This window comes from Dama dama, chromosome X (assembly GCF_033118175.1).
Source record: "Dama dama isolate Ldn47 chromosome X, ASM3311817v1, whole genome shotgun sequence".
Lineage (NCBI taxonomy): Eukaryota > Metazoa > Chordata > Mammalia > Artiodactyla > Cervidae > Dama > Dama dama.
The window spans coordinates 33,956,742-34,028,830 of NC_083714.1; the positions used below are offsets into that span (position 1 = coordinate 33,956,742).

A 72,089-nucleotide genomic window follows, 5' to 3' on the forward strand; every position below is an offset into this window, starting at 1 on the left:
CATGAACAAGAATGCTCATAGCAAAACATAGCAAACTGATACACTAATAAATATTTTATGAGATGCCTGAGGTTGCTTAAGTCATAAGTAGTAGGGCTGGGATATAAGCTCAGGGCTTTCTCAATATAAAGCCTATACAATTTCCTCCAAACCAGGTTGCTATTGAATATCATTTTTTATGTGCAGCACTTTACATGTATTGTTGGTAAGCTTCACAATGTTTCAGTATGTGTAGTATTACCTACATTTTACAGATTAATAAATTGAGGGTCAGAATCTACTCACACAAATTCACACAACTCGCAATTGATGTACATTTTTCTCACACAACAGCTAAAGTGTGAACTCAAATTTTCCTGGTTCCAAAATCCATGACCTTTTTCTTTCATCAAGGGGTGGTGGATTTCTCAAGTTTAGAGAAATTTTAAGGATACATATCCATGGGCTTCCCAGGTGGCACTATTGATAAAGAACCCGCCTGCCAATGCAGGAGACACAAGAGACACAGGTTTGGTCCCTGGGTAGGGAAGATTCCCTGCAGAAGGCATAGCAACCCACTCCAATATTCTTGCCTGGAGAATCCTGTGGACAGAGGAGCCTGGCATGCTACAGTCCATAGGGTCGCACAGAGTTGTACACTACTGAACCTAGCATGCACACACACATGTGTGCACACACGTGTGTGCACACACACACAGATACCAAAAAATAAAGGAAGTACAGTGGACTGCTGAACTTGGAAACATAAGAAGTGTTCAGTGAAAGTGTCCTTGCTAGCCTGGTCTTCACTGCCCAAATGGCAAAGACCAAAGCCCCAGCCAAGAAGTGTCCTCCCCATCTTTCTATCTGTGACCTTCATTGTAAGAGCCTGTGAGCCAAGGTTGGCTCTAGGTGGACTGGTGAAGTGGGAAGCTGTTATTTTAGCAGTAACCACTCACCTCATTTTTCAATCCTCTCACTTAACTGTAGACAGCATTCTAACTCATATTTAACACAAACACACACACACATCCACATGTATACACACATACATGCATGCATAGGACTCTAAAAGTATTTCCTTAACAGTCTAAGTTTTCATTGCAGAGGATTTGTTAAATACTCAAAGAAGTGTTCATGCCTGAGATGACTTAGTGGCTTTAAACATTCAGTTCAGGGATATAGATAAAGAACTATCCCCACTCACTTGGGTTCCAGTTCTAATTCCCTTCTCATAAGGGGTGTTCAGAGGTTTGTGAACACATTACTTTAAGTGGAAGCAATTCCGGGAGGAGAAATTCTAACCAAGGTGTGCTGAGCCATAGAGGGCGAGGCATGTTTTGAGGATGCCAAGGTGAATGTGGAGGCTCTGACCTGTGCCAGGTTCTCCCTTACTCCCACCAGAATCTTGCAGCATAAGCCCTATCGCTCTTCTGTCCTTTTCTCAGCCTCCCTCTTCCGAGTCAGGTGTCTCGGGCTCAGAATATGTGAATTAGTTGCCATGGTAACCTGTGACTACGCTGGATAGCCTCTTCTCTCGGCCAGTTCTAGGCCTTGGACATCTGTTCTCTGTTCACCTCTACTAATGTTCCCAAATCTAAACCCAGGACCATAGCCAACTTACACAGTATCTGTGTGTAGGTGGTGAAGAGGCCCTCACCTGCGTGCAAAGTCAAAGAAACAAGAAAGAGGAAATGGGATAACAGCAAAACAGAGTGCTTAAAAGGAGTTCTCTGAGCACAAAGAGGCCCGGGCCACTAATTTAATTAAGAGCTTACTACCTGGCAACCACAGTAATGTCCTGTCCCTTATTTCATTTAATTCTCTCAAAGAACGTTGTGAAACAAGTATCTTTTTTTTTTTTTCTGCCACACTCTAGGGAAGAGAGAAATGGAAACTAAGAGAGGCGAAGTGACTTGCCTAATATTGCACAGCTGTGATTTCAACTTAGTCTTTACCTGAGTTTTCAAAACCATGTCATTGGATTACACTGATATATGGAAGGAAATTAAGAGCTGCAGAGAAATCTTCCCTCAATCCGCATGCCTGTGAATCCCTCTCAGCCTTTCCCCTCAAATCCCCTCCCTACTCCTTCAAATGTAGCCTCTCTTCAGACCTCATCTTCTCCTTCATGGACTCCTTTCTTCCACTTCAATAACCACTTTCTACTATTCTGAGACTCTCCACAATTTCTCTCTGGCTAAATCCTCACTTTCCCCATATTCTCAGGTAGATCCCTGACTTTTCCTTCCTATGGGGCATCTCTCATGGCCTGGAAAGGAGAGGGAATAGGTTAATTTTCCTGACATAAGCAGAACAGAGGACTCCTATATTGGGTTCCTATTGGCTGGGATATGAACTCAAGGCTTTCTTAATATAAAGCCTATAAAATTGCTTCTAAACCACGTTGCTACTGGATATCATTTTTTTATGTGCAGCACTTTGCATGTATTGTTTGTAAGCTTCACAGTGTTCCAGTATGTGTAGTATTACCTACATTTTACAGATTAATAAATTGAGGGTCCGAATCTACTCACACAAATTCATACAACTTGCAACTGATGGATACATTTTTCTCACCCAAGAGCTAAAGTGTGAGCTCAAATTTTCCTGGTTCCAAAATCCATGACCTTTTTCTTTCATCAAGGGGTGGTGGATTTTCTCAAGTTTAGAGAAGTTTCAAGAAGGAAGCATACACATACATGGGCCCCCCAGGTGGCACTAGTGATAAAGAACCTGCCTGCCAATGCAGGAGACATAAGAGACACAGGTTCGATCCCTCGATAGGGAAGATACCCTGGCGAAGGCCTCGGCAACTCACTCCAGTATTCTTGCCTGGAAAATCCTGTGGACAGAGGAGCCTGGCAGGCTACACAGTCCATAGGGTCTCACAGAGTTAACATGTATGAAGCAACTTAGCATGCACGCAAGCAATACTGGGAGGAGAGATTGTAACCAAGATAGGCTGAGCCACAGAGGGCAAGACAGATAACCTCATAGCAAGTTTGTTAACTTAATCATATCTGCAAAATCTCTATTGTTATATCACATGTTAATAACATTCAGAGTTTCAAAGGATTAGTACTTGAGTATCTTTGGGGGCCGTTACTCAGCTGACCACAGCATCCAAGGCATTCAACTGTAGCCTTATAGCAGGAAGTAATTTTCATCTCGGAGTAGATGAGCCAGGACCTCATGAGATAGAGTAGAAGGCATAAGCATGGATGAAGTTAGAAGAGTTATATAAACTTGAATTTTGTTGAAATGAAGTCAAGTAGGGATCAGGTGATTCCTACTTTCTGAGGACACATCTTTTTACTTGCATGCTATGCCTACAGAGAGAGGTATAAAGGAAAGGAGGATTTAGAGATGAAGACTTCTGCTCTTCTCTTTCCAAAATGGTTGCCTTATTGTTTCTTTGTCTTACCTGCGTGAGGCAAGACTTGCCTGTGTTGCTTCTCTGGCAGAGGAAAGTTGGGGAAAGGCTGAGACTCTGGCTCCAGAGACAAAAGGAGGTGGCTAGAACTCCTCTCTAGGTGAATTCCACACTCTCTGTCTCCATCTCCATATTAAATCCCCTTTTCCTCAACCTTGTTGCCAATCAGACACCTCCTATTTCAAGGAAATGAAGCTACAATAAAGTGAAGCCCAGGGTAATAAATAGAGAGTGGAGAAAAGGAGGAGCTTTTCTTAGGAGAAGCCCTCATGTCAGCCCCCTTCAGGACAGAGAAAGGTCTTCTCCATCCAGCAGTCTGAGGGAGCTGAGGAACTGGGGATGGCTGCCAGGCAAAGGAACCAAGAGTTACAGGGTCATAACAAATATCTTCTTTTCCTTTGCACAGGATATTGCCACCTATCTAGGAAGTAGAGACTCCCATAAACCTCTTACCACGAGCTTCTCTGCCTCATGCTTATTACAAGAAGTAGCTTTAATCACATCTGGCAGGTCTCAGCTAAAGCCCAGTGAAGAGAGTGGAGAATAGGAACTTGGGGAGCTCAGATTCTTAAAATCATGGCAATATTGGTTGAGATGGGCATGTGAGGGCGTGCCTGGTCACAGACTAAATCGTCATGGGCTTGGAGTGTCAGCAACTGCATCATAAGCTCAGCGAGGTTTTGATTTATGAGCACCAGATGCACAGTTGTGCAGATTTTTTTTTTTTTTTTTGTAGTTAGCAGCTGGCTTCCCATGTTTTGTTCCTGTTCCAGGACATCATCTATTATATTGCTCAATGCTCCTCCTTATATAAAACCTCATGACAAATTCTTCTCCAAGATTGGGGCCAAGAAAAAGTTTGTTTCTCCTAGTGAACGTGTCTGCTTTTTTCTTTCAGACAATGAAAGCAATGAAACCCATCATACAGAAGTACCCCTACTTCCATACCGTAGCCAGAGGGTTCACAAAAATTCTGCAGATGAATGAATTTTGAGTCTGCTGAGAGGAGTGTCAGAGGTAAGGAAGAAGCCACAGACAGCTCACAGAGCTCACTCAGGACTGGGAGAGCAGGGCAAGCCACCGCTTCTGGAGAGATAGACTGACCAGCCGTATACCAAAGAGCTAACAGGGAATCTAGAGAATTCCCAGACAACAACGATGACACCATAAAATTCCAAGATGAACCATGTTAGGGCATTCTCTAGAAGAAAAGTTAGGAGCTGGGCCTTCCCAGGAAGCAGACATCAGATGGGTTCTCCTCTCAAGTATGACTGATATGTCAAGGACCAAGAAGCTCTGGGAACTGGTAGTACTCAGGCAGACAAAATAGGCCTAACTGTCAATGGGAAGTCCAGGAAGATCTACTGATCTGATAGCTTCACAGAAATGTCCTGAGCCAGCTCTGATGGGGTATAGGAGATACTTGACTTCCTAAATCCCACTACATCCCTAGTTCAGTTCAACTATATTTTCTTGCTAACCTTTTAATGCCGACAAGTATCCATCTAGTCAAAGCTATGGTTTTTACAGTAATCATGCATGGATGTGAGAGTTGGACCATAAAGAAAGCTGAGCACTGAAGAATTAATGCTTTTGAACTGTGGTGTTGGAGAGGACTCTTGAGAGGCCCTTGGACTGCAAGGAGATCAAACCAGTCCAACCTAAAGGAAATCAATCCTGAATATTCACTGGAAGGACTGATGCTAAAGCTGAAGCTCCAATATTTTGGCCACCTGGTGCAAAGAACTCACTCCTTCAAAAAGACCCTGATACTGAGAAAGATTGAAGGCAGGAGGAGAAGGGAACAACAGAGGATAAGATGGTTGGATGGCATCACCAACTTGATGGGCATGAGTTTGAGCAAGTTCTGGGAGTTGATGACGGACAGGGAAGCCAGGCATGCTGCAATCCATGGGGTCACAAAGAGCTGGACATGACTGAGCAACTGAATTGAACTGAACCTTTTTAATTGACTTTGAGATAAACGGGTTACATCTTGCAGAAATCCATGGAGCAGCTATTATGGATGGGACTATTAGCATCAAAGTATTGACATTAGGTTTTGACTTTCACCTTGGTTGCCAGGAAGCTTGGTTCTGAATTATGCTTGATTATTTTAGTATACTAAAAATAAGGGGGGGGATATCAGTATGTTTTGTTTGTTTCCATCTCCCTCCCTTTGTACTTCTTTTATTCTTTGTTAACATATTTTAATCTAATTATACCAAGAACTTACTGATTGTAAGCCACTTCAATTATTTTTGAAAGTAAAAAGGGAATAAATAAGCATATGTGAAAATATGAAAGTGTTAGTCACTTAGTCATGTCTGACTCTTTACGGACCCATGGACTATAGCCCACCAGGCTCTTCTGTCCATGGGATTCTCCAAGCAAGAATACTGGAGTGGATTGCCATTTTCTTCTCCAGGGGATCTTCCCAATCCAGGGATTGAACCCGGGTCTCTTGCATTGGTAGGTGGATTCTTTATTGTCTGAGCCACCAGGGAAGCCCAAATAAGAATATAGATATATGACATTGTATTTGTGGACTTGTCAAATTCTTCATATTCCCTTGCTCGGATTTAATGTAGGGCTATTGACCTTGACTCAAACTATGCTCACCTTTGTTCTGCAGATTTGTCGCTATTGATCCAGAGTGGGCCTGGGCCAAGGTATGTCCTGCTAGTAGCCTGTAGAGTCATTACGGCAAAGGAAAGAAAGTGTCTCATTTTGTTAGATGCTTTTATTATTCTTGGCATCACAATAACACTTTCTTCAGGTTTCCTGACTTGGGAACACCCAATGATGAGATACTTTTGATACTTCAGTAACTAAGGCTCCTTTAATGGGGTCCATGATGGACCTGCCTTGTTTTATTCTATAGTGAAAAATGTTACAAGGAAGCGGCAGTATATATTTTGTTTGTAACGATGCCTTAAGCTATTAAGGCCATTTTTTATTTTCTGAAAGCAAGAGAGATAATGCTCACTAATAAAATTCACTGCATTGCGCTGCCGGTAGCTATAGGTTTCTTCCCTATGAAGTGTTCCATTGCCCTCATGGGTCTGTGTCTCTTCTCCATCTTTCTTGTGTCCTTGTAAGATAGCAAGGGGGGCACAGCTCTTTTAGTGCTGGGGCATTGGGCTCTTTCTGAATCACAAATAAGTAAGAGCCAGCTTAATGCAAGCTGCACCCCTTTTTTATAGTTCCCTCTCCTGACCCTGGCTTCCTTGTTTGCTTCTCCCTGTCTCCAGAGGCCAGTCTCCTTGGAGCACTGATTGTGGCATTTCTCTGAAGACCCTGCCTTTACTCTAGTTCTACTTCCTATTCAATATCCAGACACTGAAGTGCCCCTTAACCCAGCTTCTCCCTGAATTGAAAATGCAAATGCACATGTTTTATTGTCTGTATGTATTAAGCTGCTGGGGCTTCCCTGGTGGCTCAGGTCTGGGGCTTTCCTGATGGCTCAGGTGGTAAAGTATCTGTCCACAATGCAGGAGACCCAGGTCGATCCCTGGATCTGGAAGATCCCTTGGAGAAGGGAATGGTTACCCACTCCAGTGTTCTTGCTTGGTGAATTCCATGGACAGAGGAGATTGGTGGGCTACAGTCCATGGAGTCCCAAAGAGTTGGACACGACAGAAGTGACTAAGACCAACACTCCCACTTGTCATTAAGCTTCTATAAAAGGCTTGATGGGCACAGTGCTCTGTATGGGGCAAGACAGGAAGGTAGGGATGGGAAAGCCCCTTTGAACTGTCATAGGTCAGGATTTGGAGTACTTTAATCAGTCCTGTGATGGGGTGAGAATAGCCAAGAGGGTCGATGAGGACAGAAGCAGGGAGAAGGACTGTGGGCTCCATCATGAAGCCAGAAAGACCTGAACGGGAGTTGGAAGCCATCTCAGGGAGAGGAAGCTGCAATTTCCATCTCACCCCAAGTATCTCGGTAAAAAATTGTTCACAATTCTACTGTCATATGGACCTCAGCTCCCAGTAATAAGAGAATAGCACAGAAGAATATGGCAAGAGAGAAAGGTTGAGGGTTTCTCATCTTTCTTTCAGATCAAAGCCAAGAATCCAGAAAACACACTTTCCCTCAGACACAATCCTGTGTGATGTCACACATAGGGAGGTGACGCTAGTACCACATGAGTGGGCCTCTCTGACAACTTTGTGTACTAATAGTTCACCTGCAATCCTAATCGGAGATTATTTTTCTCGCTTCTATTTTTAAAAACCACTGGAAGTTTGACAATATAAGCGTTTCAACTTTGACATTTGATGGATCAAACCCACTCTAGATGGGCTGAAATTTCATCATCACTATCTGACCTGACTGAAGTGTGTTAAACCGAGAGGTTTTCACAGGGGCAGGCGGGGGTGGCGGCAATGTGCAATACAGGCATCAACAACTGGCTTCTTTTAAGAAAACATAAAAGCTATTTCCAGCTGAAATTCTCAGAAACACTATAGGAAATTAGTATAACTGATTGATGTGATCTCATCTAATAGAAATGAGAGTTGAAGTTTTATCCCTCTAGAACTGATGATTAGAGGCAAATGAGGGGCAGGTTCCCATGGCAACCATGTGGCTATCTCAGACCTGAAGGAGGCTTCTAAAGGGGAAGCTCTGAGAAGAAATATGCATTTTTAAAGGAAGAGATAGTAGACCTTTGCCTTTTAGGGACATACTGGAGTGCTTAAGGAATTAAAAGTGATGTGGAGGTACCTCTAGAATTTTTCTGTGAGTGCTGGGGAAAGAACTTGAATACTGTTTCAGTCTTTTGATGTGGGAGGATCATTCCTACATTGGGTCACTCCTCTCACTCTAACCTCCCTTCATGAGGGCGCCTTAACTGGAAGGAAGTCGGCTATTTATGGACATTACTGCAAACCTGCTTGGGATCATGGCGGGAGTGGGTGTCAAGTGAATCCATCTTGTCCAGACCCTTCCTTTCTCCACATAGGTCTGCCCTCTCCTCCTAGGACAGCACGGGATTGGGACAGTCTTTGGGGGAGACAGTTGAGGGAAGTGTGGCAGGAAATCACACCTCCTTTTGTCAAAGGGTGTGGCTGAGAGCTTCCTGCTCATTTACTTTTAATAGATTAAGTTCCTAGTTCATGGAAGCCACCATGAATAAGGGTGTAAGTCAAAACCGAGAAACACTGCTTTTTTTATTCTAAGTACTCCTCCAGCTTTCCCTGATCACTCCTAAACAACAACTGCTGCCATATCACCCTTTTTCTACTGCCTTCCTCTACCCTCCTCTCGCAAGCAAAGTTTACAAGGTCTTCTATTATTCCCTTTCCCCAAATTCCCCTAGTTTTACTTCTCCATGGTTCTACCCCTTGCTCCTTCCCATCCCCCTCTTCCTCCCACATGTATTCCCAAAGCCTTTGCTGAGATCTAAAATGTCAGATTTGATAAAAATGTCTGCCCCTGGAGTCTCAGAGGCCCTAAGGGGTTCCTAATCTAGGCCAACAGTATCACTGAAGGAAAAGGATGGATGATAGAGTGTAACATTTTCTGAATCTCTGCTTTACTCATTCACCTAGGTTGATTCACTGTATATGTAAAATAGCCTGGCAGAGCAGACTTTATTAATCATTCCCATTCTACAGATGATGAAATTGAGGCTCTCAACATTTAAATGACTTCTCCAAGAAATTAGAGCTTATAAATACAGAATCAGGTTTTGCATCCTGTCATTCTGCCTCCAAATCTGGTTCTTCTTCCACTCCATAGGAGAGTATGGGAGCTTGAAGACCACGTGTTCCCAGGAAAGGACATTATTGTTGTCTCCTGAAGGCTGCTGGAGCGTGGCAGAGAGATTTTTGAAGACTTATACTGTTTGACCGTTACAGCTCCAGGAGCTTTTCAGCAGTGGTTGGCCTTGAGACCTTAATCTGTTTTCACTCAGGATGATGGCAAGTAATTCATTCTCAGTGTCCCACATGAGAATATTCTGTTCCCACCATAAGCCTTGGATGACCTGATTCAGGAGTTCTCTCCACTCTGGTTTCTTAATTTCCACTCAGTCAGTCATTCTTTCACTTGCACATTCATTCACTCATTCATTTGTTCAACTCTGTTGAGTATACCTTAGATGCCAGACATCAAGTAAGGAGTTGAGGATCCATTGATAATGAAGCCATCATCTCTTTTTCTGTAGCTTGTGGTTTTCTAGCATATTCAGAGACTCCAGTAGATAATGGCAATGTGGTAGGGTAAGAATAGTGATACCACTATCATTTGATTTATAGCATGGAAATTTTGACCAGAGTGAGGGGATGAGGTCAGCTGTGAAGGTTTATCGTTGTAGGAATCAACATTTCCTGGCTCCCAGGTACCCGCCTCCCCCTTCTTTCCTCAGGTTCCTATGTGTAGCAAATATTCAGTCACTGCTTTATTTTCTAAATAGGATTTTTTTTTGTTGGGGGAGATCGGGATAAGTAGTTCATCATATGAATCATCAATCAGCATCTTTAAAGAAAAATATAATGCCCAAATGCTCTTTCCATTGAAATTCTGGGAAATATACTAGGAAATTAGCCACAACTGACTAATGCAATCCCCTCTAATAGAAATAGTCCCTTCCTAATATATCTGATCAGTTTAGAGAGATTTGATTGCGTGGGACGCATTTTTTTTTATTAATCTGCTTTGTAAATAAATGTCCCTGCATTAGAACATAATCTTTAAGTGCTGTCTTCTATACAATACTCTTCCTGTCCTTCTCTCTAGGGGTAGATGCCCATGTGCACCGGAATGACTTTTTCCTCTCTCTAATTTCCCTAGTTGAAAGCTTGCTTTCTCTGGATGTTTTTCTTGGAACAGACCAGATATAGAAATTCACACTGTGGTGTAAATGGATGAAAACAACCTAATGATGTACCTTTTATAAGATATTTGCATTTTAATGAAGATTAATTGGTCAATTTAAAGACATAAGTCCTTCTTTTAAATTTTTAATGCCCACAATCAACTTACTTTTTAAAAACTAGTGCACAAGTCCTTAAGTCTCACACCTTTCAGAGTTAGAATTCTCATGGAGAAATGTCCGGCACCAGTAAACTTGACCCAGGGGAAATATTTTAGGGTAAAAGTAGCTCTTTCTTTTCCCCATCAAGTCCCAACTCTGGCATGCTGCTTGGGGGTGACATCTGCAATCTCTCCTTACTTCTGGAAGTACTTTTGACTCAGCTCATCTCTATTTCTTTGCAGTCAGCCACTGAATACTGCTCAACCTATGCAGAGCAGAGTTGAGAATAGAACATAGGCTTCCATAATCTTTGAGGTATGAATGGGGAAGATATTGTGTGTGGTTAGTTGCTCAGTCATGTCCGATTCTTTGCAACCCCATGAACTGTAGCCTGCCAGGCTCCTCTTTCCATGGGGATTCTCCGGGCAAGAACACTGGAGTGGGTTGCCGTGCCCTCCTCCAGATGATCTTCCCAACCCAGGTCTCCCTTATTGCAGGAGCATTCTTTACCGTCTGAGCCACAGGGAATTGTTACAGTGCTATTGGACAATTGACCTGATTCTGGTTGGTTGGTTGGTTGGTTGAGAATCAACCTTTTCTCACACAAGAGTTCTGTGAATAAGTAAGCTCATGTGTCAGCTTACATGTGTATGTGACCACATGTGCTCTTGCACCTCTTTTGAAGATAAAAGGGCTGTGGGGAGATTGCTGAAAGATGAGTAATGATAGTAATGGCTTACCATGATTTGGACACTGTGCTAAGGGAATTATATGTCCTCAGAAACTCCATATGAAGTACTGCCATTATAAAACAAAACTGAAATTCAGATGGATTAAATACATTTCTTCAGATCACACAGTAAATGTAAGAGAGAGCATTTGAACTTCAGTCTTGTACTTTTAAAACCACCTTACAATACTGCTGTACTTTCAAAACTATTTTATAGCACTGCTTTTCCATGGGAGTGGGTAGATGGATATTTGAGTATTCCAAACTGGAAGGAGATGCATGTTTGAACAATGTTCTTGGGGTAATAATGGACAAGATGTACCCCATGGACACTAAGTGTCCCAGTCCATTGTGATTCAGTGAGACAAGAATCCCTGCAACAGTTGTCTGGGGCTATGTTGTGCAGGGTCCAGAATGTTGATCCAAAGAAGGTATCCTTTATCCTCTATCTAGTACTTCAATTACTGAGGGGCTTTCCTCATTGCTCAGCTGGTAAAGAATCTGCCTGCAGTGCAGGAGACCTGGGTTCGATCCCTGGGTTGGGAAGATCCCCTGGAGAAGGAAATGGCTACCCACTCCAGTATTCTTGCCTGGAAAATCCATGGATGGAGGAGCCTGGTGGGCTGCAGTCCATGGGGGTCCCAAAGAGTTGGGCACGATGAAGACCAAGTTTCAGGAGCTAAAGAAGTTTCCAGAAAGTATAAATGAAAATATTTTCAGAATTGTACAGGGGACTTTAGAGATAAATCACACACTAAAGCCAGAACAGAAACATATTTAATCAAAATAATCATTCAGCTCGACGAAGCATTAGACGAGGTCTATTGTGAACTGTTTTCCCTTTGCACGTCACAGAGAAAACATCCAGTATTGTGATTACCAAGGTAATTTGTCTTAAGGTTAATAGGTGGTAAGAAAAAAAAAAAGTCATGTTTTGTTGTGTTCCATTCTACAGTGGCCAAAAGGTTCTGTTTGGCCTATATAGCATTTACAAAGAAGGTACTGGTCTAATGATCCCCAAATGACAATCCTGGTAACTTCACAAAATGACTTCTCTTGTTGGATGGAACAAGGGAGATTCTAGGTAATAATGGATATGATTACCTGTGTGACGCTCCTTGGCCTGGGAAACCAGGGGCTTGGATTTCAATTTCAGTTCTCCCACTAATTAATTGTGTGACCTGAAGACAGTCACCCAGTTTATCTTGAGATCAGTTTTCTCACTTAAAAAATATGGGAGTTGCAGTAAAGTTCCCGACTGCCTTCTTTGCCACTTTTTTTGTATGTGTGTTTATTTTTTAAAAAAGATTTCACTACTAATATGTGGGTCTTTGCTCATTGTAAAAATGTTAAAACAATACCAAAGTGCCCCTTCAGCCTCCACTTCATGTCTCTTCCAAGATAGAAATTATATTTGTAGCGTAATCTTCTAGATGATTGTCGTATCTCTATAGATATATAGATATATGTGCATAGTTTTGTGGGGGTTATTTTGAAAATATATACTGTAAAGCTGTATGTGATGTTCTGCAAGTGGATTTCTTTTTCGTTCGATAGCGTGTCTTGGGGATATTTTATGTCGGTACATATAAACCTGTCTCAGTTTTTATAACTGATGCATTGTATGCGTATACCATTATTCGCTTAGCTATTTTTTCACTAATGAAAGGTTGTTTACAATTGTTACAGTTACAATTCTGCAGTGGACAACCATAAACATTTCCTTGTACAGATGTGCAAGTGTTTCCTTAGAGTTTATTCTCTGACATAGAATTGCTGGGTCTGAATATTTCAGTTTTATTAAATACTGTCAAATTGCTGTCTAAACCAAGTTACACACAGTTTCATTACAACATTATCAACACTATTTCATTTGCTGGTCTTATGGGTGAAAATGGCATATCTGCTTACTTGGAAATTTGAACAGTTTTTCTGTGCTAATTGTCTATTTGCATTTCCATTTTTTTTCAACTTGTTCATTCATATCCCTTTCCCATCTCTTCTAAAGGATTCATTATACTTTGGTGGTATTGGTAAGAAGGAAAGCTTTATGTTCATATAAATGTATATGCTTATAACTTTAAAATCATAACTGGATTATAGTTACATAATTGTAGATTACAATCTCATTTTTTAACTTGGCTTATGGTGAATATTTTATTCAGAAGTTAAAAATTCTTGACCATGTTAAATTTATCCATTTTTTTTTCTTTGTGATTTCTGGGTTTTAAGTCTTGCTTAAAAAGGCTTTCTCTCTTTTTACATTATTTTTGCTATATTTCTTCCAATATAGTAATACTTTTGCTTTTTTTTTTTTTTAATACTTTTGCTTTTTTACATAGCTCTTTATTTCATTTGGAATTTGTGTTTATATAGTGAGGTAGAAATTTTTCTCTTTGTCTCTAATATCACTTTCATTCTGTGCATGTGTGTCTACATATATTTTTTCCCAATCACCAAGTGTCCCAATAACGTTTATCAAAGAGTTCATCCTCTCCCCACTGATTTGATTCCTTGTTAATCACATACTGAGTTTCCATTTCTTTATGTGGATCTAGTTTAGGACTCTATGTTATACTTCATTGATCTCTTTGATTATTTCTGTATCGATATTACACTATCTGAATAACTGTAGTTTTTATTAACATGTTTTGATATCTGAGAGAATAAATCTTTTTCTGATTTTCCTTTTAAAATTGTCTTGGTTATTTTTGTATAATATCTTTTCTGGGTGTGTTTTAGAATCAACTTCACATTCTACAAACATTCCTACATGGAATTTTATTGTAATTGCATTTAATTTATAGAATAATCTATAAGAATAGAAATCACATTTCTATACTAGAGATTCATCTCACTCAGGAAAATTGTAATTCTCTTCATTTATTCAGTTCTTCTTTTAGGACCTTTAGTATAGCGTTAGAACTTTATATAGGTTTTGGAAATTTATTATTAGATTTCTTCAGGTTTAAATATTTTATTGTATTTCTCCTAAGTACTTCATTGTTTTCCTATTACATTTTCTGATTGATTGATTTGTTGACTTTGCTCATTTAACAAATATTATTTGAGTGCCTACAATGTGCCAAAATGCCCTAGGAATTAAAAGGGAACAAAACACTTTTTTCTTTTGAGCTTCAGTAAGCTTTCATTGATTTATTTGGCTTTTTCAAGGCAAACAGTTATATTTTTGTCTCTTCCTTCCTAATAATAGTATTTCTTACTTATTTTTCTTCCATCCTTGTATTGACTTGAACCTCCAGTACAATGCTGGGTTAAAGTGATGATATTTGCATTGTTTTATATTCCTTACTTTTATGAGATTTCTTCAATTTCATCATTAAATGTGATTTTTGTTGTATGTTTATGGTACATACTTTTCACAAATGAAGGGTACTTGATTCTCTTCCAAATTTACCTAATTTTTTTTTTGTTAGGAAAATGTTGCTAAGGCTTCCCAGGTTGTGCTAGTGGTAAAGAACCCACCTGCCAATGCAGGAGACATAAGAAACATGGGTTCCATCCCTAGGTTGGGAAGATCCCCTAGAGGAGGGCAAACCCACTCAAGTCCTGGAGAATCCCATGGACAGAGGAGCCTGGTGGCCTACAGTCCATAGGGTCACACAGAGTTGAACACGACTGATGAGACTTGGCACAGCACATGTGTGCCAAGGTATATTCCCCAAAATTCAGCAGAACTTAAAGTTTCATGGGATCAAGCCAATGAATGAATTTCTAATTTTTCAGTTATCTATTGACACCAATAGATACTTTTTAAAAAGTTTGTTTGTCTTTTAGCAATGACTCTAATTACTCACTAGTATATATACTTAAGTATTAATTTAAACAAAAATCTAAAAAATTTTAGAGTGTAAATATGGTTGAATCATATATAAGAACTCCGAGGAACCACAGAAGAAATATCAATAAAATTTTAGTGGCAAGATCAAATAAGCTATAAAGTAGAAATTAAACTCCAAGATAATATAAACAGAACCTTGGAGAAAGACAAATGAAAAATGTGAAAATTCTTGAGATTAATTAACCCAAAGGACCACATTCAAATAGTCAGTGAGGTATAATCAACATGGATAACCATAACATGAAAATATTTGTTACAATTGTAAGCTCAATGCAGTGAATAAAAGCAACAACATTTTATTAATACTAAAAGAAGATCTGCTAGAAAGGTGTGTGTCATATTGAGAATGACTGTATTCATGAAATAATTTGGGGCATCTATTGAGGTGATCATATAATTTTTGCTTCAATCTGTCAATTGCATTAATAAATAACCTAATATTATGCCATATTTGTTTCTCAAGAAAAATCTTATTTATCATGACTCATGATATATTTTTCTTTTAATACATTGCTGGATTGGAAATGCTAATATGCTATTTAGTATTCCACATCTGTGTTCATAAGCAAGTTTAGCCCTACAGTTCTCTTTTTTCTGCTATATTTGTCCAATTTTTGGCATCAAAGGTATGCTACACTTGCAAAATGAATGAAAAATATTCCCTTTTTTTCTATGCTCCAGAATATTTTATGGTGCATGCAAATGTTTTATTTCTTAAGAATTTGATATAACTTGCCTATTTAACTTTGGGGCCCTGTGCCTTTTTTAAGGGTAGATCTATGATTACTTTTCAGATTATTAGTCCATTCAGATTTTCTACATCTTATTGAGTCAATTTTAGCAATACATTTTTTCCTAGAAAATAATTCATTAAGTATTGATTTTCAAAATTTTAGTGTAATAAAATTAAATGTAACTACATTTAGTACAACATAAAATATCTTCCATATATTTACTTATTTTAGCTATTGTTTCAAACATTGCTAGTTAATGCCTTCTATCTGTTTTACTTCTTCAGACTTATCCAAAGGTTTATCTAATTTTAGTGGCTACCTCAAATAAAGTGTTTTAGGTTTTATGGATCAACATTACTTATTGATATTTTTGTTTATTTTTTGTTCTTGTAAAAATTTCTTTGAATTATGTTTTGATATTTATATTTACTTTTACTATCTCTTGTTAAGTTTGTTGTTTTTTAACTAACATCTTGAATTTTCTTTTTGTTTGTATTTTTCATTAGAGGAAAATTACAATGTTGTAAGGTACAGTTCCGGCGAGGCAGAAAAGGAAAGACGACCTCAACAGAAGTAGGTTACCTTTATTCAGGCAAGGAGGGGCAACAGTCGGCCTAATGACCAGGCTGAGCGCCGAAAGGGATCAGGGAGGCTTCATACTTATAGGGAGGTTTGTGGAAGCGATAAGGGAAACGTCAATCAAGTGGGATATTTTGAGTATTCTTTTGTTGAGATGACACTTGTAGTTGGGCAGGGGGTGATAAGTCTTCTGGGTGGGTGTAGGGGGTGGTAGGTTTCCGGACAGGGGGTGATAAGTTCCAGATAGATGCAGCTGGCCTGGAGCATCAGGATGGAACTAAAGTTATGCTTTGTTTTCTCCGAAGTTAGATGATTCAGCAAGGGGCCTTTGAGACTGTTGTTTTCTTTTCTAGGCCCAAAAGACTCCTTCAAATGTTGTGTTGGTTTCTGCCATACAGCAATGCAAATCAGTCATTATTATATATATGTATCCTCTCCCTTTGAGCCTCCTTCCCCTCTCCCCCCATATTTAAAACTTTGATATCTCCTTTGAGAGACATTTTGGCTGTGCTCCATAGGTTTTGCTATATGATGCTTTCATTCTTGTTCATTTCTAAATAATTTGCAATTTTAAATTTGATATTTTTCTTTAACCTGGGGTCATTGAAAAGGATTTCTTAAATTATGTAGAAATTCTTTAAAAAATTATTTTTGTTAACCATTATTACCAATTTCCAATTATATTGATATGTTCTCAGAGTATGTAGCCTTTATGTTTTCTGTTCTTCCTAATTTGTTAAGTTTTTTTGTAACCTTATGTACAGTCAAGTTTAGTCCAAGGCTTACATGTGTTTAAGGAATGTCAATTCTCTGCTTATTGCATATGTTCCTGTACATGTCTATTGTATAATACTAATTGTGTTCTCCAGATTCTCTTTTTTATTTATGTTTCCACTTGATTTGTTGCTGGGTTTCTGAAAGAGAGGTATGTGAAAGTTTCCCATTAATGTTGTAGGCTGCCAATTTCTTTTTGTTTTCCTATCAATATTTATTTCGTTTGTTTCAAAGTTATGCTTTTGTGAATAAACTAACAATTAGTATATCCTCTTGGTGTATGGCAACCCACTCCAGTACTCTTGCCTGGAAAATCCCATGAATGGAGGAGTGTGGTAGGCTATAGTCCACGGGGTCGCAAAGAATTGGACACAACTGAGCGGCTTCACTTCACTTCACTTCATACCTAGTTTATTTTTGTTAGAGTTTTCTTCATGTGTCTCCGTTTATTTTCAAGTCTCATGTGTCATTTGGCTGAAAATGTGTCTCTTAAACAGGCTAATTATCTTTTAATAAGAAGACTTAGCTCATTAAGTTTTACTATTGATTATTGATATCTGAGATGACCTTTGCCATCTTGTTTAACCTTTTCTAATTATAATAATTTCTTGTTGTTTCTTTTCCAGCAACTTATTAAAAATAGCATTTCCTGTGTTTATTTTTTGTTGTTCTCAGTAATTTTTTGGAAGTTTTGTATTTCATGTCCTGGTTGTTACCCTTAATTTCTTTAAAAATATTTAAGCATGTATTTTCCTTATATTTCTAGAATTTATAATTATGTACTCATCCTGAAAATGACAACAGCCATAGCAATAGTTTATTTTCCTTTTCTCTTCTAACCCCCATAATGTTGCACGTAGAGTTCATCTGGGATTTAGTTCCATATTGTTAATATTTTTCAATCAATAATTATTTAGGCTTTCTTACAGTTTTTACTGCCTTCTTTTTATCACCATTGTTTCTTTTACTCATATCATCCCCTTGGGTTCATGTGTCATTTTGCTAGAGTACATCCTCCAATAATTGATTCAAAGATAAATTGCAATTGGTAAAATATCTGAGTCTGTGCATACTCAGTGAAAAATACCTTCATTTCACACAGCCCTCAACTTTCCAACTTAAATGTTGGTTTTTCTGAGTATAATATCTGTACTTGTAAATTATATTTATTATCCATTTGAAACAAATCCATCACTATTTTGTAACGTTGAGTATTGTTGATGAGTGATCTCATGCTAGCTTGATTTTCATCCCTGTGCAAGTAGCCTATTTATTACTATGGAACCTTTCACAGATTTTTTTTCTGTCCTTGGAGTTCTGAAATTTCACCATGATGTGGTTTAGGTATGGACACTTTATTAAGCTAGCTTTCCCAGCAATTGGTGTATGGTATTTATTTGAAGATTTTTGTCTTTCCTCAACTCTGAAAAACTTTATACTGTTACTGTTTGCTCGATCACTTTTTTTCTTTCTTTGTTATTCTTTAACTCCTATTTACAGTTTCTTTTTTTGAGTAAGGCATTAGTCCCAGTTCTTGAGTTTGGTGGGTCTGTTTTGTGGCGACTGTTTCTCCCAAATGTTTGTAGATTTTTATTTTGTGCTCACCTTGGGTTTTGAGTAACCCTGCTTGCCTCTAGGTGATGTGTTTTTTTTTCCTACAGCCTGAACACTTGTCAAGAGATTGAGAAGGGACAGGACATACTGCTGGATTGAATGTGTAAATCATTCACCTCAGGGCATGGAGGCCTCCTGTTTCCCCTGGCTTTCTCCAGCCACCTGGGTCCTGGCCTTGCTTCACTAACCCAAGCATCCATAATAATTAGAACAAACACTTATTCTACCCACTTCCTGACACAATTGGGCAAAGGAGAATTAAGGAACCAAACCACTTAGCTGCTCAAATGGGATATTATAACAAACAATGGTTTTCCCATGGCTTCCATATACTACTTGTATCTCTTACCTCTGGACTTGGAGATCATTTAAAGTGATACCTACCTTATTAAACCATCCTCTACTACATATGTTTTAGGCAGTACTTTTCTCCATTAATCTTATTCTTTCCACCTTAACCCTAAAAAAGGATTCCTCAAAATTTGTTATGCAAATTATACTTCTTATTTTACATTACATTACATTACATTACATTTTACAACAAACATTAGTTTGTTGTTGAGATATTAATTTCAAACATATATTTCCTGCCATTTATGCGGATTTGGAGAGAAAATCAGACATGTGAGCCCAGTCCATCTTTAGTCACTTTTTACTGGAATAGGCTAGCTGTGGACCTACTTTCCTCTCTTCCAACTATAATCCAAGCTGCAATACAGAAACAATTTTCTAAGAAGTGCCTCATGCAGATTTTTAAATTGTGAGCAAAGTTGAACAATCCATAAGATGATGGTTTGTGAAGAATGTTCTGGGCCCAAAGGGAGGGATTCTAATAGACTATAAAACATGACGCGCAATTATTTTTAAAATTTGCTGAATCTAGATACAGTGCAGAATGTACCAAATTTTTAGATGCTTTGTGGGCTGATTGTCCTCATGGAACATTGATTTAAGAGGCCTGTATTTAGAGCTTCTATTTAAAAAGAATAAAGAAAGGCATAATTTTAAAATTCAAACTTGTAAACATCCAAGGCTTAAAAATTCAGCTTTTCCCACAGATCAGAGCTTGTCAATTCAAGATCAGATATGGATCCAATGTGTTAAGTGTGTTAAGGCAAGAATTTTTAATGGAGTCATGTCATATTGGAAATAGTACTGGTCTGGCAGTCTGATGGCAGTGGGAAAAAAGTGTTTGGCAGCATCAGAATGGCTTCACTAAAGACAAAAGGACAAGTGATTTGCAGCTGAAAATTTCAGATTCACTATAAAATTAACATACACGCCTGATGGGTTCTCATCTAATAAAACAGAGTGGGTGTTTGCTTTCCTAAAGGCAAAACAACTTAATAAAATTAATCTATAGTGCTCAAAATGCTTAGGTACTACAAAATTTCAATGATGCATTTTTCATTAAATGAGTGGGTAAATATAATTGTCTATGCAAGAAAGTTTGAGTTCTTATTCTAATTTATTTAAATTAGAATGAAAGAACTTATGTAATGACTCATCAGTGTTGGGGAGACAGAGGAGGGAGCATTAGTTTGTTGTGGTTCCCATGACTAGATGAAGAGGGATGGTTTGAGTTCCGTTTGAACTTGATCTAACAGGACTCTTCCAGGACTCATTTATTCTTCTCAGATACCTTAGCCCCAACTTGAAGGGCTAGGTAAACCCTTTACTACCTCCATCTAGGTTTACCAGTATATGCAGAACACTACTGTTGTGCGAAAGTCAACTGAGCCAGGAAAAAGGGAGGTAGTCTAGAGCCTGGCCTTTGTATTACTGTCATGGTTTGCAGAGTAATCCTAACAAGGAAAAGAACAGGCCAGGGGCAGAACTAATCTAGCCGGTCCAGTGTTATGTGGATGTGTGTGTTGGGAGAGGGGGGCGGAGGGTTAAGGAGCAAGCACCTGCTTGGGTCGATGGAAAGAGGACCCAGGGACATGAGGCCTCTTTTCGCAAAATCTATGTCTCATCTGCCTGTCCTTTACACCAGAGATTCCAATGTTTGTCATTCAGTCCTTTAAGAAGTCTCCTTTTAACCTGCAATTACTCCTGAGAAGGTATAAATTATTTATATCTCACCGCTCCTCTCAAACTCCAGACCTGGACAGACTCATATCCAAATTGCAGTTATCTTACCTATCGTCTTAACTTATATTAGTCTTAGTTTACATATCTGTCAAATGGGGATGATAATGTCTACCTCAAAAGTTGATATATTAAATGAGAAAAGCAAATGTAGAAGTACCTAGGAAAATGCTAGACATACAAGCTGTGTCCTTACTTCGTTGGTATCAGTTAACTTATGAGGGAGGTGCCAAGGCAGAGTGTATTCAAAGTGTCTAGAGGAATGGGGTTCAGCCAAGAGAAGCAAGATACATAAAGGCCAATACTGACTCAGAATTATTAGAAGGTTCAGAGAAGGGATATCTGGACCTGGGGCCTGGGGATAACAAGAAGCAGCAGTAGCACAAGCCTGCTATTAACCAGCATGATGGTTCAGAAGAGGGCTTCTTGGCTCAGCCTTGGCTCTCAGCCAGTGGAGGATGACTTTGCTTATTAGGTATATGATATTGGGCAAGTTATGAATCTCATTGAGTCTCAATTTCCTCCTCTATAAAATTGAGAGTATAATAGTGTACTCCAAAGAATTATTGTTAGGCTTAAATGAGTTCTTATGCACACAGTGGTTGGCACAAAGTAAGTGCTCAGTAAATATAACTTGCCATTAATATCATAAGCATCTCTTTTATTGTGATTATTACTTTTTAATATCCATGTGCATATCTTTATTTTATGGGATATTTTTAAATATTTATATTTTTATTATTCTCTTTTTGGCCACATCGCGCAGCATGTGGGATCCTAGTTCTCTGACCAGGGATTGAACCCATGCCCTCTGCCTTGGAAGTATGGAGTCTTATCCACTGGACTGCCAGGGAAGTCCCATAAAAATATTCATATTTTTCTCCATAAATGATACTTAAATTCAGTGTAATTTCTGAGTACCCTGCTTCAACACTATGAATGTTACCTAATATTATTTCTTCTTATTATTATACTCCAGGGTTAACAAATTACTTGAAAGTTCCAGAGCACTCAGTCCTAGGACTAGATTTCAAGTGAATTGAGGAAAATTGAGGATTCTTTTTTGTTATCTTATTTCTTATTTCAGGGTCTTTTTAGGGCTGGTGGTACTCTCACCCCAAGTGTCCAGTGTGCCCTGTTTGCCTTTTTGTGCTCTGCTGTTTCATATACTGTGCTTCAAAGTTTCCGTAGGGATGACTCCAACACTCATTCATGCTAAGATATGAATGGGTATTAATTCAAATGCTGCACCTTCCATTGAATTTACACTTTTAATAAGGGCTTAATTTCTGAGTCCATTAGTTATTTCATTCCCTTCAAACTCCAGGGAAGGATTAGCAATAAACAAGTGGCTCATGTACAGACTTTTTATGGTCAATTTTTCATACAAACTAGGAAATGAAAAACAGCTTGTGATGGAAGAAGCTTAGAACGACATGACCAGGGCTTGTGAGAAATGACCTGAGCCCAAAGAGAGAGATTCTAATAAACCAGGAAAATGACTTTCTTAACCCCCATTGTTCATTGACGTCAACCCCAAAGGCACAGGCCCAGGTGCTTAACAGGTTGCAAGTCGCACCAATTTAAGATCCTTAAACTTTGGGTTACTTTCCAGCCAGATAAAACGAGGAAGCAGGAGTTTGACAATATGTGTTTTAAAACCCCAAATTAGAAGAATGAAGAGGTTCATCTTGACCTTTTGTTTTTGCCATTTCCTTCCCCATAATACGTTTAATCAGGTAAATGCTAAGTTTAGGGTCAACAGAGGATGAGAAGGTACTTTGGGTACCAGAATCAATTATTACAGTCTTTAAAAGAAAATATAATATCCATATGCTCTTTCAAGATAAAATTCTCAAAAACACTCCAAAGAAATTAGCCCTTAAGTGACTGATGTAATCTTCTCTAATCTAAATAGTCCCTTACAAATACATCCAAAGAATCTAGAGAGTTTAGGTTGCTGAGGTTCAGGGAGAGATTGAGTGGGATGATGTATTTTGTAATTAAGCAGCTTGGTACACTAAAGTGCCATTGTTAGAACATAGACTTTAAGTGCTTTCCTCCATGCATCTTTCTTGCTCCCCCATCCCTTGGTGATCTCTCTCTCTTACCCTCTGATGGCCTTTACTTCTTTCTGAATTTCCCCTCAAAACTTTAGACTTTTATTTATTTATTTTTTTTGCATTAAATCAGGCAAGAAAAAAAAAATCACACTGTGTTGTGAACGAATGAAGTAGCACAGCTCAAAAAGATATTTGTATTGTAATAAAGGACATAAAGTCCCAAAGATAGAATTTCAAGCACTAGTAATTATGGAGTAAGGGGCTCCTTGGCCAGATGGACCTTTATTATGTTTCCTTTCACTATGTGCCTGCAATATTTAATTGGGCTCTAGTCACGTCAACCTGCGCTTTTTAATCATCTAGCTTGGATAAGAAGTTATAGGTACCAGACAGTAGCTGATGAGAAGAGGCTCCCACTGGGTTCGAGGTGGACTTAGCAAAATGTGGCACATATAAGCTTCTAATTGTGTTCAAGCAGGCTTTGTTCACCAACACAGGAAATTGAATAGTATCCGATATTCATTCAACACGTACTCAGCAAGTGCTCTTATGTGCCAGGTACAGTGTTAGATGTTGAGTTACAACAATTAATAAGGTGGAGTTCTTTCCTTGGAAGAGCCTAGATTCTATCAGGAGAGACAAGTAAACATTGACAAATACAAAGTGATTAAATGGTTAGCCATTTGAATAAAATATCTGAATCCCTACCTGACCTTTTATACCAAAATAACTTCCAGATCACTCAACAAGTTAAAACTCTAAAAAAGAAAAAAACCATAAGGTACTAGACAAAAACATGAGTTATTGTTTTTATAATCTTTCAATGAAGGAGACTTTTCTAACTAAGCATGCTACAAAAATCAGACACTATTAAGGAAAAGATTGACACCTTTAACTACAGAATATTATTTTTATAGCAATAAATAAGCAAACAAAAAGGCAAATGACCAACTAAAGAAAATTATGTCGCACATATAACAAAGGATTTTTAGAATCCTTCTTAAAATAAAAAATAGTTTTAAAAATATATATGAAAAGCTTTTACAATGCATGAAAGGCAAAGATCTCATAGAAAAAAATGGACAAAAATTTCAATAGAAAAATAAAATATTCAACAGACCTAAAAAGTTCTACTCAAACCTGATGATAATTATTTAAAGACAAACCAAAACAACAAGATATAATTTCCCTACTACACTTAAAACATGATAAAGTTTTACAAAACCCAATATTTCTGAGAATGTAGGGATTCACAAACTCTTGATCATAATCAGTTGGACTATAACATACGTTTGGAGGGCAATTTGATGTAATAATCAAGATTGCAGAAGGCCATACTCTTTAACCCAATAATTCTACCTCTAAGAATTATCCTAAGGGTATACAAATATGAACATGCAAATACACATTTGTAAAAAAATGTTCACTGTTAACTCTTTCTAATAGCAAACCAAACTGAACTAAAGTACAGAACAGTATGATCCTGTTTGTGTGTAAACAGAGTATCTACAGATATTCTTGTATATGCATCAGACATTTTTTGAAAAATACATAAACTGTTAAGAGGGATTGCCTCGAGTTTAAGACTGTGCTGGAAAGGATATAAAAATATTCTACTTTTTATTTCATAATCTTCTGCACTATTTGTATATTTTAACCCTGAGCACTTATTACTACTATTATTCTTATTAGATAAATACTGTTTTATATGTAACTGAAATACAATAACACATGTCAACAATAATTATACATACCATACATATAATTATAAAGTTAGATGAAAAGCCAGATAAAAATGCAAGCTGCTTTACTAGCACAAGGGCTGGTGACCTAAGCCCGATAACAGAGCTGTGTGCATGTGGTGGTGATGATGGGTGAGGATTACTGGAGGGAGGTGGTGCTAAATTTTGACAGACAGTGAAGAATTAGGTGAAAGAGAAAGTAGGGGTTATTCCAGGTAGACAGCATATTAACATATTAGAAGTTGTTGGTTTGGGCTGGTGTGTGGTGGGAAGTGTTAGGATGGAGGGTGCAGGCAATTGAAGCTGGAGATGGAGTTTGAGAGTGGATATTATGAAGGACTTTGCCGATCAATCTAACTACATTACTAAAGTCCCCAAGAGTAGTTTTCATGGAAATGATGAACTAAAAGGTTCACACTGTGGTGTAGATGAATCAAAACAGGTATTTGCATTTTGATAAGGGACAGAATGTTCCAAAGGTCTAATTTGGAGCATTAGCAATTAGGGGGAAGGAGTCTTCTTCATGTCCTTCAATTCACACATTTATGAGAAGATGACACACCTGGTAATCTGGATATTAGTCCATCCCATTTAGTGAGACATCTGCCACCCTACTGGAGATGGGGGAAGATTCTATTTTCCAGAAGCCCCCTGCTCTGGGACTGGTTAAAAGAGGTTAGGGGAGAGAGGGAGGCTTCCATGGTAACAAGTCAGTTGTGTTCAGAACCCTGCAGACATTTGTTGCTGAGAGGAAGTGGAAGGCAAATGGGGGTCCTAATCAGCCAGGTCAGCTGGTTCCTCTCCATTGACACTACATGGTAAAGGGAAAAGTGCATAGGTTTTGGAGTCAGACAGACCAAGATTTTATACCAGCTTTGTCACTTGCTAGCCCTGCGACCATGGGCAAGTTACTTAATCTTTCTGAGGTGCAAGTCCCATGAAGGATTGTGTAAAATTGTACATACAAAGCACTGAGCACTGATATGTAGGGAGTAATTGATAAGTGTTAACTTTTACAATCATGATTATTCTCTCTTCTTCATGAGCCCACTAAGCATTGCCATGATCTTTGTCATATGGAGAAGGAAAGGGCAACCCACTCCAGTATTCTTAACTGGAAAAATCCCATGGACAGAGGAGCGTGGAGAGCTATAGTCCATGGGGTTGCAAAGCGTTGGACATGACTGAGCACATACGCATCTATATTTACGCATTGTCATATTAAGAATAATTATCATTGTCCATGCTTACCCATGAATCTTACAGAAGCTCTGTCTTTTTCTCCCAGAAGTCCACCAAATACTACTATTATTGTTGTTTTCGCTATTACCATTCCTTCTTCCCTATGAGCCTACCATGGGTTATTATTCTTCTTGTTGTCATTATTATTATGGCTGTCACTAACATTTGGTTCACTCCATGAGTCTTCCCAGGATTACCCTGTCTCCAACTCATGACTTCTCCAGGCCCCACCACTGGAGGGAGCAGCAGAGCTGACACGCGATCTCCTTGTGCTCCGTTCCAGAGCTACCTAGCCTACTTATAGCAGGTGTAGACAAGGGGCCAAGAAGGCAAAAGTGAAAAGATTTTCTCTCTCAGTCTCCCATTCTGCTCGCCAGGGTCTTAGGCTCTTCTGCAGTTTGGGTTTGTATCCTCTGCTCCTTTCCTCCTTGATGAAGTGATTGAAATAAGTAAGCTCTACCAGTGGATGGAAATAAGCCAGCTTGTTTTCCCAGAAAGCCAAAGAGGATCAAGGAGTAAAGAGAAGGTGAAAGAACTTCTCAGATGTGGATGGAATCTATCAGCATAGCCCCAGAAATTCATGGACCTAGGAGGTATGAGCACAAGCTAACGAGAGCAATTTCTTTTTACTGGGCTCTTCTTACACTGTGACGAACACATTACAACCTTACTACACTCAGATGAATTGAGAACTCATTATTCTTCTGCAGATGAGGGAACTGAGACTGGGAAAAATTAAGGGACTTATTCAAGGTCACGGAGCTAGTAAGGGGCATCACTGGCATGTGATCTTAGGCTTGCCTGATGTCTGGGCCAGGAAAAAAAAAACAAACCTTGAGCCTGAGAAGCCTAGACTGTAGTTTAAAGAAAAAAAGAAGGAAAAAAAAACTTGAACTTGAGAGACAGCTCAAGGTTATTTCTCTCTTTTTTTTGTTTTTTTAAATAATTAATCTATTTTTTTATTTTATCAAGGTGATTTCTATTCATATTTTATAATTTTCTCTTGTATTTCCTTGTAGATTATTGTGACTTTGTAGCCTTCATTTTTTTGTTTGCAATTAGTATCTTTCAAACCTCACTAGTTGTTTTCTCTATAGTTTCCAAGAAAATAATCCATAGGAAACAATAATTAAAGCTATTTATTGACCATTTACCTACTGCATGTTAGGCACTCGACATACATCATAGCTAGTCATCATAACCACTCTCAGAATGGGGCACTATTATTATTCGCTTCCATTTGACAAAAGGAGAGACTGAGGCTCATAGAGTTTTAGTGGATATGCAAGAGCATGCTTCTGGTAAGTTGCAAAATGGGAGATTCAAACCCTGGGCTCACTCACTCCAAAGCTCTTATTCTTCACTACAGCATAAAATGAGCTGTTCACGTTCCATGCCACATCAAAAGTGTTTATGGCTTGCTTTTGGCCAGACAAGGAGAAATAAAAGTATCATTGTGTGCTAACCTTGGGAGGATGAGAGGGGACAATTTAAATGAGCACAGAACAATGCCTAGGGCCCCTGAAAGAAAGAAGGTAAGTGCATAAAGTGCCTAGCCGCTGGCAGACTAAATAATTGTCCCCAGGAGTTTACATCAACAAACCCCTCAGTATGGAGTTGTCTCCTTCAAAAGGGTGACACTTGAACCACTGATGCCACACTCAATGGCATCTGGAACTATGATGTGCTACAGGAAGGATTTTTTTCTCTTAGACTACCACATTGTTAGAAGGTTTGGAATGAAATGTTGGAAGAAGTGTGTGAGGTTTGAAGGGGTAGGGGCAAGCTCTATTCTGAAGGAAGGGAAGGTAAATGAAATTTCTTCTCTGTCTTCAGGAGATTCTTCTGGAGGATATGAGTCACTGGAAAATTGTCTGACAGGGCCCTTGTTAAAAGGTACTCAGGAATCACAAATTTTCCCTACCAGGTCTTCCTTTTTTAGATCCTCTAATGTATGCCTGGTGTGTAAAGAGAGGGGATTTGCTAAATGTTGACTCTCCTGATGTTATAAATTGGTCAGTAGTGTCATAATGGTGATCCTATTAGCAAGCCTCAAAGTGGCCTTTTTCTACGTTGTCCCAAAGGATTGTTAGGTCTGGCGCCAGCAGGGATAGCTGCTGAGAGAGTATTCTTGCCTAGAACTTTTTTTGAGGCCTGCCACCATCCAGCCTGCTCTTTGTTCCCCTTTGAGCCTGGCCTCATTTGGCTCTTCTCCCTCTGGTATGCCCCTAGCTGGAGTGCCAGCCAAGTTGTTGCCCTTCACACACCCCACCGCAGACTGATACTCCTTCTCCTTTGCTGGGCTGCCAGGGAGAGGATTTATATCAGGATTGCTCAACTAAGAAATACCCAGTGCTGTAAAATTCCAATGTTCGCTCTCTGATACGTTTTTGTCCTTTCGTAATGTAGATCCTTAAACTTTGTTGGAGAACCTTCATGGAAGAGTCTACCTTTGAATGATTTGTCTTATGTTGAATATTCTTTGTGTCAAATTCTTTTAGCTGCTCAGTCTAACCCGCCTCCACTGTCATTGACCCACTATCAATGAAGACAGGGTTTGCTTAACCATAAGGCATATTCTGTTTTATGTGTATACTCACTCTCATCTAAAGAGAGACGTTTACTAGTGGAGTTCTCTATGGAGGTCTGAGCCAAACCACAACCTGGCCATTTCTGTAGTCCTTTGTCAATTGTTGGACATGAGTTTTTATTGTTACAAAACTATTTCTAACCTAACCTTCCTCCCACGTATGCCACCCTTCTGGCCCCTCAATTATGGTAGTAGGCGGCAGTAGGAAAGCAAAAGAAATCCTAAAATCGCCAACCATGAAATCTTGTCTCTTAAGGCTTACGTTTCTGATACGTGGCTCAGCTGGTAAAGAATCCACCTGCAATGTGGGAGACCTGGGTTCGATCCCTGGGTTGGAAAGATCCCCTGGAGAAGGGAAAGGCTACCCACTCCAGTATTCTGGCATAGAGAATTCCATGGACTCTATAGTCCATGGGGTCACAAAGAGTCAGACATAGCTGAGTGTGACTTTCACTTTCACTTTTCAGGTTAACAGTATTTTACTACAAAAAAATGTTTTTATGTATGGGCCTATAATAGGCAGATGGGAACCTACCACTTCAACAGTTGCATAAGTCAGGGATAAATTTTGAGACCTCCTGAAAACTATTAGCCAAAAGATTGAAGATAACTAGTTTTACAAGAATCTTCTCAACCTTAGCTGTGCATTGAAATAACCCGAGGAGCTTTAGAAAAACACATTTCTGGGCCCCCATTCCAGAGATTCTGATTATTAAATGTGGAAAGCAGGATTTTTAAAATCTCTTCAGATGGTTGCAGTGTGCAGCCAAGATCTAGAATAGTCATTCTAGATTCTTATTATACAAAATGTAGTCTGTATATCCACAGCATGGGCATCACCTGGGCATTTGGCAGCAATGCATAAACTCAAGCCCTGCCTCAGATCTACTGAGTCATAATGTGCATTTTCATAGGATCTGTTGGTAGTTCATATGCACATTAAAGTTTGAGAAACACTGTTCTAGAAGAAATGTGAGCTCTTGTAAAGCATCACCTGGGAAGAACACTTTTGCATCACCAACCAATCTGCCCACTGGCATTCTGGGTTTTCTAAAATATGGCATATAACCTCTATATGCCATATATAACCCCTATAATCCTCAACTGCAGATGACATGTCTACATCACTCTAATAAAGATGAATTCTCCTACTTCAGAAAAATGAGGAAAAGTGTTGATAGCTTTGGATCTAGCTTTGTTTCTTCCTGGTCTGTCTTATAAGACTGGATACCTTTCTTTGTAGTCTTCCAAGACATATCGGTAAGGAGTAAAGTGCCAAAAGACTAAATAAAATAATGATTTTATTTTTCCCACAAAGAAAGGCGATACTACATGTGCTAGCATGGCTAGTTTGATGTCGATCCCCAGCAAACTTCTAGAATGGATTATTAAGAAGATGATTTCTGAGCCCTTGGAAAGGGACTTACTAATCACTAGGAACCAGCATGGGTTCATTAAGAGCAAGTCATGCCAGACTAAGCTCATTTCCTTCTGGATGGGCTTGCAAAAGGAGGCTGCAACAATAATTTACCTGGGCTTTGGCAAGGATCTTGACAAACACTTCCTGTGATGTCCTTTCAGGCAGGTGAAGAAATGGTGTGAGCTAATAGTATGGGTGGTTGAATGTTTAACTCGTTAAATGTGCGCTAATTGCTCAGTCGTGTCCGACTCTGTGACCCCATGGACTGTAGGCCACCCGGCTCCTCTCTCCATGGGATTTCCCAGGCAAGAATACTGGAGTGGGTTGCCATGCCCTCCTTGAGGGGATCTTTCAGAGCCAGGGATCAATTGAACCTGCATCTCCTGTGTCTCTTGCATTGGCAGGCAGATTCTTTACCATAAGAGCCACCAGGAAAGTGGTATATAGCTTAGTATACAGCTTCCCTGGTGGCTGAGAAAGTGAAGAATCTGTCCGCAATGCAGGAGATGGGGGCTCGAACCCCAGGTTGGGAAGATTCCCCTGGAGAAGGGAATGGCAACCCACTCCAGTATTCTTGCCTGGAGAATTCCATGGACAGAGGAGCCTGGCAGGCCACAGTTCATGGCATCCCAAAGAGTCAGACACTATGAAGCAACTAACTCGTTAAATGATCACATACAAAATGTATACATTTAGTCCATTCTTATAAATCCAGGAATGCAAGTGCTTTCCAACATTCGAATAAAGGTGAGACATTGACTAAACTGGGGATTAAGACAAAGCTTGTAGGGATATCTGTGTATGTTGTACAACAAAAAATAAAAACCCTCATTGTGGTCACCATCAGGTCTTACACTGACTCAGTACTTTTCTGTATTGTAGAGCACTTTCACATATATTATTTTATTTCATCCTCAACACAAACCTGCAAAATTAAAATAGTGATTATCTCCATTTTACAGACATGAAAACTGAGATTAAAGATTCAGTAATTTTCCAAGGGGACAAATAGTTGTGAAGCTGAACATAAAAAAAAAAACAAACCACAACTCTTACAACTTCCTATTTGTGACAATGTGACAAATATGAAACTGTATATTTCAGCTCTAAAATTAACTACATAAATTCAGAGTGAAGGCAAGGCTTAGCAGTACTTCTATAAAAGGCATAGGGGTTTCCTTTAGCTTCAAACTTAGTGTGAGCCCATAGTGTTCTATGGTTGCTAAATATGCTATTGAGATCTGAAGAGTATATTAATGGAAATACACCATCCACCACATTGGAGATGATAGTTTCTTTCCATCCAAAGTTGGTCTGAGTATTTCTAAAGTGTTGTTTTATTCAGGTTTCTAGATTTGAAGAAAATGAGGATGTTATACTTGTAAAAGAAAGATTTAAGGAATACTTTTGTGTTATATGGGCTTCCCTGGTATCTCAGCTGGAAAAGAATCCGCCTGCAATGTGGGAGACATTGGTTTGATTCCTGGATCGGGACAATCCCCTGGAGAAGGGATAGGCTACCCAGTATTCTTGGGCTTCCCTGGTGGCTCAGGTGGTAAAGAATCCGCCTGCAATGCAGGAGACCTGGGTTAGATCCCTGGGTTGGGAAGATCTTCTGGAAGAGGGCGTGGCAACCCATTCAAGTATTCTTGCCTGGAGAATGCTCATGGACAGAGGAGACTGGCGGGCTACAGTCCATGGGGTCACAAAGACATTTTTCTGTGGATTAATGGGTAAGAAAATTGGAAGATGCCAGTACCAGAAAATTAAAACTTTCCTCGCTATTACAGCTACCTGATAATTGAAGGGACAATTATTCATTATAGATATTAAGTTTCCTGTGGGCCCCCAAACCCCCTGCACCCCTCCCCTAGAAGGGTTCAAGCAGAGGCTTGGTCAAATTCTTGTTTGGTATGTTATAGAAAGTGTGTGTTATAGTACATCTAATGGCCCTTCAAATTCTATGATTTTTTAAGTCTTTCATTCTTTCACTGTGTCCAGATACATATGATCAAGTCCAACTTTGAGACATCAATTGATGAATTCCCAAAATTGACTGCTGGCATTAAAATGGAACAATTGCTTGAGTAAGAATCCTGCAAATAAGGGAGCTTTGGCTAGTTTTGAAATTTCTTATGATTTGCCACCCTTTATGGGATTTGCCTCAAGCTCAAAAATAATTCCAGCCTCTGTACATTTTACTAGCCTATGATGTCATTTATAATAGATCACCCTTGAGTCTTTAGTATATAGTACAAAAGATGGCTTTCTGAGATGAGAAGGGATTTCTTTACAAAAATCGTCCTTTATAGGCTAATAACTCATGTGAATGGTTTGATTTCTCTGCACACCCATACCACAACCTGATGGCTCAGATGGTAAAGAATCTGCCTGAAATGTGGAGACCCGGGTTCAACTCCTGGGTCAAGAAGATCCTCTGGAGAAGGGAATCTCTACTCATTCCAGCATTCTTGCCTGGAGGATTCCATGGACAGAGAAGCCTGGCAGGCTACAGTCCATAGGGTCGCAGAGAGTCAAACACGACTGAGTGATGAACACTTTCACCACACCCAGTTTAAAATATGACTCTAGCCAGGGTCTTATGGAGTTAATTTAACATACAGTCTGATATGATGGTCTGGCCTAGGACCTATTTGAGGGGATAGGGAGTGAGCCAAGGGAACATCTTTCTTCTCTGAGACTCCATTGACCTACCACCTCATCACATTGACTGCCTCCTTGAGTGGTGGAAGTTGAAATGTTGGTCCATAGCAGAACAGAAGAGTGTGGAGTCCTGGGAGGGAAGGGTAGAGATCAAGACTAAGTTTGAGGGCATGAACAAGTCTTCCTGGTTAATAAGCCTAGAGGCCAGCTTCCATTGGTATGGAAAGGCAATGAAAGAGAAGAGGGAGGCTGAAGTAGATTTCACTAGGAGGGCTGCAGGTTTAGCACTCGGCAGGGGACAGTGAGTTAGACTGGGGCACCTCCTTCCCTTGAGAGGCAAGGTCAGGATCTCAGAATAGATGAGACAACATAGCTTAGTGGTTATGAACACAAACTCTGGAGTCAGACTGCCTGGGTCCCAATCTTGTCTCTGACACTTGCTGGCCGTGTCACCTATGGAGGTTGCTTAATCTCTATGGCTCTGCTTCTTTCTTTGTAAGAAATGTGACTAATGATAGAACCTACCTCACAGGTCTATTGTAGGGATTAAGATGCTTAATAAATGTAAAGCTTTGTAACACAGCCTAACTAAGTGAATATGAGTGTCTGTTCAACAAAATAAATTTAAAAACAACGGTGCAAAGGTGGACAATTTAGCAAATATTTATTGTATGCTTACTCTGTTCCAGGTACTGTGCTAATCAAAGTTTAGTATGGGAAAATCTGACGTTGCAGTCAGGTAAAATGGAATTCTAATTTCAGCTCTGACCTTGGCTGTGAGCTGAATGGCCCTGGGCATGTTCCATAACCTCTCTGAGCCTCTGTTTCTTCCTGTGTAAAATGAGGATGATATCAATAAACCAATGAAAAGATCAATCAATCAATCAATCAATAAATAAAAATGAGGATGATAATAGCACAGGGTCACACAGGACTGTTGTTAGGAGTGAATGAGGTAGTACCTATATGTGTGCTATATATAATGCAACTCACTAAGTGGTCATACATGACTCCCATAAGCTGGGGACTATAGGCTGAAACCTAATGGGAATAAATGTCAAATCTTACATCTGAGTTTAAGACAATTGCAAAGTAACACATCCCTTGTACAGGAGAAGGACAAGAAAGGATTGAATTGGCAAGAGCTTGTGTGAAAAAGAGCTGTGGGTTTTGGTTGACCACAAGTTTCCTCTGAGGCTACAGTGTAATCTGGCTGCCTGAGAACTAGTGAAATTTTAGATGGCATTAAAAGAAATGGTGAGGTGAGATCCCAGAAAATGATCATTTCACTGTCCTCTGTACCCTGTGCTGGTCAGATCACATTAGACATGTAGGAATTCATTTTACTTACATTTCTGGATGAACAGTGACAAGCTCACTAACAAACTGCCAGAAGTGGTGACCTGGATTGGGGAGCATTAGAAAACCCTTTCTTAAGGATGAGATTAAAATAACCCCAGGAAGAAAGCAGTAAGGCACAATATTTGAGACAGTTGTTTTGTTCTAATGAGAATGTTTATAGAACATACGCCACATTCAGTTTGTCGGCAAATCCCATTGGCTGTTTCCTCAGCTTATATCAATAGTCCAACCATTTTTTGTCACCACTCTGCTACTGGGCTGACCTAGCCTACCATCTCTTGCCTCATTATTATATTTTATTTTTTTGGCCTTGTGGGACCTTAGTTTCAGTGAAAGGCCAGAGTCTTAACCACTAGACCACCAGGGAAGTCCCTCATCTCTTGCCTCATCATTGGAGTAACCTCCTTGTAGATATCTCTGTTTCCACCCTGGCCCCCCAGTCTATTCTCTACACAGAAGACAGGAGGCATGCATGCATGCTCAGTTGCTTCAGACATGTCTGATTCTTTGCAACCCTTTGGGCTATAGGCTGCCAGGCTCCTCTGTCCATGGGATTCTCCAAGAAAGAATACTGGACTGGGTTGCCATGCCCTCCTTCAGAGAATCTTCCCAACCTAGGGACTGAACCCTTGTCTGCCTGTGTCTCCTGCATTGGAGGTGGATTCTTTACCCACTGAGCCACCTGGGAAGCCTGAAGACAGGATGAAAGTGAAAGTTGCTCAGCCGTGTCCGACCCTTTGTGACCCCATGGACTATACAGTCCATGGAATTCTCCAGGCCAGAACACTGGCGTGGGTAGCCTTTCCCTTCTCCGATGTAACTTCCCAACCCAGGGATTGAACCCAGGTCTCTGTAAGTCTAACCATGTCACTCCAGTGGCTTCCTAGTTCATACAGAGTGCAGGGCCAAGTCCTTACAAAGATCTGCAAAAGTCTTGCTTGTCTTGGTTTCCATTACCTCTTTGACTGCATCTCCTACTTTCCCCCTTGCTTACACCGCTCCAGCCACTGTAGTCTAGTCAGCTTCTCAAACCAGCCAGGCATTCTCTTGTCTCAGGGCTCTTGTACTTCCTGTTCTCTCTGACCAGAACCCACTTTGCCTATATAACTGTATGGCTTACTCTTCCTTATCCTGTAATCGTAAGTCAAATGTTAACCTTCTCAGTGAGGTACTCTTAGTCACTCTTTTTAAATTGAAACAATTTCCCCCATAAAACACACCCTTCTGTATCTCCTTTCTCCACTTTGTTTTTCATCACATCTTTTATCATTGTTTAATATTCTATGTAATTAACAGATATATAAGATCAATCAATAATAATATATAATAAATATATAAAAGAGCTGTTCTGGTTGAATCCAGCAGGAGTTGGGTAGGCAGGAACTCTGCCCTCTCCAAAACCCAGATAATTAAGAGTTAACTACAGAGATACATTTGCAACTGAATGTTGGCCAAACCCTGGAAACAACATGAGTGAGATATTCTGGACTCAGGGAAGACAACTCATATCTTCCAAACTTTGTAAGACTACTATGTGTAAGAAGTAGATTTCATCTAGGTTGCAACCTGGGTCAGAACTAGAGCCAATGAGTATGAAGGGAGTATACACAGATAGGAGATCAATCAAGCAATTTGAAATTCTCAGATTGTCTCATGGAGTGGTGAGCTCCGCATCACTGGAGGTATACAGAAAGAGGCTGTGTACCTACCTGTCAGCTTCGCTATAAAGGAGATTGTGTACTGGGTTGGGGATTGGACCACACTACCTTGACAACCTTTGTAACTCTAAGATGCTAAGGCCAAAGATGTGGCCCACGGATGGAGGGTAATTTACATTTTTTTTTCAGAACTGAAGGGAGAATTTTCGGCCTTTGTTTCTGGAGTCCCAGAGGCAAATTCTTCTCTCAAAGGTCCATTCCATTCTAATTGAGATTCCATTTCCCAGAGATTACCTGATGCTGTGCTGATTAGAGGCCAGCCAGGGGTAAAGGGACTGATTCCCATGGCAACCAGGTTGAAAAAAACATACCATGTGGAGCATTGTCAGCAACAAGCTACGTTTGCATTATAAATAGATATTTAATTCATTGAGATAGTTTGCTACGACTTTTGCATTATAAATAGATATTTAATTCATTGAAATAGCTCTGACAGTAAGTAGGGAAGTTAAAACCCAAAGCCACTCTTTAAGTATTTCAGTTAATTGACAACTATTTTTTCCCCTTCTAAATCATATAAAACTTGATTCTGTCAGTGAAAGAATGGTAAATGCGAATACTTTCAGAAAACCAACTAAAAGTCCAGTGTCACATGTTTATATTTGTTTTTCACTGAAAGGTTGATCAAAATTTTCTGATTGCATGGATATCTGTTTGATACAGGAGACCCGGTTCACAAGATTTCACAAGAGTCTTTTTCTGTCATTTTTGCTTCATCTTTGTCCTACTTTTCTAACTCAGAGGCTTCTATAAATTTCAGTCCTTGGCCCTCTTCTCTTTTCTTTCCGCCTCTCTTTCCCTTGGTGAAGAGCTAAAGCAATCAAGTGATCACTTGCTAACTTGCACAGCCCCACTGCTAGCCTTGACAATACACGACAATATCTAATGGTTAGAAAACAAAATCAGACCTGATCAAAGGAATTCTATCAGAAAAGCAAGGACCAAAAACAGGCCTCCCTCCACTGTTCAAAATGTACAGCTTGATTGAAGGTTAGGGATGGAGAGTTTGAAGGCAGTGAGTGGTGCTGGGCAAAAAGCAACAATTAGTTTTTGCTAAATTCATATGCAAAAACACTTTTGAAATGCAATTTTTATAAACACTATATGAAATTAGTATAAGTGACTAATATAATCTCATCAAATGGAAATCAGAATGAGATTTTGTACTTTTCGACATTCCAAACAGCTTAATACAAATTAGTCTATAGTACTCAGAGTATTTAATTCTGTAAGGATTAAGGGAAATGTGATGCATTTTTTTCATTAAGTTGCTGGGTAAATAAGCTTCCTGATGTAAGAATATGGGAGTTACTTTCTAAATTTTATACTAAGCAGGGTTAAATAACTCACTGTGTGCAGCACCCCTGGACATTGCTCTATTAAATAGTGATAGCTTAAAATTAAACAGTGTTGGGGGTAAGGAACTTTAGGGTCAGATTTGAAGGGATTACAACCTCCTCTAGGACCCACAGATCAATCCTTCTGAGGTCTTGAACAGGTTTAAGGAATTAGGGAAGCTCTTTTCCCCAATCCAAGCCTCCTAATGTGTACTAGATTTTCACCAGGGTGGCAAGTTGCATGCTGATGCAAGGAGAAAGATCAGGGGCTCAGAGTGTGAACTAGCCTCCACTTGGAGTCCTGGGAAGGAACACTGGGACAGGACATTGGGAGGTCCCCTGCCTGAAACCAACCACCGCCGCTGCTTACTCGCTCTCTGAGATTCCCCCCACCAGAAAAACACAGGGCTTTCTTTAGGGAGGGGCAAAGTATTCCATTTTTATCAATCATTTACATTTGAGAGTGAGTTAATGTACACCTGTGATTGGTGGGAAAGGCTCACAAAGCATACTTTCCCAATTTCCAAGTTCTGCAGTGGATTAATCCTAATGTTTGAAAGCAGATGTACTACAGACCTAGAAGTTCCACAGTGAAAGTATGTAACTGAAGTGTTTGCCCTCCTCAGGCTCAACTTGGAGAGAATATTGCCATTCATTCATTCATTCAGTAATGAAATGGAGAATGAAGGGATGACAGGACATTCTGTTCATTAACCATGTCTGAAACCAAATTGGACATGTTGGAGCATTCCCTCCTCCCTGACCCTAACCTTGAGCTCATTTCTCTGTGTTAGCAACCCCCTGCTCTCTTACTGTGCCATGGGGGTCAGCTCCAATACACCATTTTTTGCTAAATCTTAAATAACAAACCAATGGAAAACTGCTGCCATAGTTTTTGCAGTTAAATAGTGAATACTCTTTTTATTCAGAAGAATACATTTTTAATAGATTTTCATGCACCAGTAAATCAGTACAGTGAGGAATTACAGGGGTGGGAAATCTCTCTTCAGAAAACCTCTCACCCTGGTAGAGCTCTCAGTTCCTAAAATCCCCTTGACCCATCTCAGGTGATTAGTGGCCAAGGAACAGTAGGTGGTGTGGACTCCCGGGGAAACCAGTCAGATTTGAAGGTCTCTGAGGATAAAAAAAGAGGAGAGGAAAGCTCTTGTAAAGTAGGAGATGATTATATTGGGACTGGCTGCTCTACTGAAGTGCCCTGAGAGACTGATGAGGGAGAGTTGGTGTTGGTGCCCAGATCTCCTTCTTGGTTACACTCTTCCAGGGCTATGGTCTGGTCTCTTCCATCTGTTTCTGAGCCCCTGTGTAGAGAAAGAAAAAAAAAAAAAAAAAAAAAACAGGACTAAGGGAGGATACAGAGCCATCAACTTGAAAACAGGCTGAGTTATGGGGCTCAGATGATAGAGGAGCATTTGGACCATTGTTTTCACAGAAGCCCTGGGTTCATAGCAGGAGGCTGACATGAGGCAATTACCTGGTTCGGAGTCGAGGCCACTTCTTCCACTCTATGGCTAGCACCACCCCCAAAGCTACAACCACCACCACGATCAGGGTACTTCGGACAATGTTCCCGACAGTGCACTCCTGAGCAGCAGGCCCTGTGATGATAAAGAGCAGAAACCTATGCCATAGAGTTTAGTGCACGTGTGTTCCCCTTGCTCGCTTGCTGCCCCTTCATCTGGCCTCCACTGGGGTTCACTTGGGAACCACATGTTGGGACAACAGATGGGGTGGTCAGAGGCAGTGCTTCTGCTGAGGCAGAAGCAGCCCTCCCTTGTGGGGTGGAAGACGCATTGAAAGTATCCTTTCAATTCACTATCTTTGAGTGGATCTGAGGTTCCACCTCCTTACCATCCCTAGGAGAAAAATGACCACACTTGAGGTCTCTGACTCCAAACCCCTCCCCTTCCATGTGTGGCCTGCCTCCATGGAGACTGTCTCCGGGGTCCCAGGTGTGTCAGGCCAGAATCATGGAGGGATTATCATCTCACCTGCTGCCCCCACCAGCTCCAGAGTATCACTAGGCTCTGACCAAATATCGGGGTAGGCCTGCAGACGGTAGCTGCAGCTATAGTTTCCAATGCCCTTTCCTTCTACATTATTGATGACAAAGTCTCCATCCTCTGAGAATTGTTGAGGTGCTTCTTCTCCATCATGTTCCAGGACAAATTCCACGCCTGGCAGGGGCCCTCTGCACTGAAGGGTGATGTCCTTCCCGAGCCTGAACACAGTGCTGGGCGAGGCTGATAAGGAGGGTTTAGGGGGCTTGTCTGCAACCAACCAGGATACAGTGTTAGAAATGGCCTCGAACCCAGCCCTTTACCTACTTAGGGATAACTACTAAAAAAACTACAAAAGCTAGAGTCTTACTGAAAGCCCCAAGACCTTACCAGTCACCCAGATCTCCAGGGAGTCACTGTGATTAGAAGCTGCAAGGGGAGCAGAATCCAAATAATACACACAGCTGTACATCCCAGAATCTTCACTGCTCACTGCTGGCATCCAGAAGTCAGCCCTGAACCCGCTTGGCCTCTGTTGCTTTAAAGGCTCTTGAATACCCTTCTTCAACAGGACAAATGTTGAGTCTGCCAGTTCCCCCTGACACTGAAGAGTCATGTTTTCTCCAGGGGCCACCATGGGACCAGGTTGGGCTAATAGGCTGGGTTTGGGGAGCAAACCTAGAAGAAATGAACTCTTGGTTCATAGAGAGGTGGCCACTTACCAGGGCATCACCCCTGAAGTCTCAGTAAAGAGAAGAGTTACTGCCTGCCTCTCCTTGAGTTCTTGGAAAACCATTTCCTGTGAACCATCTGCCAGCCCAATTCCCTCTTTTCTATACTCCCCTGCCCACTCCAGAGCATCTTCCCCTTACCTGTGACTATGAGTTCCAGGGTGTTGCTAGGCTGTATCTTGATGAGGCTTGTCCAGTCAGGGTGGTAGCAGCAGCTGTAACGACCTATGCTAGCACCAGATACGTTGGTGATGGGGAAGGCCCCATCATTACTGGTGGATCCCCAGAGCTGCACTGAAGTGGCTTCTACTTCTTTGTGGAGAATGTACCCTACTCCAGGTACTGGCCCTTGGCACCAGAGAGTAACATTCTGCCCCACGGGAACCACAGAACTGGGCTCAGCAAACAACCGTGGCTTGGGGAATGTGTCTAGGAAGAGACCAAAGATGGAAAGTGGTGAGTATGCAAACTGATCACTGAATTCACCCTTTATCTTTCTCCTTCCAGACACAACCGTTCCCCTCCCTGTCCTAGCCTAGCCTTCCAAGAGGGATTACCCTCCCTTACCCCTACTCCAGTTGCTTCTGTCCCAGTCCCATGTCTTGTCTGTCCTTACCAGTCACCCAGATCATAAGAGGCCTGCTGAGATATGATCCCCTGTTTGACATAGTGGTCTCATAGTAGACACAGCTGTAGTTCCCAGAGTCCTCCGCTCCAACAGTATGGAGGAGGAAGTCAGCCGAGTTCCCCGAGGCACTCCGGAACTGTAAGGGACCCGGGATTCCCTCCTGCAGGAGGGCAAACCTCATGTCCTGGAAAGCCCCTTGGCAACGCAGGGTCACATTCTTCCCAGGAAGAACCACGGGACCTGGCTGTGCCAGGAGAGTGGGTTTGGGGTAGAATTCTGAAATTAAAGAGAACACACATGAGAGAATCCTGCCTCACACATTCTGAGCATTGGTTTTTTTTTTTTAGTGTTATTATAAGAAACAATATATGCTTATTGTAGAAGACTAGAAAATACACACAAAAAAACTAATGAAGACAGTAAAATTCTACCACTCAAAGATGGCCATTTTTTGTACATGTTTCTGTATTACTTCCCATTTATTTTTGTACATGCCCATGTCATTTTAGCTATAACTATTTGTATCATTGGGCTTACTGTATACACAGTGGTGTAATTTAGTATTTTTCACTTTATATTGTAAACATTTTCCTATGATGTTAAACAGCCTTTGAGAACTATCACTTGTAATGGCTGCATAATATGCAGTTGACACTTCAGGGTCTTTGCCCTTTCTCTGAGGGCCATCCAGCCCACCAATATCTGGTAGCCCAGCTAAAGAAAAAGTGGACCTTGGGCCTAAAGCTCAAGGCCAAGCTGCAAAAAGACTTCAGAAACAAGGCAACATGTGAAACATCCCCATCTGCCTCATTTCTTTCCCCAGAAGTGGATTATTTTCCTCCTCCTTTTCATCTTCCCGTATAGTGATAATATAAGCATCTGCCTTACATGGACTGTTTACCACATGCAGGCACTGTCCTGAGCACATTCTTGGTGACTTTTAGAAAGGGCACCTCTTCCTCTCTCACTGACATCCCTCCTGCCTCCCCTCCGCCTGCATTTCCCCAGTCCTGACCTGTCACCACGAGTTCCACGAGGTCACTGGGCTCTGACCAGATTGCAAAGTCGTAATAGCGGCAGCTGTAATTCCCTCCATCACCAATGCCCACCGAAATGATCAGAAAGTGGGCTGCACTGGCTCCCAGACTTGCCCAAGACCTGTCACTGGATGCTACTTCACTTCCATCTTTGTAAAGAATAAAGCTCATCTGCTGGTGGGGGGTGGAGCAATTGAAAGTCACCCGGGAACCAGGAGTAACCACAGGACTGGTCCATGTCTCAAAGAAGGGCTTGGGGTACATTTCTAGAAGGCAAAAAACCAAACATAACCAAAACCAAATCAATAGAAAGCAAGCTAGATAATATAGCAAATATTGGTTCCAGAAAGCAGCTTGGCTTCCTGTAGTATTTCATTCAGAAGAAGGTGCATTTAAAAATCCAGGCAAAACCACTTTGCAGATAGAATTTTCACAGGGACCCCCCTCACCCCACCCCTCACCTCCTCAAGCCTAATCCTCACTGTCAGCAGACTGAGCAATGGAAGCTAGCTAAAAGAGTGGGTAGTCACTGGGGCTCTGCTGATTCCGAGCCTCAGTTTGCCCATTGGGACAAGAAGGGGAAATGGTACCTGATCCACCTCCTTTGACTATTTGCTCTATAGCTAAAGGAGATAATTGATATGAAAATAATTAGAAAAATTAAATCACCCTCCACAAACCCCAGCTATTAATAACGATTATGGCTATTAATATCGTGCAGCCAGAGGCCCTGGCACTCCCAGCGCCACGCCTGCCTGGCTCTAAGATTGGACACAGGCTCCTAGGACCAACAGCAAAGTTCGCTGTGGGGAAAGGCGCGTCTGACCTGGAGCTTTGCTTCCCCCCTCCTCCCTCACACACCCCTTTCAGCTCTACCTTTTATGACAAGCTCCAGGGGCTCACTAGGCTCGGACCACTTGAAGGGGCGCTTTTCAGTGTGAGTTCGGCAGCTATAATTGCCTTCGTCTTTATCCTCCATTCTCCGGATTGTAAAGAAGCCTTCTCTCCCAACGGCACCAAGTCGCTGGACGGGGTCCTGCATTCCCTCCTTGTACAGAGCAAACCCCATGCCTGCCAGCCATCCTTTGCAGCGGATTTGCAGTTCCTGACCCCGAATTGGGGGGGACGCAGAAATGACAGGCTTGGGGAGGATATCTGGAAAACAAAACAGGGAGGACAAGGAGTCTGAAGTTAGGAGGTGCCCAGATGGGACACGAGCGGAGTCACTCGGTCAGCAAAACAGAGATCCATCCTGGCCGGGCCTTTGGCTCTTCCTGTCAGTCTCCTCTCAACTCTCTTCCCCACCCCCTCCCCAATCTCAGTTCCCTCCTCTCCTACAGGCAGCAAAAGTCCCTTGGGCTCTGGATCTCTGAGCATTTCCCCATGCCTCGGAGCAGTGCTGGAGTCCCGGGGCACCAGGGATCATGCCGAGAGGACGCTCGGCCTTTTCTTACCTGTCCCCACCAGCTCAAGTGCCTCGCTGGGCTCAGACACAGCCATCTCCTCCCATGAATGGCAGTGGTAACTCCCGGTGTGAGCCTGGGTCAGGGCCCCAAGGGGGAAGGCAGCCCGGACCTGCTCGGAAGCCGGGCGAGTTGCGATCCACCCGGTGCCGTCCTTCAGCAACACAAACTCCTTAGTTGAACCAGAAGGGCTTCTGCACCAGAGGGTTAAGTTCTTCCACGGGGCCAGAGGGAAGTTGGTCTCTGCCCACAGCTCAGGCTTAGGGGTTGGCATGATTATTTCTAGAAACAGCAGAGTTAATGAAGCCATCCTTCCTCCCCTGCCCCTCCCCCTTTCCTTGCCCTTGAATCCCCCTCCCCAGATCACACTGCCCACCTCCCCTTTCAACCCCAATCCAAACTCTTTCCTCCTTTCTGCAGGTGCTGGGGAAAGAAGACGCTGATGTCTCAGCTGAGCCTCAGAAAAATGCAAAAGCTTGGGGGAAATTTTGCAGGCAGAAAAGCGGAGTTGGAGGCTGAATTTTGCCAGCAGCTTCAGCAAAGTGCCCCTTCCTGGCTGCCCTTCCCTCCCAACCAGTCACTCCCTGGCCACTGACACTGACACTGTAGTTATTTCGGATCTCCAGGGAGGAATGTCCCAGTCTGGAGCAGGAAAAACTCACCAGTCTCTTCTGTCAATACCCCAGTGCACAGTCCTGCAAAAGAAATTGCTGCCAGGGCTTTGCCCCCTCCCCCACAGGACTTCACCCCGGCCTTCTGCCCAGGCCCCTTCCCCACCCCCTTGTACTCACCACAGCAGAGAAGAGCTGTGAGTATGAAGAGCATGGTGACCCCTTGAGCTGTTCCCAGCAACCAGGCTTCTCTAGCAAGACCAGAAAAGAGATGAGAGGAGTTGCTGGGATTAGGGGGAGGGCGGAGAGAAGGGGCGGCAATTTATGTCATTGGCTTACTTACCACCCAATAGGGATTGGATATGGCCAGAATAATGGGATATCATCTTTTCTGACATCGATGACTTTTCTCTTTGAGGGCCTCACCACCTACAGACCTCTTGCTCTTTCATGACCCACGGGCCCCCGCCCCTCCCCCCTCCCCAGACAATATCAAATGTCAGCTCCCCAAGGCCCCTGATTAGGCCGTTGCTGGAACTGAGATGTCAGATGTGAAAATACCTTTGTAACTCCAGCTCTCAGAACCCCTGGAGTTCAGTGTGATCGGAAGCTCTGGGTGATGGGTATGGGGCCAGAGGGAGAAATCTTGGGTGTTTCTCAGTCATCAAGTTTAAGTTTGGAAGCAGTGTTTATTATGGCACTATTGGTCCTCCAACCCACCTGCCTCACCCGCCTTTGTTGTGGAAGGGTTACCTAGGCAGCAACAGTGGGATCTCCCTACCCCCACCCCAATCATGACTAGAAATGTGCAGCAGCTTCAGGTCCTGTAGATTCAGATCCTATAGATTTAGCTTATATTAAGCCAAAATCTACCTGACAATTTTGACTTAGAAAACACCGACCTTCCTTCCTGGTCAGGACAACATGCTTTTCAAACTGTCTTCTCTGATATCTGGTTTCTGAACTCATTCTTTGATGCAGTGGTCCTGGGCTGAGGTGGGGGGCACTTGAAGCTACATTTTTTTCTAATCTCTGGCTTGAAGGCTATCACAGTGTATGTGGAACTCAGAACAGATTCTGTGAACCTGACCCCCACTGAAACGTTTGGAAAGCTCAAAAGGGGTAGTGGTTTTGCAGAAGGTTTAGGTGGCTCCCTTCCCATTACCCAAGCACTCTGTCCCTCAGATCTCAGAGGAGAACACAGACACACACAATCATAGTCATCATCCATTGTGTATTGAATACTTCCAGGCACACAAAGGCCTCTGCTCATGGTGGGGGAGGGGTACAGCCAGGATCAGAGAGTGGGGGAAAGTGGCATTCAGGAGCAGAAGCCCCCACCAAGCTAGGAGCTGTCATTTCTCATTTTTGGGCAGAATAGCCTGAGCACAAGGATATAGGGATAAGGGAGAGAAGGGGATGACCCAGGAGACACAAAATAATAAAAGTAAACAGCAGGAGAACCTGTTTGACTTGACACTTTATGGATCAGGGGAAGCAGTCTGATTCTTTGACCCAATCCATTCTCTCATCAGCTGCCCACCCAGGCTAAGGCTCTATTCTCAGAAGGCTCTGCACAGTGGTTGCGGGCCGAGTGGCAGAGACACTAGCTTCCATAGCAGCGAGGATGGACTACATGGCTTGTTGGCCCTTGAGAGCTGAGGTAAGGCTGAATAGTTGGGATGGGAGTTGGATAACATCCTGAGAGACAGGACAGTGTCGCTTCTTACAAAAAAAGTTCAGATGAAGTTAATGTGGAAGACATCGATCATCTGTGAGAGGCAAGGTGGCTTGGGAGGGAGATTTGGGCACCCTCCTGGGGGGGATAAGTGAATGAGGTTCTGAGGACTTCTTCAAGCCTCTGAGAAATTCGCATTTCTTTACCCTCTGGTAGGGAAGTTGACCCCTCCATGAAATGAAAGAGAAACGGCTGGAATGAGAAAGCCTTGTATCTTCATCCCTGAAGGTGGAGGATACAAAGGGTGTGCCCATGGGGCTTGTCTCAACTGGAGCACACCCCATTCCTGAACCTCTGGGGAGCCTGAACTCAGCTAGATTTAGGAGCAGGGCACTGGGATAAGACAGTTACCTGATTCTGAGTCTCCGACACTTCCACCTTATCCACAGCACTACGAACAGCAAGGCAACAAGCTGAATGATTAGAAATAACCTGATAGTTTCATTCAGAACGTGATTCCAGGTGAGAAAGCCTGTGACCAGAGAAGACCAGAAACAGGGACCTTGATGGGGACAGGGACAGATGAACACATTCATGGGGGAAAGGGGAATCTGGTTACTGCAGGTAAAGGGAAGTTGAAGCAAAAGTGACCTTTTACATGAAGAAAGGGACCCTTGAAAGTATCGTGCTCACTGCCTTTGAGTGATTGTGAGACCACCCCAGGAGAAAGATGCCCAAACCAGCCCCCGACTACCCTTTCCATATCCTGCTGGGCATTGCTCTGGGATCCCAGGGGTATCATGGCCAAAGTCATGGTGGGGGCACCTCTATGAAGAGTTTTCCTCTCACCTGCTGGCCCCATCAGCTTCAGAGGCTCACTGCGATGTGACCAGATGTTAGGGTGTGCCTCTATGCGATAGCTGCAACTGTAGGTCCCTGTGCCTTTCCCTTCAACATTACTGATGATGAAGTCTCCATCCACTGAGAATTTTTGGGATGCTGCTCTTTCTTCCCATTCCAGACAAAATTCAAGAACTGGATGAGGTACTCGGCACTGAAGGGTGATGGCTTTTCCTAACTTGAACACGGTGCTGGGCCAGGCTGACAGGGAGGGTTTGGGGGGCTTATCTGCAACCAATCCAGAGACCAGAGTTAGAACAAGTGACTTTGAACTCATTGCCTCCTCTCAACAAATGTTTCTCATCTCCTTATTTGGGCTTCTCTTTTTTTCTGCTCTACTAGATCAGTGGCTTCAAAATTTGTGCATCAGAATTCCTTGGCCCATTACTTGATCCTCTAAAGACTTCTAGGCTCCTACCTTCAATCAGAAACTTAACAATACCTGTAGGTTTCCCTGGGTCTTAAGGAAACTAAGTTTTCTAGGAGTCCCATCAGGGCTTGTCCATGCCTAGAGGTAAGGTTTGAGTAACAGTACTGGGAGAGAAGTTCCCTAAAGTTTTGGAGAAAACCACCCTCCTAGTCTGGTTTTCTTTGGCTCATAAATCCAAAAGGGTACAGGGACACTAGCTCCTTCTAATAACACTGGAATGAAGATAAAAATAAAGAATAGTTGTTAGCACTTGCCTACAACCACAAGCTCCACAGTGTTGTGCGATGTCATTCTGATGGAGGTCTTCCAGGAGAGGAGATAGTGGCAGCTATAGGTGCCAGCATCACTAGAGGTCACATTGTTGAGGAAGAATGACGTGTCATCATAGATACTGGTGGTATCCAAGAGTTGAAGTGGTTTGTCTTCTCCTTTCTTATAGAGTGCAAGCCCCACTCCATCCACTGGCCCTCGACACCACAGACTCACATTCTGACCCATTTGGACCACAGGACTGGGCTGAGCAAGTAGCCAGGTCTTGGGGAAAGTGTCTAGGATGAGACCCAAAATATCAAAGGCTAATAAGTCTGACTTACCCCTCCCACTAGTTAAGGCTTCTATCCTTTTCCTCCAGTCCACCCTTGGCAAATCCCACCCAAAGCCCAGTTATACAAATTCTGCTCCTTCCCCCACCATTAACCCTGGCTGCATGATGAAGTTCTCCAGTGGGCCCAAAGAGAGCCAAACACCCTTACCCCCCAACATAGGTCCCAGAGCACCCCCCTCTCTTACCAGTTACCCAGATTTTCAGGATATCACTGAGGAGTGAACCCCTGTATGATCCATCATAGTAAAAACAGAGGTAATGGCCAGCATCGTGGATTTTCAATGCCCGGAAGAAGAAATATGCCTCATTTTTTATTGGCCTCTTGAGGTAAAAGGACTTCTCCAAGTCTTCAAGCCTTATTAATGCAAAGGTCATTCCATAGATTGGCCCTTGGCACCTGAAATTAAGGCTTTCTCCCGGTGCCATGATGGGCCCAGGGTAGGCTGTCAGAGTTGGTTTGGGATAGAGTCCTAGAAAGCGAAGAGACCCTGAGTTAGAAGTAGGGTGATTCTTCCTCATCATATTCTGGTTTTATTTTCCTACTTTCTTTAGATAGCAAGTGGTAGCTGAAGTTTACCCTCTGCTCCCTCACTCTTCCCTGAATCTCTGCCTCTTCTAGAAGGTAACCAAGGGGAAGTTCACTTCCACTCCTTCCCTCTCACCAGACTCTATCACTGCACTGAGCTCTAACTATGTATAGGGGTATGTCTCAGTGGAGTGTCTACATTGTAATTCCCTCTATCTTTAGGTCTCTGAAATGCCAAATGTAGTTCTTCCAATCACCCAAGAAACCAAACTTCTGAAAATTACTTTGATTCCTTCTTCATAAAGCATGAATGTTACTGCAGTATTAAGGATGGCTTTTGAACACATTCAGTTCACAGAAAACCCTACTTCCCAGAGGAGACTGAAAGAGGCCAGTAAGTCGGGATTGGCCAGTAAGTCTGCAAACCAAAGAAACATTTGTTAATGGGGCCACACCCTCATTTTCATGTATTGTTTCTCCAAAGAGATTAAACTACAAAACAGAAGGTAAACCTCACTCCCAAAGCACTCCTTCTTACCCACCCCAATCCCAGGTAGGCCCACCCACCCATTATTGGAAGGATCAGCTCTATCATAGGTTCATTAAGCATTTAGGATACCTCAGGCATCATGGAGGTCTAGGGGTATACAAGTAAAGGAGACAGACACAGTCCCTGTTCGCTAAGTGCTCAGGGCCTAGTGGGGGACACCTGCGAACAGGTAACTGCAGAAGGGTGTGTTAGTGGCATCTATACCAGAAGGACATTCGTACAACAAGCATCCATAACACGCAGTTCAGACAGACAGGCTTTTGTTCTTTGATCCTCAATAAAAAGCTATACTAATAAAATTAATATCTACCATTTATTGAGAACTTATATGCCAGGCACTGTACACATATTATGTTAGGCAAATCCTCACAACAACCCTGTGAGGTAGGTATTATGATTATACCAATTTTGCAAATGAGAAAACTGAGGCACAGAGAGGCATCATACAGTGGATCAGGTAGATACTGTTATCCCATTTTAGAGTGGGGGAAACCGAAACACAGAGTTGAAGTAACTTGCTCAATATCACACAGGGAGGTGGTGTCAGAGGTGGAACTAGAAACTAGGATTAAAACTTCTAAGTCCAGGGTATTTTCTGTAGCACCACAGCTTTCCCCAAGCCTATTTAACTTGATGAAGGAACTAAAGCAAGTGTGGCCAATTCTGTCTAGAAGCATCTGGGCTATGGGGTGGAGGAGTTGGGGGTGGGGTGTGTGTCTAACATTAGGCATTTGGAAGAACCTTCTACTGTGTTTAAAGCTTGGTACTGCCTTACTGGATCTGTATATATACAAGACTAAATTCATTTATAAAACCATTTCTGAAATACGAACTATCACTTTCCTTGTCATTTTTTGTTTCTTTTTATCGCCAGCACAAGCAATTCACTCTGTTTTCCACACTTAAAAATAAAAATCACAAATAGAATAAAAATACATTTAAATAAAAAAAATCAGTTTCCATGACTGCAGTGGCAGTGCCTGGCACATATTAAGTGCTCAATAAACATTAGCCGAATGAATGAATGAACACACGATTTTCAACAAATAGAGAACAACAAAGCTGTGATGAGCTGAAGCTGCTGGACATTTGGCTGGACTCACTCACTAGCCAAGCGATTGGCTCCCAGACAGCTGCCTCCTAGCATGTGTGATTCTCATTTGCATCTCAGTAAAATATCAAATGACTCTAGCTCATGGGCCTTGCAGAGAACTGGGCAAGGAAAGTCATATCAGAAACCCTGGCTCATCCAACCATGATCCCGGGGACAATGATCATCAGACCCCAGCAGCCATAGCCACACCCACCTGCCACAATCAGCTTCAGGGGGTTGCTGGGCTCTGACCACAGGGTAGGGAGCATCTGGATATGAGTGCGGCAGATGTAAACCCCTTCACTCTCGGGTGTCATGTTGGCAATGGAGAATATGGCCACTCTCCCAGTTGGGACTTGGTAATCCACGGGTTCCGCATATCCCTCTTTGAACAGCATGAATACCAAATCCTGCAGCCAGCCATGGCAGAGTATGTTAACATTACATCCAGGAAGAGGGGAGGTCTCAGTCTGGATCCAGAAGATGGGCTTGGGCAGCTGGCCTGGAAGGAGAGAATGAACTAGAATTCAGGTAGAGCAAGGGTAGTGCAGCTCAGGGAGTGCAGAGAGCTCTACTTAAATGAGTCTTCCTGGTATGATCCTTATTTGTCACCCCTCTTTCCCCATCTAGAGTATCCCCTAGGTTGAGGAGCTTGCCCTCTAGATCCATTCCAGAGTCTGCAGCCTCACTCTGCATTACCTATAGAGATGAGACACTTATTTACCAAGTGTGGAATATCTGTATTATGCATGCAAGCGCTTGAGGCAAATGAATTAAACAAACCCTGCTCTGGGAAGGCAAGTTTGAGTCCCAGGAGTTGGAGTTTATTCTTGATTATCTCTCTCTGTCTTCTTACCTGGTGCCTCCAACTCTAAAACTTTACTGGGCTCTGACCAGCCTGTCTCCTTCCAGTAGCAGCATCTGTAAAGACCTGTATTTGCCTGAGTAAGGGCACCGATGGGGAATGAAACTTGGAAGGTCTTTTGGGAAGGGCGGATCCAGGTCATCTGTGTCTTATCCTTCAGCAACAAGAACTTGCTTGAAATCTGAGAGGGGCTTTTGCACCAGAGTGTGATGTTCTCCCAAGGGGCCTGGGGGTAGTTGGACTCTATCCATAGCTCCGGTTGAGATGGCATCACTGCTGTCATTCCCAAAGAAAACAAAGATGTCAGCGGTTCCAACCCTCTCCCTCCCATAACATGCCCCCTGCGATGTCCCCTTTAAATTAGCCCCAACCCTCCCCATTCCTCCTTTTGTCTTTCCTTCGGGACAGGGTTGTGTGCTTTTATGGGGGCGGGGGGGGGGGTGGGATAGGGACCGTAGGACACTGTTTTAAGGAATTCAAGTGAGTTGGAGAACAAAGTGCAAGAGACAAAGTCTTTACTATTTTGTGGGAAACCAAGTCATGAAGTGAGCGGTCCTGATTCCTAACAAGCTGAGTCTGGAAACTGCCCTGGGCATCTCAAGGCAGTTATGTCCGGGGCCATGGAGGGGCAATGTCTTGCAGCCTTCAGGAAGGAAGGGAGTTGACGTGGCAGGACTTACTTACCCACTGGTGTCACACCCAGACTCAGTCCTGAAAAGAGAGATTATGGTAAAGGAGAGCCCCTCGTTGTCCCAATCACCCTCAAACCTCAGTATCCTCCATTCCCTCCCCAAGGGGCCCACTCACAGGGGTGCCTATGACAGGGTCACTTGCCCCGCCATGCCTTCCTTGTACTCACCAGCACAAAAGAGTAAGAGAGTGAATGTCCGCAGCATGGTGGCCCCTTCCCCTGGCCTGTAGAGGGTCATGGAGCCTCTGGAGTCTTAAAGGGCTTTGCCCCTCAGAAGGCGGTGAGATCTAAAAGCAGAAGCATTTTTACTCAGGGGACTGCTCCTTCGCCTGAAAGTTTAGTTTGGATCACTAAATTGCACCAGAACACCTACCCTCCACTCCCCCACAGGCATGCAGGGTTACCAGCTACTTGTTCTCTTTGTCCCCTTTCCCCACTTCCCCCTTCTTCCACTCAAGGTCTTTGCTGGTATATCTACCATATCAGATTTATTGAAATGTGTTTGTCCCTAGGGTCTGAGAGGCCCAGAATGTGACCTAATCCAGGCCAGCGGAAGCCCTAAGGCATGAGGGGGATGGGAGGTGTAGAGTCAACTTTTCGGATTCTTTATTCATATGTATATTTTTTGTCAGAGTCCTCCAACAACCTAACAAAGGAAGAGTTCTACATCCTCATTTTGCTGGCTAGGAAACTGAGGCTTGTGCAAGAGATATAATTTTTTTAAAAATTTTTTTTGCAAGAGATATAATTTGCCCAAAGTCAAAAGATATTAAATATCAGAGCCAAAATTCAGATCCATGTTGAACTCCAATGCCTATGCTCTAAAACCAGAAATTAAACTTTCAGAGGTAGCCCTCGCCCCCTTTCTCACCCTCCCTCACTTCTACTGTCTCATCCCATCCGGGCTTTCCCTTCTGTAGAATGCTTCAAATTTAGTATTATTTTCATTATTATTTCATATCCCCTGTCCAAAGCTCAAAACCTCCATTTCGAGTAGGTATTGGAGAATCAAATTACTTGAACTAATTGATATAAAATGTAAATGATTCATTGGCGCCCCGAAACTTATAAGCATTTTTGTTCACTGCCCCTAAGGAAAAAAAAAAAGAATTGAATTTCAGGGAATGTGGCAAAAATATTTGAGTTCAGGGAGGCTTTCTTATTTTCTTGAAAATCACTATTGACCACAGGCTCTACATGTCCATAAGTAGACCCCTTATGCTTTTCTGTCTCTCCTACCCTACCCACCCTGGGCCCAGAGTATCCTTTGGCCAAAGAAAGATGTATGCTCATCACACAAACTCAGGATGACTCTCTTCTATCGCCTCTCTACTTAGGGTCTGAGGTTGTGTCTGACCCTAGCTGTTTAATTCTATTTCAAAAGAGTGGGATAAAGGCAGCTCCCAGAGCAGAAACGGGTGCTTTTGCTTCTCCAAACTGATCCTGATATCAAAGCTTCTAATTTGCTTCAGGACTAGGAGTGATGAAGGAGCAGGAAAAAGGGGGAAGATTCAAACATTTGGGCTGTAGGGAGCAGGTGGACAGTCAGAGATCCAAGGAAGAACAGTTTCCCTTTGCATTTCTTACTTTGCATCGAAGGATGCTCATATTACCTTCTTTGAACTTTTCTTATCTAACTAGCCTTGTTGTGTTGAATCTGAGATAATACCGGAACAGTGCTAGGCACATAGTGAATATTTCTTTAAAACTGGCTATTTTTCTTCCCAAAGGGGACATTAATCTGGCATAGGACCCTAAAGATGCTATTTCCATCTCAGCTCCCACAGACTCCCAGGCCTGGGCCCAGTCTTGGTGACACCCTGTTGCTTTGTTCCCCTGAGGCTTTGGGCCAGTTTATTGGGGGGGGGGGGACTTCAGGTTTTACTGCCAAGGGAAAGCTTTAACTGGGATTCCACCCAGGAATGCCAACTGAGATTCCAGTCCTGCCAGGTGGACCCCTAAACCAGGGTTTCACTTCCTGGGGGCTTGAGGGGAATAAGGGAAGCTGGGCTTCTCAGCATGGCTGACCCCTCCTCCACCTCCTGAGGAAACTCTACCGTTTAGATCCAGCCAAAAGGAATCTTCTGTCCGGGGAACAAGGGAAGGAGTTGCGGGCTTCGGGTTAATTGGCCACGCCCATTTTTGACCTTTCACACTACCCCCTCACCCCAACACTCTCCCACCCCCATCTTCGGCAGTCTAGCCTTTTCTCCCTCCCGTTCTACTCCACCCCAAGCACTTCACACACCCTTAGGCAGCGCCGCAGTGCTTTTGAGGGCGAGAGACCCGAAATGTCTAATGGCTCGCCCCCTGCAAGGCTTTGAGGGTTCCAGGAATCAAAGGGTTTGGGCTCGGCGGGGTGCCGGGTACATGTTCCGTTAGAGGTTTTGAGGGAAGACTGCGAAGGAAAAGGGAAGATATCTGAGTGCCCAGAGATTCTCAGCGAGGCATGGCCGGGAGCCGGGGAGGGAAGGCGAAAAGGAGGGCTGAGGGGGTGGGGGGAGGAAAGACTTGGGAGCCTTTAAGTTTACGGCAATTAATTACTTCAGGGAAATTATTTCGGGGTTTTGTTTAGGATCTGATGGGCAGTATTTAATCTTCAGCCACTGGACTGTGCGCGCATTTGCAGGTACTTACGGTAGTTGAAGGCCCGCTCCGCTGTTGGAGATTCTCCAGTGAGCTCCTCCTGATGCTGCAAACTGCCCGGCACGGGAAGAGCGGTCTAAGGACAGCCTCTCAGTCTCAGGGCCCCGCCTCCCTCTCTCCCCCGCCCTCCCGGCCGCTCCGACCTCCACCCCTCCCTCCGCCAGGCTCTGGGAGTCCACCTACACCAACTCTCTAACACCTGCAGTCCTCCGGCGGCCGGGATTTCCACGCCCCTCCCCAGCTCCCGCCTCTCTCCCGATTCCCTGCAGAGGTTGCCGGAGCCGATTCAGGCCCCTACCCCCTCGCTAATCGCTGAGTTTCATTGGGTCATTGTATTCAGGAGAGGAGAAGGCCAGCTCTGAAGTCGGGCAAAGCTGTCGATCCCTTCTCTCCAGCTCCCCAATGCCTTTAAAGGGATCTCAGATCTTCCTTTCACATCCCCACTGAAGCGTAAACACCGCCACCAAGGCTTAAATGCCTACTGTGTGCCTCTGCGGCCTTGGGCATCTATTATTTCTAATCTTCATAGCAGCCCCTAAAAGATGTGTTACTTCCCTCAATTTCACAGACGAGGAAACTGAACCTCAGAGAGGATTGAGTAACTTGGACAGCCGTCAAAGTCCAGCTCGGGATAAAAGCCCAGGCGAAACATATTAACACAAATTTGGATTTCAGTCTGGTTCTGCTATTCGAGAGCTGAGTGACCTCAAGAAAGTGTGTTACACTTTCTGAGTCTCAGTTTCCCCATCTGCAAAATCAAACAACAGAAGTCACTTCACAGGGCTTGGATGGGAGAGTGCAGGTAAGCTTGCTACGGGATAGGTGCTGCTGTTGCCCCGTCTACTATCACTAATAATACTACTATTAATCCGTACAGCTTTCCACGAATGCCCCAGAGAACGAGGATTTCAGTGATGCAGACAATTCATAAATTTAGTTGACCATCAGCAACTTTTTCAAATGATGATGTGTGAATGAGGCGCTAACCAAAGCTCCTGACATATACTATATGATGGGATTAAAGTAGAGCTTTCAGTGGACTCAGAGATCAATGGATTGTTGTAAGAAAATGACACGGTTTTCTCTGTGTACAAGTTTTACATTCATAGAAGATTAAAACTTACCTAAAGAAAAGATACTGTAATTTGAGAACAAACTACATAAAAATAAAGCAACATCTGTTTTAATAGGAAAACTGAATGTCATATCTTCATGGGGATATCAGTTGTGGCTTCCTGCCATCCTCTGTTCCTACATACCATTATAAAGTATTGATTAGAATAGAATAGCCAAAGGAAAAAAAAAATAGAATAGCCATATCCATACAAATAGGTATTTTGGGGACAAGTTATCTAACCTCTCTAGGCCTTCATTTTCTTATTTGTAAAATAGGGATAATAATTGTACTTAATATCACACAGACTTTTGGGTAGGACTGAATGGACTCCCCCGCCCCCTGTAAACTACTACATACTGACTAGGACACAGCAGTCAACCATCCATTAATTCAACACATTTTTGTTGAGTATTTTCTTTGTGCCAGGCATTGTTCCAGATGTTGACAATACAGAAAGAATAGCAATTTCTGCTCTTAAGGAGTTTGTAGGCTGAGGGTAACCAGTGATAGAGAACAAGTAGAAGATGGTCAAGGAAGGAGGTGCCATGGGAATCAGAGGATTGCAACAGGAACGTCCAGCAAGTAAGGCATGGAGAACAGCAAGCCATTTACTGTTGTTGTTTAGTCGCTAAGTCGTGTCCAACCCTTTTGCAACCCCTCGGACTGTAGCCCACCAGGCTCCTCTGTCCATGGGATTTCCCAGACGAATATTGGAGTGGGTTGCCATTTCCTTCTCCAGGGGATCTTCCCAACCCAGGGATTGAACCTGCATCTCCTGCATTTGCAAGCAGATTCTTTACCACTGAGCCACCTACTGTGTGGCTAAACCAGGGCGGTGGGAATAGAGAAGGAGGCCTCCCACCTCAGTATTCTTGTCTGGAGAATTCCATGGACAGAGGAGCCTGGTGAGCTACAGTCCATGGGATCACAAAGAGTCGGACATGACTGAGTGACTAACATTTCATTTTTCATTTCATTATCTGTCAGGGTGGAAATATTCATGTCTATTTTTAAAAGATTTGTCTAGAAATCACTATGATAGGGTTTCTCTGGTCGCTCAGTGGTAAAGAATCAGCCTGCCAATGCTGAGACACAGGAGACACAGGTTCCATCCTTGATCTGGGAAAATCCCACATGCCATGGAGCTATTGAGCTCCTGTACAACAATGATTGAGCCTGTCCTCTAGAGCCTGGGAACCGCAACTACTGGGCCCTCATGCCACAACTACTGAAGCCTGTGTGCTCTAGAGCCCATGTGCCACAACAAGAGGAGCATGTTCACTGCGACAGGAGAGGAGCCCCTCCCCGACGCAACTAGAGAAAAGCCCATGCAGTAACAATGACCCAGCACGTTCAAAAAAAGAGGAAGAAATCACTGTGAATGTATCAGGTACTAAGTGCATTATAAATATGAACTCATTTTATCTCAATCTCAACACTAGGGATTAGTTATTGGTATCAGTCCCATTTTACAGATGAAGAAGCTGAAACACAGATCCATTAACAAATTGCCCAAGGCCAACACAGCCAGCAACTGGAAGGGCTAGAATTCACATCCAGGTAATCTGTATATACAATTCCACGGTTCCATGTTTTTCATTGTTGTTGTTGTTGTTGTTGAGTCGCTCAGTCATGTCCCACTCTTTTGTGACTCCATGGACTGCAGCCTGCCAGGCTCCTCCATCCATGGGGATTCTCCAGGCAAGGATACTGGAGTAGATTACCATTTCTTTCTCCATTTTTTAAAATTGCTTACTTTATTGATTTTAATATATCTATTAAAAGGGATTTTATTTAGAAAATAATTCAAAATTCTTTTATGCAAAGTAACTGAACAACTTCTCAGTTCCTTCATTCTTTTATAAAAATGAGGTATAATTGATAAGGGTTTCCCAGGTGGCGCTAGTGGTAAAGACCCCACCTGTTAATGCAGGAGACCCAAGAGATGTAGGTTTGACACCTGGGTCAGAAAGATCCCCTGGCATGGCAACCCACTCCAGTATTCTTGCCTGGAGAATCCATGGACAGTGGAGCCTGTCAGGCTACAGTCCATAAGATCACAAAGAGTCAGGCGTGACTGACACGACTTAGCATGCATGCATGCACACATAATTGATAAACAACATTATATTAGTTTCAGGTATACAACATAATGATTCAATATTTGTATATATTGCAAAATTTTCTTAAACACTACAATGCTACCTCTGCTTTGGAAGCTTGGAATGATAAAAGTAAAAAAAAATTTTTTTAATTTAAAATAAAGTTGACATATAATCCTGCAATCCCACTCCTGGGCTCATATCTGCAGGAAATTTTAATTAAAAAAGATACATGCACCCCAGTGTTCATTGTAGCACTATTTATAATAGCCAAGACGTGGAAGCAACCTAAACGTCCATCAACAGATGGATGGATAGTGAAGATATGGTATATATAGACAATGGAATGTTACTCAACCACAAAAGAGAATGAAATAATGCCATTTGTAGCAACATGAATGGACCTAGAGATTATCATGTCAAGTAAAATAAGTCATAGAAAAACAAATATGTGATATTGCTTATATATGGAATTAGAAAAAGATACAAAGGTACTTATTTACAAAACAGAGACCCACAGACATAGAAAACAAACTTATGGTTCCCAAAGAGGAAAGATGTGGGGGAGGGGTAAATAAGGAAGTTGGAGTTAATATATACACACTACCATATATAAAATAGGTAAACAGCATGGACCTACTGTATACTACAGGGAACTATACTCAATATGCTGTAATATATTCATAAAAGAATCTTTCATATATGTAAATATATATATCTTATTTAATCACTGTGCCATACACCTGAAACTAACACATTTTAAATCAACTACATACTTCAGTAAAAAATTTTTAATTTAAAAAACAGATGTGAATGTACTTGAAGTGAAAGTGTTAGTCACTCCATCGTGTCCGACTCTTTGCAGCCCCATGGACTGTAACCCACCAGGATCCTCTGTCCATGGAATTCTCCAGACAACAATATTGAAGTGGACAGCCATTTCCCTCTCCAGGAGATCTTCCCAACCCAGGACTCTTGCATTGCAGGCAGATTCTTTACCATCTGAGCCACCAGGGAAGTGAGACAGAAAAGCACCAATCGAATGCTCTGTTAATAATGTAGTAAAGAAAGCAGTGAGAATATTTTCCTGCTCTCTGCAAGTCCTTAGGCTGAAGCTTGTTGGCCGCCTGCTGCGAAGAGCTGACTCATTTGAGAAGACCCTGATGCTGGGAAAGATTGAGGACAGGAGGACAAAGGGATGACAGAGGATGAGATGGTTGGATGGTATTACCGACTCAATGGACATGGGTTTGGATAGACTCCGGGAGTTGGTGATGGACAGGGAGGCCTGGCGTGCTGCAGTTCATGGGGTGGGAAAGAGTTGGACACGACTGAGCGACTGAACTGAACTGAATTAAATGAGATTTTTTAAGCTAAATTTGTGTTATGGTAGTCCAACCAGGGGAAGCCCAGGGCAAAGGAGCACTGGCCTCCTCCCAGTGATGTGCTGGCACCAGCTACAGTTGAATGTGTGCATCTCATCTTAACCCAGGGTTTAGTAATATCATGCCTTAAAACTGGCCATGGCCAGAGAATTTACACCAACGAACAGGCAACTGCTACAAATCAGGGCTTTCCCCCACCCCTCAGAAAGCTGTTTGTTAAACATCCACTAGCAAACCACTTCCAGTTTTAAATTTTAGGACAGTGATTCTCAGTGGTAAACAGGAACTACCAAAAATCTTGGTGATTTTCATACTCTCGAGAATTATGATCATTATAAAGCATTCCTTGTCCCCCCTACTTTACTGCTGTGGAAAGCCACCTTGGGGGTGGGTCAGATTTCTAGAGTATTTGGTGCATTCAAGAGGTGCCAATATGTTTTAGCACCCTTCCCACTTCCCAATAGTAGCTCAGACGGTAAAGCAACCTCCTGCAATGCAGGAGACCCGGCTTCTATCCCTAGGTCAGGAAGGTCCCCTGGAGAAGGAAATGGCAACCCATTCCAATATTCTTGCCTGGAGAATTCCACGGACAGAGGAGCCTGGCAGGCTAGTCCATGGGGTTGCAAAGAGTCGGATAAGACTGAGCGACTCACACACACCACTTCCCAGTAAGTCTAAGCCACAATCCTATTTCATGGTAGAATGGGTACATGGAGTAGACAAATAAGGAAGGGAGGTACTAGGCAAGTGGTGCTCTGGGACAGTGAGAAAGCCCAACTGGACCAATTAGGTTCCAACAGCAAGACCTGAGGTGTGGGGACAGAGCTTTGGAGGTGGGAAATACCTTCTCTGAGAGGTAAAAACAGAAGCTGGGGCCCACTCACGGAGCTTGAGTTTCAGTATATTCTTTGTCCAGGATTTCAATTACTAAGGGCACAGTTTGGGGCATTAAGTCACTCCCTGAAGCTATAACTGAGGGTATTTTCAGGACTGTGAAGGAAGATTCCTAGAATAAATCAAATGCAAGTGATGAACCAGAACTGAAACTTATTTAATCAAAAGATTCATGGTGAGCCATAAGGCATGGAGACCTGCATGATCAGGCTTCTAAATGCCTGTCATAAAGCAAATCAACAGTGTGATTGCCTAGGTGAATATGACTTAAGGTTAATGTGTGGAGAGGAAAAAAAAGATGTTTTGTGGTGTTCTCATCCAGCAGGACCATAAGGTTCTGTTTGACCTATATACCATTTACCAGAAAGGTAAACTATTGCCCCACTGTCCCCATATAATAATTCTCCTAGCATCACAAGATGCCTTTTGTTTATATAAGAAGCAATGAGAAGAAAACCTATGTATGTGCTTGTATGTTGTGTGCATCTGCATACATGGGGGTGAGGGTTCTGGCATAGACTTATAAAATGAAGGGAACCTCTGAGAGTGGGCTGCAAAGTGTCTCATTGTCTGCTTTTCATATCCTGGATGAAGTTGATGGCCCCAGAAGGAAGGAGGTGGGCTCAGTCCCACTGCCTTGGTGGGCAGGCAGAGTGGCTTCAATGAGCAGTTTAGGTCTGACATAGGCAGGATGCTTTAAAGTGCCAGCGCCAGGAAAGTTTGTTTTTCTGCTTCGGAGTCTGACTTGCCTCCAGTTTGTCTAAATTGTAGGGATTTGAGGTGGGGGGTGGGTTAGAGTTTGAGGAGAAAAAGGGAGGTAATGTCAGTCGGGAACTTTTAATCAGTTGTCCAAAGGAAAGTAAAGAAGTCAACAAATGGGTTCTTTTAGCTCCCTTTATTGTATGATTAACTAATTATATAATTAAAGTTAAATGGAGACATCTAAACTGCAAGAGCAATACAAATTAGCAGTTTAAAAACACATCACTTCAACATCACCCACTGTTTACAATCTGTTTCTTAAAATGTCAGTTTATAGGCAGTCATTTCAATGTACATGCATCTCTCTGAGTTTAATTTGTTTCGTGCTCTGAGATACGGTAAAATTTTCTGAAAGATCCAAGTACCCTTGACAGAGGGTGGGGGAAAACTTTCTTTCTCTGAACGAGTTTGTTAATTTTGTATAGGTTATTACTTTCACATTCACAACAAAATTATTTTTTCCTATTTTAGCTATCATATTCCAGTATCTCCCTATCCCACTCACCACTAATTATCTTGCTGTGTTCATATCCTCTCTCCCATGTATCCCTCCTCTATCCCTTCCATTTCTTTTTTACTTTTTCTTTTCTCTTTCTCATGCAGAATATAGATACAGACATAGATGTACATATACACTCTTAGTAACAAATGTCAATATTATATTTGTACATCATTTTCCCTAATTCCCTTGGCAAAAACGCAATTAATCATAAAACTGAGATCTGCATTTTTTTAAGAAACAGCTTTGTAAATCAGTTTAGTCACTTATCTCCAGAAGCACCCTCTCCCTGGGCTGCAGCTGTCTGCAGTAAAGCCAGGAGTTTTGGAATATTGCTGACAAATGCCTTGAAGTCATCTTGATAGTCAGAGATTTTTCTCTCATCTTTGAATACAAAAGATAGCTTGGCTGGATGGTTCCCGGAGGCTTCAGGCCCAAGGACTTCAGCTGGTAGTAGATCTTGGTTCCAACTCTGTCTTTCTTGCACTGTAACTAAGGCATAGTTAGGTGTTAGACCTATCTTTGTTGAAAATCAGTTCTCTTTTTTGAGCAGCTTGCAAGATTATTTCTTTTCCTTTTAAATTCAAGAACTGTACAATTTTGTGACTTGGACTTTTAGTTTGAGAGGTATATTTGAGTTGGGACCTGTTTATTCTGTGTGTAAGTTGAGATCTATGTTTAGCTCTGGAAAAATTATTTTCAATAATTTCATTAACAGTTTCAAGGTTACTCTCATTTTCCTCACCTTCAGAGATGCCAAGCACACAAATATTATATATCCCTGATGTGTTTTCAAAATCCATCACCTTGTCTTCTAATGTGAGGGGCTGTTTGCTTAAAATTTTTTTTTCTTTTGAGACTGAAGCTCAATTTGCTCTTCATTTGTACTGATTCTCTCTTCCATGGTATTTATTCAATAATTTTCCTCTCTCAGGGTTTCTTTCAGTCCTGTGATCTTTGATGAGCTTTTCCTGTGTACTTTTTTAAATGTCCACATGGTCCTGAATCACCTTCAAGGTGGAAAACAACATCTCCCTCACATTGGCCCTTTCTTTGGGTTCTGCCTGCTGCTTCTCCAGGCCAGCTATATCTCTTAAACCCTCTGAGGTCCCTGGTTCCTCTGCAGCATTACAGTGCTTTTTGCTTGCCCTTAAGCTTGTCTTCATCATTTTCTTCGTTCTCTTTTAAGCTCGAGTAGTATTTGCTCTCTTTTTTCCCTGCTTTTGTAGCTAAAGCTTCTGTTGTCTTCAAGGGGTTTCTGAAGCTCAGCAATTTGGTTCTGTACACAGCTGCTCTCTCCTGTTCCCCAGAAGCTCAAGAGCTGGGATCCTTTAATCAAAATCCAATACCTATTTTAATTTATGATATGCTCAGAAAACTATAGAACATTAAGGTATAATTAACTGATGTGCTCTCCTCTAATAGCACTGAGAGAAAGAGTTTCATAGCCCTACAGGTAAGATGAGGAAATAGATAAATGCATAAATAAAAAATAAGCACACATATAAAGACATCAGTACACTAAATACCTGAATACATAAATATACAGACACAAAAAACATTATATAAAGGCACAAAAACACAAACATGGAAATAAAAATGTACATTAAAATGAGCCTTATGTGTTCAAAATATTTAGTTTCTTCCTGACTGAGGGTACACAGAATATGTTTCTGATTAAACAACTAGGTGCATTAGAATTATAAAGTAAAGAGTGAAAGAAGTTCATCTAAACGTTTCAGTGTTTGTGGAAAGAAATTTTAACTTTGTGTCAGGGGGCTTGAATTTCAGGCCTGGCACAGCCACTTATTAGGTGTGTAATTGTGTGACATTTGGCAAGCTACTGAAAGTTATTTGAGTCTCCATCTCCTCATCAGTCAAATGAGTATTCAATAACTGTGAGTTAAATCTGAATATAGAACTCTTTGTTACCCTCAGCCTAATCACGTTTTTTTTTTTTTTATGTCTCTTTACAATGGTATCTGGGATTTAGCTTGGTGATGATGGCAGAGGCAGAGACAGGACAGTGATGGGGAAGGGAAAACTTGAATAGGACTCAAATAGATATTTTCTCAGCTCCCATAGCATCATTTTTCTTTTTGAACATTTAAAAAATGTGGATGCAGCTTGATTATATCCAAAGTAGAGTAGAAAGGGATGAGAGAGATGAGAAAATAAAGATAAACTCTGCCTTCAAGATTATGACCTAATGGGAGATATAACCATATTCGCAGCTAAGTATAATATAATGCAGAGCATGGTAAGTTTTGAAAGACAGACGTCAGATAAAAAACATTATGGGACTGTAGAGGAGAAAACAGTTAATTCTGCTTGGCAGCACCTAGCAAGTTCTTCATCCGAGCCCTCCGGACTGAAGCATTCCCATCATCAGGCATGGTGAGAGCACTTACGAGGCTTCCTACTTCAAAACATCTGCTTCACACACCCAGTGTGTCCCTGACAGTCCACCATATGATTTCCTTTTCTGGGAATAGAAGGGCAAAGAAGTGCAAAGTATGGCAGCACAAGGTATGTGGAAAATGTCTGCAAATGAAGCTAGGGACATGGACAGGAGCCAGATCATTAAGGGCCATGTGTAAATTTTAGTAAAATTTCTTCCTTGTGCTAAATTGAAAGGCCAGGTCATGTTCTAGGTCCAAGGGGAGGGCTTCTAACCAAGCAGAAAATGACCTTCTCTAGCTTCTAATGCTCCCAGACGTTAGTTATGCTATCCTGGGCACGGATCCTCAGGGACAAGGCTCAGAGGCCACTTTTTGAGCTGACCGTCCACCTGTCCCTCTAAATCAGTCTCCTAGTAGTTCAGGTTTCTGTTTCAAAAGAAAACAAAACAAAACGAAAAATCAGAGACAGGGTAGTTTACAATTACGGTTATGCATATTAAATACCCATATATGAAAATATTGGCACTTTCAGAGATCTGGTAATTTAAAAATCAGTGTCTATCTCAGACTTTAATGTGTTCAAGTAGATAACTTTGAATGGGTTTGGAGGAGGACAGTTTAGAGAAGGAGATGTTGTGTAGGGGGGGAAAAAAGTAAAAATTAAGTGCAGCAAATTCAGATGCAAATGGTGATTTCATCTGATTTTCATGTCAATTCTCAGAAATACTGAAAATTACTATTGGAAACTAGTAAAACACTTGATCAGATTCACCCACTAAAAATTAGAACAGCTGTTTCATACCTCTTCTTTCAAAGCAACTTAAAAAATAGTCTTTAGAGCTCATAGTGTTTAGGTACTGTGAGATCTTAGGCAAATGGGGTATTGCACACAGACTTTGCTTAAGGATGCATGAGCGAACAAAACAAAAATTTCCACATATTAATCAGTGAATATTTTTACTAGGTATATGGATAAACAAACTTCCTAATGCTTCAATAGAAGAAGCAATCTTCACACCTTTAAGTTACTAAAGATACAGAATTGACTTTTCTGCAAGCTGTGACAATTGAATTTGTGGATGTTAGTGGCTAGGGTTGGTTAGCGGGTGGATAACTAAAGAGATTTTTTTTGTATGGCCTTGTCTAATCTTTCCCTGAACCCCTTTCTTCAGAACCAAGTGAACAAAAGGAAGAGGAAGGGTAGGATTGTAGGAGAAAGATCATCAAAAGCCTTATACATGTTTAAAACGAAGTAGAGGAAAAGGTTTGGCCAGCTGGCATTAAAAATATTTTTGATTAACTGTGTGACCTTTATCTACAGATGATATTTTCTTAATATTTTTAACAAGATCTCCGGAAACTTAGGATGGCATAATCCACTGGGGAAATTGCAGTGCCAGGGAAATTAACAGTACAATTGTCATTGGGCATTATGATGTTAAAAATATATATTAACTAATGGAAATAGTGCTAGACACTAATTAAAGTATCCAAATGACTTGTCATTATTAATAACTTTGTACTTCAACAAGGAGCACTTGCTGTGGAAGTTCTGTGACTATCCTGGGCACAGCATGACAATATTTTAAAAATATGTACACCATGAAAGAATCCCACTTGAAATAGCTGTAAGATGGCGCCAAAAAGTTACCAAGTGGAACTTAGCACAAACTCAGAAAGAAGTGGAAGTCTGTTCTTATGACCTCAAGAAGTAATTTAAATTTTATACTTTTTGAAAATAACATGCACTTTCTTGAATTTCAAATGGTTAACCCCATTGCTTATTTACTTAACCAACCTTTATTGAATGTCCACTATGAACAAGGAACAGTCGCATATTTAGTGGAATAAGATGAGTGAAAGATAGAGGGAAGGGCAAAAGAATGCAAGACCCTTTGCGTATACTCTGGCAGCTAAAAGATTAATAAAACACATTCACTGTCCTTCTAGTAACTAAAAGTTTAGAAATAGAACAATGATGTGTAAACAAGTAAAAATAAAAGAAGAATGTGCTAAAATTTGATAAGAAAAGTGCAGGAAAAAAGGTCATGAAGATTTTAGTGAAAGGAAATATTTTTAATATTCTTTCTAGCTGAAGGGATCTGTGAAAGCCTTGTGGATAAGGCCACATTTGAACTGAACTCTGAAATATGGTTGGATTAATCTGATGGCTGTAAATGCTGGATGGTTAGTTCTGCAAGAATAGAGAGGGTGATTTACTCATCTGTGTACCTCTTCTGCTTAACACAGACATAGTGCTAATAATAGTTACTGTTTATCACTTGCTTACTATTTGTGGGGCACCATGTTAAGCATTTTCTATACATTGTCACATTTACCTTGACAACACTTCTGTGGCAGCTATAGGGACAATAGCAGCAACAACAAAAACAACATTTGTGGAATGCTGACTTGTGTACCTTCCAAGATCCCTGATGGATGACTGAAACCACTAAGAGTACCTATATATACTATGTTTTTTTCCTTATACATACATACCTATGATAAAGTTTAATTTATACATTAGACATAATAAGAGATTAATAATAACTACTAATAAAATAAATAATTATAACAGTATATTGTAATAAAGGGCTTCCCTGGTGGCTCAGTGGTAAAGAATCCACCTGCCAATGCAGGAGACGCAGGTTCAATCCCCGGGTCAGAAAGATCCCCTGGAGAAAGAAATGGCAACCCACTCCGATATTCTTGCCTGGGAAATCCCATGGACAGAGGATCCTGGTGGGCTATAGTCCATGGGGTTGCAAAGAGTCGAACACAATTTAGTGACTAAACAACAACAACTGTAATAAAAGTTGTGCGAATGTGCTCTCTCTCTCAAAAATACCTTATTGTGATAAAATGCCTATGTGATGAGATGGAGTGAGGTGAATGATGGAGGCTGTGTGATGTTTCTCAGAAGGAGGATCATCTGCTTCAGGAGATCATGGATCATCCGGCTGTGATGATGTCAATGGTTGGTTGTCAGGAGCAGATGATGTCGATGCTTGGGGATCCTGGATGGGACGGGTTTGGACAGCCTGAGAGTCACCACACTAATTCAGAATGGTATGTAATTTAAAACTTATGAATTGTTTATCTCTGGAGTTATCCATTTAATATTTTTGGACCACAGTTGACCTTGGGTAATGGAAATGGAAGAAATCAAAACCACAGATAAGAGGGGACCACTGTGTATCAGTATTAGTATCCCTGTTTTACATAGGAGAAAAGTGAGGCCCAGAGAGGCTAAGCAACCTGTTTAAGATCACACAAGTTAATCAGAGGGGGAGCTACAATTTGAATCTAGGTCCCAAATTTGCATAGAAAGTAGTTAGAAATTTTGAATAAGTAGGTGAATGAAAACTGAAAGAGGAAAGAAGAGAGATATTGTGAAGATAAAAACCAATGAATCTGCAAACTGTTTGGGGGAGAAAGAGAGGCAAAACTGCCTTGGAATTTTCAGGAGAAATGTCAGTATTATTTCTCTGAAAAAGATGAGGGTCAATGTACTGGATTTTTAAGAATAACTTTGATAAAGCATTTAAGAAATATTATGATTTTTTAACTTATAATATGAGTGATATGACTCAGTGGGTAAAGAATCCACCTGCCAATGCAGGAGACATAAGAGATGTGGGTTCTATCCCTAGGTTGGGAAGATCCCCTGGGGAAGGCAATGGCAACCCAGTCCAGTATTCTTGCCTGGGAAATCCCACGGACAGAGGAGCCTGGCGGGCTAGTCTATAGGGTCACAAAGAGTCGGACACCACTGAAGCAATTCAACACAGCATCAGTGATAGACCATAAAAGTTACACAGACAACACCTCAAAGACCAGACAAAACGTTCATGCTGCTCATTTCTTTATGTTGTGGAGAATTATTGGGGATGTATTTTTTCTTCATCCTTGTATTTTCTACTATGAAAACAAATTTGTGATTACAAAAGGAACTTTTAAAAGGTTGAGTAATATTTTAGGGTATATTTAAAAAAATAAGCAGGACTCCTCGTTGTTAAGAAATACACACTTAAATATTTAAGAGTGAAAAGTGAAAGTTGCTCAGTCATGTCTGACTCTTTGCCACCCCATGGACAGAATACTGGAGTGGGTGGCCTTTCCCTTCTCCAGGGGATCTTCCCAACCCAGGGATCGAACCCAGGTTTCCCACATCGCAGGCGGATTCTTCACAAGGGAAGTCCAAGAATACTGGAGTGGGTAGCCTTTCCTGTCTCTAGTGGATCTTCCTGACCCAGGAATCGAACCGGGGTCTCCTGCATTGCAGGCGGATTCTTTACCAACTGAGCTATCAGGGAAGCGCACTCATGAGTGATGTGGATATGAAATTTTCAACTTACTCTTAAATTGTTCAGAGAAAGAGAGAGAGAGGAAACAAATATATTAAAATGTCAAAATTTAGGGAATCTGAGAATTTTGGAGCTGAAATTTTTTTACTATCCTTGCAACATTTATCTTAGTCTAAATTTATATTAAAATTAGGGGAAAAACACATGTTCAACTAGGTAAAGCAAAAAAGCCAGAGAAAAAATATATATACACACACTTATATGAACTATAAATAATGCACAATTACTATATACTAGATACATATAGTGTGCATCATCTATAGTTCATATATTTAGTTTATGATTCATAAATATGAAATATTACAATTTTAAATATAATAAAGAAAAATAATCATGAGAAGCATCAGATTTCCACTCTTCTAACAGCACTTATTTCCGTCAGGTTTCCTTGTTTGGGCACTGCCAACTTATTCTTCTTAAAGTTGCTAACTGTACCAGAAGAAACTCATTTCTAGTTTGCACAGTTGGCCATATTACCTACAGTATCATTTCAAAGGCCAACTTCTGTTCAACTTCTTCCAAATTGTCTTGAGATAGTCAAGTCAGTGTTTATTTTGACCATTTTTTCTGAACTAATTAGCAGTTTAGTTGAGTTTTTCTGGATATTTGGTTAAATGGAAAATTGGTAAGGCGCTTTTGGAGAGTGAGGTGAAGTTGGACTAACGGGGGCAGTTAATCCTAGTAGTAAGCCTTTCATGCAAATACAGTTCACCATGGAAATAAAAGAAAACAACAACAACAAAAAAGAAGAAGATGGTTATATAAGGGTTGTGAAATTGCCTTTACTTTTGCTGTTCAGTTTCCCTTAGGTCAGATCTGATGACTGTTATTATTTTTATTATAATATCTATCTATGTATTGCACATTGTTCCTTTCCTACAAAGTGCTCATAGATCCATTTTGTTCATTTTGTTCATTTTCCTTCAAGACAGTTCTGCTAAATAGAGCCTTGGTACATGGGGGCCAATTCTTATTTTTTTAGCTAGCTTAGTATACAGCACCTAATTGCAGGAAAAATAATCTGTTCAGAGGCAATGGTATCTTTGGGCTGAATGTTGACATGCCATATATAATGTACTATTATAACTGATAATGGTCATAACAGCTTGTGATACTTTTGAAAGATGTTCTTGAATAGTATTGTTAGCAGATACACTAAAGAACTAGACATGAACTGAGCAGAAATGGAAATATATTAATAAGGCATCCCAGACTGAAAGAGTTTTCTTTGAATTTGTGTTCCCTAGGAGATTAGCAAAAAAAAAAAAAAAAAAGTAACAACAACCTGAATTTCCTTTCAAATGAGAAGAACATTCTATGATTTTATAAATCCATCACCTTATAACTTAATGTCATCTGCTGGAAGTCATTCAAATGGAAAATATAAACAGAAAGGCTTTTCTAAAAGTCATGTTTATCACAAGGTAATAAGGTTATATTGAGTTCTTTTAACGTAATTTAAATTTTGGCTCTAAATAGTGTGTATCTCTTCCAAGGTTAAAAACACATTAAGTACACATAAACACGAAGTAAGATCTAAAATATTCCTGAAATATGTTAACAATCACATTTATATAACAAATACCTTGTTTGTGACTGTCTCAACATTAAGCTAGACAAGTAGATGCAAAAATGAAGGGAGTTTGATTTGTGACGCTGTCCATTGCCCAGCAACGAGGGACTGTGGTTGTTTTTGCAGCATTGCACCACTTTAGGAGGCTGGGGACAGACTAGGCATATACCACTTTTTTTCCACCTTAGGCTGAAACAGACAGCAAAATGAAGAATTTAAACCTGCTATTTGTCAACAGGTTAAATTTGAGAACATTTACATTTAAAAGATGAATTTTGAAAATTTAAATGCCCTTGAATGTCTAAATACCTGTGCCTTCATTCTGAAAATTAATTGCCAGAATGAAAACAAAACAAAATAGGACATTTACTTGACTGCAGAAATGATGAGAGTTATTTTCAAAATAACTCTGAAATAAACTTAATAGTACATGCTTCAAAAATAATTTTTAAATATTCACAAAAGTGAATGTGCAATTCTGCATTTGAGTCCAAAACCCCCCAGATGTACAAGCAAAGGATGAGATGTGGCTAAGTAGCAACACACATAAAAGAGATTTAGGGGTTTTCAGGGACTGTAAACTCAATATTATTCAGTTGTGTGTTGTGGTTGCACCGAAAACCAAATTCATCTTCATCTGCATTAATAGAAAGATAGAGTCAGAAACAAGGGAGTGATAGCACAGCCCAGCTCTGTGCTTGGCAGACCTGTACTTGAAATGTTCAGTGAAAATAGCAGGATGGGAACAACATTTGGATAGCAGCCACAAACTAAAATGCATCTAAAAGGGCAAGAGGAAGATGCTGAAGTCTGAAAACCATGCAGAAGAGGGAATGCTGAGTAGGCCTGGCCTACCTTAGCCTAGAAATGAGGAGGAACAGAAGGTAGTTGTCTTTGAATCCTCCTTTGACATCGTCTCCTCCTCCCACTCTTTCCCCCCTCTCTTTTATCCCTTGTCTCTTCCTTCCACTTTCGTTCACTTATACTTCCTCCCTAAAGCTGCATCCCAAGTGGATGATGCTCCAATTTGGTTCTATGACATGTGTATAATTTCCCTGCATATCCTAGACACCGCACTTCTCTGCAACCCCTTTTCACTTCCCCCTTACTCTTGTGCTTTCCCACTCATAGCTAGCAGGACTGGACCACAGTAAGCCCCACCTCCTCCACATTTCATTTTTAGAAAAGCCTTCATGACCCTGGGAAAGGAAAGAGAATCTGAGTTAACTAGCACAGATTTTTAAGCCAAAGTCTTGTAGACTAAAAAAGGCCTAGGTACAAAAGGAGCAATTCTAATAAAGCTATAAAATGAACTTCTTTATTCTCCTTAATGCTTTCTGGCATTGGACATGAGAATCTGAGCACAGATCCTCATGGGTGGGCTGAAAGTGCTCTTGTAACACTAATCTAGGATGCTTAAATATCAGGTTCTTATTTAACAAGAAGAAGAAAAGAGAGAGTTTGTTAATACAAAAGTTTGAACATAGAACATCACCGCCTGAATGATTAAACCTATTTCAGAGGGCTGAAATACTAATGACTCCAATTTGTCAAAACATAGGAGTTTTAATGGGGGGCAGGAAGGGCTGGTGTTGGTATGTGGCATAGGAATCAACAACTGCGTACTTTAAAGCAAAACATAAAAGCTCTATCCAGCTGAAATTCTCAGAATCACTATAGGAAATTAGGCGTAATTGACTGATGTGATCTCACGTAATAGGAATGGGACTGAGTGCTTCGTATCCTCATAGTTAAAACAAGTAAATAAAATGAATTGACAGTGCACAAAATGCTTATGGTGTGTAACAGCTCATGCAAATTGGCTACTTCCTTGGTTTAAACATTTTGTAAATATAAATTGCTATGTTAGAAGATGACAGGGAAGGAGAGAGGAAATGGAAGGGAAACAAAAGGTAGAAGATAATAAGGAAAGGGAAGGATAGAAAAGACAGAAAGAGGAGGAAAATGAGAAAAGAGAAATAAAAGGGCAAAGAGGCACAGAAACACAGGGAAAATAGAGAAAACAGGAGGGAGAGAGAGAAGATGCAAATGTTTGAATGGCTACAATATATCTGTATGCACAAAAGTCTTCAGAAGAGAAGTGAGAAATCAATGTGTTTCAGCTTGGAGTCACCAATAACAATACCCTTATATGAATGAATATCCTTAAATGGATGAATTAGATCAAGTGGAGGGAGAGATAAATTTAAGTCCTGATGGATTCTTAGTCCAATCGTCACTTCCAGGGCTATTCAACTCTTGCTAGACGCCTTTGGTCTGAGTTGAAGGGCTCGACAAGCACATCACCATTGCTATTTGAATGGTCACAGCAAATTTATTTATAGTAGCCTCAAACTATAAACATTCCAAATGCCCATCATCTGGTGAATGGATAAATAAATTTACATTACCTATGAATTACAGAATACTACTCAGCAAGAAAAGGGAACAGACTATTGATAGATGTAGCAAATATTTGTTGTGGTTGTTCAGTCACTAAGTTGTGTCTGACTCTTTGTGACCCCATGGACTGTAGCATGCCAGACTTCACTGTCCTACACTGTCTCCCACAGTTTACTCAAGCTTATGTCCATTGAGTTGGTGATGCCATCCAACCAACTCATCCCCTGTCATCCCCCTTTCCTCCTGCCCTCAATCTTTCCTAGCATCAGGGTCTATTTCAATGAGTTGGCTGTTCGTACCAGGTGGACAAAATATTGGAGGTTCAGCTACAGCATCAGTCCTTCCAGTGAATATTCAGGGTTGATTTCCTTTAGGATTGACTAGTTTGATCTCCTTGCTGTCCAAGGGACTCTCAAGAGTCTTCTCCAGCATCAAAGCATCAATTTTTTGGTGCTCAGCTTTCTTTATGGTCCAACTCTCACATCTGTACATGACTACTGGATAAACCATAGCTTTGAGTATACAGACCTTTGTTGGCAAAGTGATGTCTCTGCTTTTTAATACACTGTCTAGGTTTGTCATAGTTTTTCTTCCAAGGAGCAAACGTCTTTTAATTTCATGGCTGAAGTCACCGTGCATAGTTTTTTTGGAGCCCAAGAAAATAAAATCTGTCACTGTTTCCATTTTTCCCCATCTATTTGCCATAAAGTGATGGGACCAGATACCATGATCTTCATTCTTTGAATGTTGAGTTTTAAGCCAGCTTTTTCACTCTTCTCTTTCACCTTCATCAGAAGGCTCTTTAGTTCCTCTTCACTTTCTGCCATAAGGATGGTGTCATCTGCATATCTGAGGTTGTTGATATTTCTAGCTAACACAGATGAATCTTGAAGACATATTATGCTAAGTGAAAGAAGCCATACATAAAAGGCTGTATATTGTATGATTCCATTAGTATGGAATTCTAGAAAAGGCAAACTATAGTAATGGAGAATCAATCAGTGGTTGCCAGGGATGAGGGTCGGAAGTACAAGATTTCTGCAAAGCAGAATGAGGGACCTTTTGGGGGTGAAAGAAATGCTATTTATTTTTATTGTAGTGGTGTTTGCATGTCTATGTTCATTTGTCACGACTCATAGAACTGTCTGTTTACAATTGGTGAATTCTAAATTATACCTAAAAAATTGCTGGT

The 72,089-nt window shown here is 41.4% G+C and overlaps 1 protein-coding gene across 2 annotated transcripts; it reads right to left on the reverse strand.

Annotated features, from left to right (window-relative positions):
- Positions 1 to 37,884: 37,884 nt before the first annotated feature.
- On the reverse strand, positions 37,885 to 53,460 carry IGSF1 (immunoglobulin superfamily member 1). Of its 2 annotated transcripts, XM_061138033.1 has the most exons (19): positions 53,385 to 53,460; positions 50,916 to 51,034; positions 50,048 to 50,329; positions 49,406 to 49,693; positions 47,208 to 47,492; positions 46,673 to 46,966; positions 45,938 to 46,216; positions 45,500 to 45,620; positions 43,591 to 43,661; positions 43,462 to 43,494; positions 42,791 to 43,081; positions 42,213 to 42,491; positions 41,315 to 41,602; positions 40,288 to 40,575; positions 39,813 to 40,100; positions 39,331 to 39,618; positions 38,932 to 39,210; positions 38,415 to 38,538; positions 37,885 to 38,241 (listed from the first exon to the last, which is right to left on the reverse strand). In XM_061138033.1, the coding sequence occupies exons 2-19, from the start codon at positions 50,983 to 50,985 to the stop codon at positions 38,106 to 38,108; spliced, it is 3,984 nt and encodes a 1,327-aa protein (XP_060994016.1). In that variant the 5' UTR covers positions 50,986 to 51,034; positions 53,385 to 53,460; the 3' UTR covers positions 37,885 to 38,105. The 2 variants fall into 2 exon arrangements, with proteins under 2 accessions (XP_060994016.1, XP_060994017.1); XM_061138034.1 differs by lacking the exons at positions 37,885 to 38,241; positions 38,415 to 38,538; positions 38,932 to 39,210; ... (10 more) ...; positions 46,673 to 46,966; positions 47,208 to 47,492 and adding an exon at positions 50,741 to 50,767 and having other exon boundaries at positions 48,413 to 49,693; positions 50,048 to 50,332.
- Between the last annotated feature and the right edge of the window lie 18,629 nt (positions 53,461 to 72,089).

Bases quoted from the DNA above. Each gene is read 5' to 3' on its own strand.
- IGSF1 (XM_061138033.1), bottom strand. From the start codon at position 50,985: ATGACCCTCTACAGGCCAGGGGAAGGGGCCACCATGCTGCGGACATTC. The intron at 49,694-50,047 runs GTAAGAAGACAG...CTCTCCTTCCAG, and splicing joins TTTAGAGTTGGAGGCACCAG to GCCAGCTGCCCAAGCCCATC. The intron at 39,211-39,330 runs GTAAGGTCTTGG...GGTTGGTTGCAG, and splicing joins CCTGGAGATCTGGGTGACTG to ACAAGCCCCCTAAACCCTCC.